We start from the raw sequence: 72,089 nt of genomic DNA, 5'->3' as shown, positions 1-72,089 counted from the left end.
AATATAAATCCTTAAAAAATGATCTTACTTAAAATGCATATATTATGTACCCTTATAAGTGATTCATCAACGAATTGAGTAAGTGGATGCTCCAAGTATGAAGTATCCTATGGTCCCATGTCAATCTTCTGGCACAACTCGGCATAAACTGGAAGGTCGATAGACATGTTACCACAAAAGGATGAGTCCACCTCATTCTCAAAGAATTCTTGGACTCTTGTATTTTCATCATTGTTACCCGATGCTGGCTTCTCTACATGCTCCAAGCTTTTGGTGGCCTCAACCCCTTGCAAGATCGACCCCTCTATTTGCATATTCTCCTCATCTATGCTCGGAATATTGCTTTGATCATATACTCTCGCACTTCGGGGAGCTGAGTTTAACATACCACCATCGAGGTTGTCGGAGGTTTGGATAGAAGATTACCTATTCACAATCACGTACAAGAGAGATTTAACTATTGTGACATGTATCATGTCGTAATAAAATTAACAAACAAATGAGTTCATAGACCTGTTCACAATGGGCCCTCCCTCCCTCTCCCTCTCTTTCTCTCTTTTCCTATTATGTTTAATGTTTTTTCACTCTCTCTCTCCTTCCTTCTTTCCTTTTCTCTCTTCCTCTTCCTCTCTCATTTCCACTTCCTTCCTCACCCTCTCCCTCTCTTTCTCTCTTCCCCTATTATGTTTAATGTTTTTTCCCTCTTCCTCTCCCTCTCTCATTTCCTTCTCCCTCTCCCTCTCCCTCTATGTCTCCCTCTCTTTCTCCCTTTCCCTATTATGTTTAATGTTTTTTCATTCTCTCTCTCATTCCTTCTTTCCTTTTCTCTCTTCCTCTCCCTCTCTCATTTCCTCTCCCTCCCTCTCCCTCTCCCTCTCTTTCTCTCCTTCCCTATTATGTTTAATGTTTCCCTATCTTTTCTATCCCTTTCTTTCCTCTCCCTCCCTCTCCCTCTCCCTCTCTTTCTCTTTCTCTTTTTTCTATTATGCTTAATGTTTCCCTCTCTTTCGTCTCCCTCTCTCATTTCCTCTTCCTCTCCCTCTCCCTCTCACATTTCCTCTTCCTCTCTCTCCCTCTCTCTCTCTTTCTCTCTCATTTCCTCTCCCTCTCTCAATAGACGTGAATTTTAACAAAAACAAGTAAAAAAGAAAGAGAAAACACACAAAAAAAAAGCAAGAAGGAACAATGCACTCATTATAAAGGCTTGAAGATGTATTCCGTGGCTCCTCTTCGTGACGTCAGCTACTCTTTGCCATATGTACACTTCCTCCTCTTCTTTAGGAACGGCGGCAGCGGCGGTGAGAAGCTTTCATTCTCCCTCTTTCTCTCTTTCTCTCCCTCTGCAAGATGTTCTCTCTCCCTTTCACTCTTTCTTTCGTATATGCAAGCAAAATAATACGCTTGGGTTTCAGCCTGTGTTTTCTTCATCTGAGTACCATCGCTCTTTGCATTGCTATTAGCGTTGCAAATGTGACACCGCTATTTTGCGTAGCGCTCTCACTATACCTCCATATCCTTGTAGTGTTGACATATATGTAATGCCAGTGAAGGGACACGACTATCCACTCATTCTTGGGCGGCCATGGATAATGGGAATGAAAGCCAAACAAGATTGGAAGAGAAAGGGGCCTTAGAGCTTAGGCCACAAAAGGGGTTGTAGAAAAAATGGAGGAGCACTATCTACAACATGAAGGAGGGCCGATAGGAGGATCTTGTGTTAGAGACAACTGCTGATGTGACTGGAGTTCCAATGAGGATTGGTCATCCACTATAGAGGGCGAGTCTTCTAATGAGGAGAAAGAAAGCTCTCTACAAGTCATGGGGATTACATTGAAAGGGCCTTCTAGAAGTGAAATTCCACAGCAGCTTCCAAAGTTCAAGAAGGAGGGTTTATAAAAAATGTTGGCTAAGGATCTATCAGCTAAGGTGAAGAAAGCCTACATGGAAGTGGTGATAAAACACTATGCACTTTTTATTTCTGATTATGAACACATCACATGTGTGATGGCAGTACAACATCACATTAATCTAAAAGATGGAGCAAGGCTAGTGGTGCAACAACTACGATGGTTGGGAGTAGTCCAACAAAATGCTCTACTCTGATGTGCAGCAACTTTTGAAGACAAGTTTCATCTATCCAGTACTAGGGGACTTAGAGTAGGTTTCACCTATAGTGGTGACACCCAAGAAGAACAGAAAATGGGAGATTTGTACGGACTAAAAGCTGTTAAATGCTGCAACAAAGAGAGATCACTTCCCTCTTTCCCTTTAGGATGAAATACTCAACGAGGTGGCTGGGCATGAGAGATACACTATTTGTGATGGATATTTAGGTTATTTCCAAATCTGAATAGTTGAGGAGGATCAACATAAGACTACCTTCATCATGCCTTGGGGGTGTTTTTCTTACAAAGTAATGCCATTTGGATTAACAAATGGCCCAGTTACCTTTCAGCAATTCATGAATTATGTCTTCTACCCTTATTATGGCAAGTCTATTAGAGTCTTTATTGATGATTTTTGTATTTATTGTTCTAAGGGTCTACATCTACGAAAGGTGGATGAAGGTTTCAACCGCCTCGCACAAATGGGGGGGCAGCTAAACCATGAGCAGTGTCACATTGGCAAAAGTAGTGTAACTTTGTTACGACATGTCATAAATGGGAGGGGCATTGAAGCGGATCCAAAAACAATCAAGGCCCTATTGGCGGTGCCCTCACCATCTTCTATGAAGCATCTAGCCTCTTTCATTCTGAAGGTGCGATATATGGGGCAGTTCATTCATCTCTTCTCCCAATTAGTGTTTCCACTACAATAGTTGACCCACTTTGAGGAGCTCCTGTGGAATGACAAAAGTGGAAGGTGCTTTCAAGAGGTGAAGAAGGATCTCAGTACCCTTCCCATAATTTTATAGCCTTGCTGGGATCAAGAGTTTTTTGTCAACTCGGGTTTTGGGGAAGATGCTCTAGGGGCAACACTAATACAAAAGGATGCTAAAATTGGCTTGATGAGGTCAATTTAATTTTCTAGCAAAGTAATGACAGCATCAGAATGACGGTACAAGTTGGTGGAGGTGATGGTTTTGTTTCTAATGCTTGCTGTAAGAAATTTTCATCCTTATCATCTCCCTAGGCCATTCATAGTGATTACGACAAAAGAGCATTGTCCCTATACCTTACAGCACATAGATTTTTCAGCTAGATTTGCTAAGTGGGTGATACAACTCCAAGAGTTTGACTACACCTTCAGAGTGGAGGACTCTACTCGGCCCTGCCTAGCTCATTTGTTCCCCATAGATGCCTTCAAAAGAAGGAAAAAGAGAAGGGAAAGGTAAAAGAGGAGACATCTCCTCTTGAGGACCCACAACATGTGAAGAATGCCCATGCCCTCTACTTCGATGGGGCCTAGAAGTGTATTGAAGACAGAGCAGCAGCAAGAATAGTAGTGTTCAATCCGAAAGGTGACAAAGATTATGGAGAAGGTATTAGCTTGGAGGATGTCCATTCTAAAGATGAGGCAAAATATCAAGCCTTTCTTTTAGGTTTGAGGTGGTGTTTCTCACATGGTGTCACTCGACTTAATGTTTTTGGGGATTCTATGCTAATTGTTAAGCAAATTAAAGCAATCTGGGCTTGTAAAAATGATAACTTAGTAGTGAAGATGAGAGAAGCTAAAACTCTCATGAGGAAGCTACAGAAATCCCAAATCTATTTTGTGCCAAGGTGCACAAACGATGATGTAGATGCTCTAGTAGCTGAAAATTTGAAAGAGGTAATGGTGGGCATCATTGCAGTAAAGCTCCCCTTGCTTTATGGTAAGTTTCAACTAAAAGATGTGCTTTATTTTCTTGAGTATGGTGAGGCACCTACACATATGAGTAAGAGTGAGAAAATGTGGTTGGCTACTACGGCTACTAAATATTTCTTGATAAATGATGTGTTGTATTACAAAGGAAAGGATGCAGTGCTTAGAATGGTGCCAACAGCAAAGGAGATTATGGATGTGATTAAGAGCTTCCATGAGGGGATTTGTGGTGGACATTTTGCTCAAGAAATAACTAGCAGAAAGATTCTCCAAGCTGATTTTGTGTGGCCTAGTCTGAATCGACATGTGCAATATTTGTGCTACACTTGTGATGCTTTCCAAAAGGCCGACCAAGGAAGCTACTGTATGAGGAACAAAATCCCATAACTACATATCGCCCATGATTTGAGAAATGGGGGATTGATGCAATAGGTAAACCCACATGAACTCAGTCTAGCAAGGAATACATCATAATGGGTGTGGACTACATGAGGAGATGGGTAGAGGCTTCAACAACTGGTAGTATCACAGCCCAAGAAGTGAGGAAATTTGTGTTTGAAAACATTTGTTGTAGGTTTGGCACACCTTTAGAAATTATGTCTGACCGGGGTCCTATTTAGGGCTAATCTAGTGGAAGAGCTAATGGAAAGGCTAAAAATCAAGCACAGGCATTCTACTACCTACTACAGGTAAAAAGGTGAATGGGCTGATTTGTAAGATAATTACCAAGCAAGTACACATGCACTCCAAGCTCTGGGATAAAAAATTGAGTGCAGCTCTTTGGGCGTATAGGACTTCATTGAGAACCTCACTTGGCTATACTCCATTTCACCTCATTTACGTCCAAGAGGCTTTGCTTCCTATAGAGGTAGAACTGGCCAACTTACCTGTTTTAGTAGCTAGTTGAGAGAAGAATTAAGATAAGAAGTTAGAGGAAAGGATCTTAGATATAGAGAGACTCGAGTTAGACAGAGAAGTAGCAGTCCAACAATATTCTATGCAGGCTACAGAGAGGAGGAAGACATTTAATAAGAAGTTGGCTAGCAAGCACATAAGGAAAGGATCACTTGTGCTACACTATGATAACTGCTTTGATAACTGGAAGGATAATAAACTTATGTTCAAGTGGGAAGGGCCATTCATAGTCATAAGGAGATATTCAAATGGAAGCTATAAGCTAGGTTACATGGATGGGAGGGTTCACAAGACAAGGGTAAATGGATGGCGACTCAAGCCTTATTTTCAAAGAGATAGGGACACTTTGGAGAAGTCATTTGATGAAGAGCTACAATGAGGGGGTCCAGTCTTCCCTGCTCTATTGGACCATCATTAGTAAGCTAGAGACATGAATGCCTCTAGCCTAAGGGGAGGGCTAATGATCCGGGTTTTTGACAAACCGGATTTCTACCAAAAATTTTGGCCAAAACCCCTATGAAGAGCCTTACCCATAGCTTAAACTCAACATCTTATCACTTTGAGTTTACTCTTCAAGCATTGGGTATGCTACACTGCTTCTTGGTTATAATAACTCTAGCAAGTAGGGGGAACAAGTTCTTAGGAGGGATGTCAATGTAAAGGGTAAAAGGGATGGGTTATCTTAGTGAATTTGGAAATGGATTACACCTAGGCATTGAGTGAGTACATAGATTTTTTCAAAGGATTAGCCTCCAACTACACGTGGGTTCCATCTGCATCACTAAGATTTGGGATCTATCACCATCATTAGAGGACACCTCACCCTTGTACACAAGTCAATGTCCACATCATGGTGTCATTTGAATCTTACACAAAAGCTTACAAGCATGGACTCCCTCTGTCACATGCTTATATGCATTTATACATATAGAAGGAACTAAAGTCAAAGCAGCTTCTGAAAGCCCTTTTTTATCATTTCAATAAATCCCATGAGAAAGTGAATTTTAAGAAAATTCTCACGTCATCCTGACCATTTTCAAACTCATCTACAAAGTTTCCGAAGAAACGTTTTTCAGATTCTTCACCGATTTGAAGTTATAAAGGCGTAGACTGCTGGCTGCATGCAATTTTCTTCTCTCTTTCATACTTATCACATCAACTTCCCATTTTATCCTTCTTGTAAATATATTATAATAATGTGATTTGGGCACCCACCTCTTATAATCTAGCTCCCTTTCTCTATCTTGTTGACCACCACCCTTGGCTTCTTGCATGATGACCAAGGTGGGGACTTGTCCCATCTACTATTCTCCATATTTTTAAAATGCCATACATCATCTAGTATCATGTTAATCAATAAGATTAGCTTAATCTAATCTCTCATACACTATAAGTGTAACGTGTCCACTTGTATCTTCAAGACACGTCTTAGTAGTCCATCGGAAAGGGTGTCTAGAAAACTCCGCCCGGCACTCCCATGAAATGTTACGGGGTTTGTAATCTAGGGCTTTCCGTGTCTGCCACGTAGCGGAAGTATTCCGGCTGTTCCCACTTAGGATCGACCTGAATTAGGGTTTTCCTTATTGGTCATTTCCTAATGGAACTAGGGTCAAAACCAAGCGAACTACTTTACGTAGAAATGCTAGGTCCGAAGCAGATTCACACTGCACTTGGTTCAAGGAGAATGGGAAACGAGAGGGAGGCAACGCTCAACCTCTCTTCCATAAGGCATAGTCCCATTCCGTCCCCCTAAAGCAACATAAATCGGGTTTAATCATAACTCTAGGTCAACGCTTTTGTTTTTCGTATTCTTTGACGATCTTCCTGCTGTCCATCGTGATTTGAGAAAAGTTCTCGGCCAACCAGGACCACCCATCCATAGGACAGACCTATGGTCCATCCTTTGCACTTTCCTTGGGTTGTTTTAGTTATTTAATTACCTAACACATTAATTGGACATGTAACAACCAGCTTCTTTAATTAACCCGTTAGGCACTGGTTCCTTCACATAATCTTATCACTTGACATAGAAAAACAATATCAGACAAGTTCCTTATTAACAGATTATCATATTTATCTTTGAAATACAAAGATTCCAGCCCGTAGGCTTATCCACAATCTGTCCGAAGGCTATCCAGCAATCCATAGGGATCACTAATCCAAGTTTCCGCCCATAGACTAGTATGCGGGTCTCGAGATCCAATCCCGAGTAACGTTAGCCTCTTGTGCAGGGGCCGGAAGGCAAGGGATTTACGGCCAGAGCCCCCTCTGGCACCCAAGCGTCCTCCTGCTCCAAGTAGCTCTCAACGGAGAGACCTATCGCGGCGGTTTTGGTCCACTTTCTCAGTGCGGTCAACAACCCCCTTGGTTAGGGTCAGGCAGGCAGTCGGGGGTAACAGAAGCTACCTCTCCCTTCAGGCCTTCAACCTGAAGTATAGATATCCATTTATCTTTTAATTCATTGATCAAACAAAGCCAAATAGTGCTCTAAAATCTGTAGCAAGCACAAACATTTCCATTGATCGTTATTGTTGGCAAACTGATAAGGAATGAATCCTTTCTTCCGAATGCATCCAGTACTTGATCTGGGATGACTTGCAACTTGGAAAGATCCCCTATCTCCTGGGTTAGGGTGTACCCTATTAACATGAGTTGGTCAAACCTTAAGTTCATCAGTTATTTCAGTTTATCGGCTGGTCTTTAGTTTCAATCAATCTTCCTTACTCAAGAAGGATACTAAATTAGGATGATTATTCATCCTCCTGCAAGATAACTTGCTTAAGGACATGCCAACTTCATTGCAAGAACTTGGCCATTCCCTTGTGATCCAATCACAAGATCATATGACTCCGCACTTGTTGCGCAAGTGTCGCGTCGAACTATGAGACAATGGAGTCACGAAACAATCTGTTTCAGGTTACTAGGCTGATGTCGTTAGACCTAGGGTTTCCAAGTTTCATCTTGTAAGATTCTTAGGGACAAACCCTAGCTCACTTTATGATTACATTTCACTATCCCTACATTCAGTTACTCACTTACATTGTCAAAGGGTTTGCAGTCCATAGCATGAAACATGGAGTTCTTCTAATTTTAGATGAACTTCAAGAGCATCCATATGACATAATTTCATACATAAATTAGTTGCTTTTTTACTTCATTTTCCTTGCTTGTCACTTAGTTTGATAAGTCTACTTGGTACTTCATATGGGAATTTCAGTTTGTTGTATGACAACTGGCAATGTTAGAGAACATGAGGCTATCCAACTTGGTCTACAGGTGTTACTTGACTATTTGCAAGACATGTCACATTAATTCATGAAGTTCATTTTCTTGGATGAAGCCAAGTTTTTCCAAGTCCATTAAGTTTCTATCATGGGACCTAGTATGTAGTTTTTTTGAGGGTTTAAGTGGCTTGTATAAGTCATATGACTTTCAAATGGATGAGATTAAAGGAAGAGAAAGGCCAGCACATTTTTTAACGCAAAATGCGGACTAAAACAGGGCTAGAGATGGCTGCGCAAAATGGACCACATGGAGAGTATGAGGAGCATGCAAACTCAAGTCAAGAGCAAGGGCAATAGTGCAAACAACTTTCATGAAGGTATGTGACTTTTGGACCATACGTTTGGAGAGAGAAAAGAAGAGCTTTGTGGCTGTGGGAAAGAGGGGAAAACAGGGATTTAATGTCGAGCATGCTCTCTTGAGCTTTCATCTCCATTCTCTTGCCATTTCTTGTAACCATTTAATGCCTTGTTGTGCCCGGGTACTCTTGTGACCTTTGGGGCAGGTAAAGGTGAGATCTTGGAGGTGTATGGGAGTGATTTGGACTGCTAAAACCTTTCATTAACAAGGCAGCCCATTGTTCTTGTCTTGTTGAAGGGAAATCAAGTGATCTATGTGGTTGCAAGTGTTGGTATTGACCTCTAAACATCAGGGCTTCATTTGAGAGTGAATAGAGAGGTATATTCTTGAGTTTATGTACATTTTTGGGGCTTGTTAATGGGGTGGAAAATATTATCATAAAATAGGATTGAAGTGTACTTAGAGCTTTATCAGTGCATTTCAAGAGCTTTTGGTCTATGACTTGGAAGTAGTGGAATCTACCACTCAAATACTTGTATCTTGGAGTTGTTGTTCATTGGCATTCATGAAATTGTAACCGTTTGGGCTTGCATTTGAAATATGTATTTGGATTAAATCTGATATAAAATCTTTGCATGTAACAGTCTATTAACCTCATAAGCACTTGATGTAATCGAGTCAAAGTCTTTGATCCCATTCATGTATGCTAAGTATATGAAAAAGCTTGAGGTCTTCTTCTCCAACTGAATCATCTCTAAAACCGAAGACTTATCAAACCCCATTCTTTTCTCTCTCTTCTTACCTTGAATCTCTCACTCCTCTTTTGCTCCATACCCCGGTGGTAGACCTTTGGCCCCAACACGAAGACAGTGGTAAACCTGACGTGAAGGCCAGCTGCAGAAGAGAAAACACAATGGGGGGAGAATCATCAGGTTGGGGAGGAGATGCCTTGCAGCAGTTGGTTCGTCTGATGCAAGAGAACCAACAACAACAATTGCAATTTCAGTAGCAGATGCAACTGCAGCAACAACGGAGGCAAGATGAAGAGCGGAGTGATGCTGCTGCCATTAAAGCTTTGGAGGCAGTTGGGCAGTGCTACAACTATATATATCATCTCTCACTTGACTTGGGTCTCACCTATATATACTAACTCTACATCAATATGAATCATTCTTTGGGAGCATGTCTTGTGTATCTCTCTCGTACTCTCTCTCTCTCTCAACATGGTATCAGAGCTATGGATGCGTAGCAACAACAAGGAAGATAAGTTGTTTCATTGTTTATACTTGATTGAATTCTTTGCATAAGTGATGATTTGATACATGAACTTGTTCAAATTAGAAGTATTAGTTAATTTTTTCTTGCTCTCATCGTGCTCTCGAATCCTGTCAAAACTGCTTGTCAATCAGAGTTCTGGATCAAAAGTTATGATAGTTCAGGATTCAAGACAGCAATTCTGCTCAAATCTGCGATTCTTTATTTAAAACTGTATTTCCATTTACAATTTATTAATCGCTCGTCTTCGTTAATGATGTTGATTAGGACAAGCAAACATCTTGCTATTTTTAGCAATGTTTTATTATCATTCACGTTCTTTGCTCGATCGAAATAGCACTTTTCTTATATGAGTCATCTTGTCTTGCACGTTACGCCTCTCTATTTCGGGCTTTCTTTTTAGTCACTCAATACTTTTCGTAATTCTTACGTGCATATCCCTATTTTGATTGTCATGCGTCTCAACTACGCTCGTCTTGATCATGGTTTGCAGATTCTGCGATCTCATCTTATTTGTTTTCTCTCGACATACAGGCATGGCCAATTGCGTAATTGTTAATGGATATCCGTCTGGCCAACGTTCGGTTCCCTTCTTCCAAGGACAAGGCTTTCCTGGGTGGAAAGCAAAGATGATGCTAATTCTTAAAGGTGACGAATTATTTGATATTGTTTTGGGCGACCTGTCTTTCCCAGTTCAACCTATTGATGTGATGAATAACAATTCTGTGATTACTGATGGTCCATTATTTGAACAATGGAAAATTGATCATACTGATTGGATTCGTCGTGACAAAGCGTCTCGTTGTTATATATTGTCTGCACTTCCTGACTCACTTATGTTGGATGTCTTTCATCTAGAAACCTCTCATGCTATTTGGGAGTATCTTATCTCAACGTTTGAGAAGAAATCGGTCACCAAAATTTTATATCTCCAAACTTGTTTGAAGAATCTTCAATATAAGGTTGGTACTTCTATGCACTCTCATATCGAGGCTTTTAAAGACATTATCAATCAGCTTGGTGCTGCTGGCGCTCCTGTTGCTAAAAATCAGATTGTTACTCAACTTCTTCATACCATCAAAGATCCTTTATATGACAATATCATCACTATTTTGTCTAGCAAGGATGATATCCTCTTTGACAAAGCATGTATATCTCTTATTGAATATTCTCAACGTCATGAGCATCATTTGGAAAAATCTGATGCTGTTTTGGTCACTCGCGAACAAAGGGATTTTGATGCTGCTTTTGTTGCTCGCAAGCGTCCTGCTTCACGTTTTCAGTAGGGTGGACGCCCCAATCCAAGTAGTAGATCTTCTCGTCTTGCTTATCCTAACAAACATTGTTCTTATTGTGATAAGAAAGGTCATGTGGCTTCTGATTGCTGGGTACATCAATATGATGAGGAGCATGGAGTTACTACAAAGCAACCTCGCTCGTCCAAAAGTTTTCCTCCTTGTGATTATTATGCACATACAGATCATCCATCTCGCCGTTGTTATAAACGCAGATATGATGAAGAACGTTCTCGAGCTTATATTGTTCAACAAACTATAACTGATGATGATCATACTCATCAGGAGCTCAATTTCGTCCATTATGATATCTCTCCAAAAAAGGTAATTCATGTTCATGATGGTTCTCTATTCATCGTTGATTCAGGTGCCACTAGAAACATGACATACCAATCCCAGTGGCTTCACAATTATCATTCTCTTCCTATCAAGAAGTTTGTTTACCTTGGGGATGATACGACTTGTCAAGTCAAAGGAGTGGGTGATTTATATTTGGGGACTGTTTCATCCACTAGAATATTAAGAGGAGTTCTTCATGTTCCAGATTTGCAAAGAAATCTTCTTTTTGTTGCTCATCTAGTTGATCTTGGTTTGTTTGTTGGCTTTGATCATAATCAATGTCGTATAGAGAAAGACGGGCATACTATAGCAGTGGCTCCTCGACATGGTAATCTATTTGAGCTATCATTGAATGATACAGTTGCAAATGTTGTTACTGCCCCTGGAGATGCAGATTGTAAATTATGGCATCAAAGATTTGCACACTCCGATTTTGCCAAAATTCTTGATCTTCATTGTCATGGTCTTGTGCAAGGTATGGATCTTAAATCTCATCCACGTATGGGAATATGTGAGTATTGTGCACTTGGAAAACACCATTGTTCGCCTTTCCACACTTCTACTTCATCACATTCCTGTGCTCTCTTGGATTTGGTTCATACCGATATTTGCGGTCCTTTTCCTACCTCAAAGTCTCGATATCGGTATTTTATAACTTTCATTGACAATTTCTCACGGTACACACACATCTATCTTCTTTGACATAAGTCTGAGGCTTTACCTATATTTAAACAATACAAGATAAGTGTGGAGCTTCAAACTGGATTCTCTATAAAGACGCTTCGCAGTGACAATGGCGGTGAATATGTATCCAATCTATTTGATGACTTCTGTAAGGATCAAGGTATTCATCATGAGTTTACAGTTCCTTATTCTCCTCAGCAAAATGGTGTTTCTAAGCGCAAAAATCGCACGATTCTTAATGCTATACGTTGCATGCTTATACACTCTGGTTTGTCTCGAAAGTTTTGGACTGAAGCACTTCTAACAGCTGTTTTTATTCAAAATCATCTTCCAACTACTGCACCTGTTGGTAAAATTCCTATAACAATTTGGACAGGGAAGACACCTTCAGTCTCTCACTTTCGCACATTTGGCTGCATTGCTTATATTCATGTGCCCAAGGACACTCGACATAAGTTGGATCCTCCAAGTTTGAAGGTTATTTTTCTTGGTTATTTAGATCATTCCAAAGGTTAGAAATTTTATGATCCTTCTTCTCAAAAGGTTATCATTAGTCGTGATGCTATATTTGATGAGAAGACTATGGGTGGCACATGGTCGTCAGATGTTTCAGATAATACACAGTCTTTGCTTAGTGCATTTCCTTACTTGCTTTGTGATTCTACTAATTCTGATGATCATAAACCTCCTTCACCTCCAAAGAAGATTGATGAAAATTTGGAGATCTATGTCGATCTTCCTATTGAGATAGAGCATGGATTCTATTCTATTGAATATGATGTCTTTGATGATGCTATGTCTTTCCAAGAGGATCCAATATCGTATATGGAAGCTATCCATTCGTCTCAAAGGGATCAATGGCAAGAAGCTATGCAAGCTGAGTACGGTTCTTTAATCTCCAAAGGTACATGGATTCTTACTGAACTCCCCCCAAATTGTGTTCCTATCAAATGTAAATGGGTCTATAAAACCAAGACCAAAGCTGATGGCTCGTTTGATAAGTTCAAAGCACGACTTGTTGCAAAAGGTTACTCACAGGTTGCAAGAGTAGATTATCAAGAAACATTTTCTCCTGTTGTGCGCTCCACAACTGTTCGTATAATTTTAGCTTTTGCAACACTATTTGATCTAGAAATTCACCAAATGGATGTTAAAACGGCTTTTCTCAATGGAGATCTTGAAGAAGAAATCTATATGGAGCAACCTGAAGGTTTTATGATTGCAGGAAAGGAGCATCTTGTATGCCAGCTTCATCGTGCATTATATGGATTGAAGCAAGCCTCTCGTGCTTGGTATAGTAAGATTGATCACTTCCTCACATCTAAAGGTTTTGTTGCATGTTTTGCTGACCCAAATCTTTACATCAAAAGGGAGGACAAATATTTTATTATTCTTGCTCTATATGTTGATGATACTATTCTTGTGTCAAATAATATTGCTTTTTTGGATGCTATGAAGAAGCTTTTATCGACTTCATTTGAAATGGTGGATCTTGGTGAGATACATTCTTGTTTGGGTATTCAAGTTCAATGACACGGACAACAAGGCATTCTTCTTCTTCGCCAGAGAAAGTTTATTAATGATATTGTTAAGAAGTTTGGGTTGACAAATGCGCACTCTGCCAACACTCCCATTCTTTCAAGCACTACCAAGGGTACATCTACAACACACAATGAAGAATCAGCCATTCATCAACCTTTTGCTAATCTTGTTGGTTGTCTTCAATTTATTGGTTTAAACACAAGACCAGATATGTTATTTGCAGCTAATTTTTTGGGATAGTATCTTTCTTCCCCTTCCACTATTCATTGGAGTGCTACAAAACGTATTCTTAAGTACCTCAAGGATACTAAGGAATTTGGTCTTATTTATCGTCGTCGAGAGGATTCTTCTTTATCTTCTTCAACTTCTCTTGACCTTATTGGATATACAGACACTGATTGGGAAAGTTCACACTTATCCATGCGATCTATAAGTGGAAATTGTTTCTTTGTAAATGGATGTTTGGTTTCTTGGTCCAGCAAGAAACAACGATGTGTTGCGGTTTCTACAACTGAAGCCGAATATGTTGCTGCATCATTAGCAGCTCGCGAGCTAGTTTGGCTTCGACAACTACTTGCAGATTTGGGACATCCTTCATCATCTATTACACCTCTTCGATGCGATAACCAAAGTGCTATTAGTCTTACCAAAGACTATATACAACATAGTAAATCAAAGCATATTGCTATTCATTATCATTATGTTTGACATGAAGTCAAGAAAGGTTCCATTATGGTGGAGCATTGTCCCAGTGATCAAATGGTTGCAGACATCTTCACAAAAGCTCTTAGTGAAGCTCGCTTTAGCTCATTAAGACATGCACTTGGTATTGTTCCAAGTTCTTGTCTCACTGATTGAGGCATGTATCATTGTATTCAAGAAAACTTTATAGTAAATCATTTTGTATCGTAGGTATGTGTAGGGGCTAGGGTTTTTCCCTTGTTCTCCCCAAGGGTTTTTTCACTCGCAGCCAGAGACCTTTGTTTGAGTGGGGATGTTACAACTATATATATCATCTCTCACTTGACTTGGGTCTCACCTATATATACTAACTCTACATCAATATGAATCATTCTTTGGGAGCATGTCTTGTGTATCTCTCTCGTACTCTCTCTCTCTCTCAACAGGCAGGAGCTCAAGCAATTTAATGGGCAAAATGTGTCCTTTTTTATCGGCCTCTATACTAACAAGATGGTGTTCTTTGGGGTCCCTCATCATGCTTGAAGCTGATACTTTGCCCATTTGGCCATGCATGGCCTCCAAGACCGGATTCATGGTCTGTTCTAGAAAGATGTGGGATGGTCTTCATTCAAGAAGGCTCTTCGAGAATAATTCTTTCTTGAAGATTCTGGCCTCATGACGAAGAAAATCTTCACTAAATGGGTTGAAAGGCCCAATAAGGGACTAATTGCCACTGCTCTTCACCGCAAATTTGAAAGCAAATTAGCTCAGTTAGATCCTGATGATCAACAGAGTATGGAGAGCCAGAAGATTGAATTGTTTCTGAAGGCTACAGATCCTCTTCTTCAAGAGAAGCTGACTGATCGGCTTGAGGATCCTGACTCTGAGATGGGATTGAAGACTGCTTGGGGTGATGTCATTGAAGCAGTTAATATGATTGCTTAGAGAGAGCGGATGTGTCTAAGGTGGGGTTCTACCTCTGCACCATCTGAGTCCATAAAAGAGCCTATTTCTGAATCTCAACCTCCTGTTTCTATGGCCGAGCAACCAAGAAATCATGTTATTCCACCTCCAAAGAAGGATGTCATGGACGAGGTGATGAAGAGCATGTGGGATCTCCATCTTAATCTAACAGAGATTAATTCCAAGGTGGAAAGGCTTGATGTGAAAGTGGAAGAAAGAGGATGGATAGGTGCCCAAAGATCCATATGAGAAGGCTTCAAAAGACGCTATATCAAGTGTGACAGTCTACAGCATGATAAGAGGGAGTGCAATGCATTCCGTGAAGCTGAGGCGTAATAATTGGTCTTTTGGATGGATGGTAAAATTCATGCGACCGAAACTGGGCTTTCTCTTGAGCAAAATTTTGATAATGGTGGCATGAAGAAAAGACTGGATGATTTGGCAACAAGAATAGCCTATGCAGTTGTTGATCCAGCTACCTATGGGCTACAAATTGAACCAACCAATGAGATTGTTAAAGCATGTAAAGCTGATGTAAAATCTAAAGTGTGGATGCAGGCCTTAGATCTCATGGAGCAAGGCAAGGCGTCCAAAGATGATTCGACTACTACAAGTCAATGCATCCGAGGAAGAACCGGATGGACCGAGTTGGTTGATTCATTTTCAACTTTCGCTCGGTTGGCTGAAATTAATGATCAAGAAGCTATGATAGAAGAAAAGAGAAGAAGAGGAGAAGATGTTGTCGGTCCCCCTCTTCAAGGCCAACCAAACGTGGATAAGAAGTAAACCGGATCAGCAGAAGACTGCTGAAAATCCACCACCACCACCAGAGCATGTCATGGAAGAAGCCCCACAAGCAAAGAATACGGAAGGAAAGAGAAAAGGCAAACATCCCGGCTACAACCTGCAGTCTGACATAGAGACTGCGACAGATCTCAAGCGGGTCCTAGAGAAAAGGATTCTTGGAAGCAAAATTGAATTTACATTGGGTGAAATTATCAGAATTGCAAAACGAGGATTTCATGATGTAATAATTGATGTGATTAAATGGAAAAGACAATATGTTGGTGAAGAAACAGAAGAATCTGTGCATGCTTTTGTGCAAGCTCTTCATGTGTATTTGTAGGATGAAGAGAAGTTGAATACTCAAGGGATTCGATTGAAGGCAATCAAAGAATTGATTGCAGCCATAGAAGCCAAAGATGAAGACATCTATGAAGCTATTACAGAGAATGTTATGGTGGGGTCTTCTCAATCCAAAGAGCAGCCCATGCATAAGAAAGAAGCTCGTCTTCACAACATGCAAGAAGAGATTGATGTTCATTTTATTCCAAGTAGTCACTACTCCGGTACCCATTGGGCAAGGGTGACTACCGAAACTATTGTCAAGATTGGAGAAAGAGAGACTCCATGCATTGCCCTTATAGACCATGGTTTGGAGATCAGCGTCATGTCAAGAAGTCTCTATGAGAATGGCGGATGGCCCATATATGTGCACCCGGGATGGCACATGAGAGCAGCCAATAATTCTTTCGGCGATCTCTATGTGGCATATCCTTATGTACGAGTTACTATTGGTGATGTAAAAGATGAATTTCATTTCTTTGTTCAAGATTCTTATAGCTATCCTATCATTCTTGGTCAAACTTTTATTTTTGAGTCTCATTTGGAGACAAAGGCCCTTGATGATGGTTCATCTTATGCCCGGATAAGAAGTAAGGATAATGACAAAGCTATCCAATTTCAGACTGTTTGTGTAAATCATCACCGAAATAGAGATTAATTGAGAGATCATCCTGTGCCTTCTAATGCCCGAGAATTTAAGGGTTTTTGGGTTGCATTGCTGTAAGTGGAGGCTATGGCAGTGCTTCATGTAACAAAAATTCAGTATTTCAGACTCTATGATTGTGCATATTCAGGATGCAAGTACGCCAAAGGAGGCATGGGATACTTTGTCAAAAATGTATAGCACAAATACGCAAGCCAGGAAAATGCAGCTCAAGCAAGAGTTGCACAATGTGCAAAGAGAAAATATGAGCATCAACGACTACCACATGAAGGTGAAGAAGATTGCAGATGCACTTGCTTCCATTGGGTCGCCAGTGGAAGATGATGATTTAGTTTCCGTGACCTTGAATGGTCTAGGAAAGGATTATGCACAGTTTCGGACATCCATTTCAGTTCGTGAAAGATTTCCTGATTTTGAGGAGTTGATTGCTCTTCTAATTTCTGAGGAGCAGAGAAATGGTGGTGCATCTTCTTCAGGAGGAACTTCAAAAGAAGCTGTCTTCTACTCAAATGCTGGAAGAGGTAGAGGCAGAGGTAGAGGAGGCCGATTTGGAGGCCGTGGTAGAAATCAGAATATGCAGCAAACTCAAGAAAACCAGTCCTATGGAGGAGGACGTGGTAACTCTAGAGGCAGGGGGAGCCAAAGAGGTCGTGGTGGATGGCAAAGAGGTCAAAATGCAAACAGTAATGTTGAATGCTACTATTGTGGTAAAATGGGTCATATGGCTAAAGACTGCTATAAAAAGCAGAATGACATCATGAATGGAAAACTGCAACAAGGGAATTATGCATCTTCTAACAGACAGGGTGATGACAGAAATGAGCATTTGTTCATGGTGCAGCACATGAACAATTCTGTGACAAGTGCAGAAGAAAGCAATGATGTATGGTATGTTGACTCAGGTGCATCAAACCACATGACAGGTCATGCAGAATGGATGGAGGATGCAAGGAAAATGGAAAAACCAGGATTTGTGGAGACTGGTGATGATACTGCACATCCTATTGTGCAGATTGGAAAAATTCCTTTGTCTATGCAGGATGGGAAAAAGAAATACCTGTCCGATGTATTTCATGTCCCGAATATCACCAAGAATCTGGTTTCAGTTGGTCAAATGGTTGAACAGGGCTTGCAGGTCAGATTTAATCCTCATGGATGCTTTGTTGAGGATATGAAAAATAAAGGTCGCTTGATAGCAAAAGGAAAGAAGAAGGGCAGAATGTTTACATTGGATGCAGACATGTCTGAATTGAGTGCAGCAATGTTTGCACATGGGACCGGTGTAGTTGCAGATATTGATATCTGGCATAAACGCATTGGTCATGTTAATGTACAGCGACTTAAATCAATGCAGGCCCAAAATATTGTTGCAGGATTGCCCAAATTCAAGGTTGCAGAAATGCATAAGGTATGTGAAGCCTGTCAGTTTGGAAAACAGGCAAGGAAACCATTTCCTAGACATGTTCAAGAGAGTGAGAAGCCATTGGAATTAATCCACTCTGATGTGTGGACTACTAAAGCTGCATCTCTTGGAGGCTGTCATTATTTTGTCACTTTTATTGATGACTATAGCAGAAAAGTTTGGGTGTATTTTATGAAAAAGAAAAGTGAAGTTTTTGGGCATTTCAAAACCCTTAAAGCTATGGCTGAAAAAGAAACAGGTCTGCAAATAAAATGCCTGAGGTCAGATGGAGGGGGAGAGTACCTCTCAAATGAGTTTGCAAAGTTCTTGCAGGAGCATGGCATAAAGCAGCAATATTCATGCAGTTATACCCCACAACAAAATGGAATTGCAGAAAGGAAGAACAGGCATATTGGAGAGGTGTCTCGTGCCATGCTCAATGAAAAAGACCTGCCAGATTTTTATTGGGCTGAAGCAGTTGCTACAGCAGTCTACATAATGAACAGGACTCCCACTGCAGCAATACATGGAATGACTCCAGAGGAGAGGTATACTGGTAGGAAACCAGATATTTCTCATTTGAAAATTTTTGGTTGCATTGCCTATGTACATGTGCCAGATGAGCTGAGATCCAAGTTGGATCCAAAAGCTGAGAAGTGCATCTTTATTGGTTACTCTCTGCAGCAAAAAGGGTATAGATGCTATAACCCTTCTACTCGTAAGTTTACAGTGAGCAGAGATGTTGTTTTTGATGAGATGAGTAGCTGGTATAAACCAGTAAATGTGATTGATGATGAAGATGCACAAAATGGTAATGCTACACAGAATTCACAGCAGCAGTCACAAAATATTAGTGGACCTGGAGCGTCCTCTAGCAGTGGTTCACATTCTTCGCCATGGACAGGCAGATTGAGATCAGGAGAATCTTCTCAAAGCAATGCAGATAGTGGTATGCAGGTATCACGAAAAGGAAAAGAGAAGGTTGATCAGCCCATGTTTGATGTGAATGCAGGTCACTCTTATGTGGATGGTGATTCCAGTGGCTCAGAACAGAGCATTGATGATGAGTTGGGTATTCCTTCTATTGTTACACCTGGAGTAAGGAAGACCAGGGATGTTTTGAGAGCACCTGGGAGTGAACCTACTTTGCGCAGGTCTACGAGAGCTAGGTATCCTGTGGATAGGCTGAAATATGATGGATTTACAGCCATTCACTATGCATATATGGTCAAGGTGATACAGGAACCAGAACCCACTTCTTTTGAGGAAGCCATGGGAAAAGAAAAATGGGAGAAAGCCATGGATGAAGAAATGGATGCCTTGGAAGCAAATGCTACATGGGAGTTAGTACCTTTGCCTAAAGGTAAGAATGCAATTGGCTGTAAGTGGGTTTATAAGGTGAAGCACAATGCTGATGGTTCTGTGAACAGATACAAGGCAAGATTAGTAGTCAAGGGGTATGCACAAACATATGGCATTGACTATGAAGAAACATTCAGTCCGGTTGCAAGGATGGCAACCGTAAGAGCAGTCATTGCTATGGCTGCATCAAAGGGATGGTCTTTACATCAGATGGATGTAAAGAATGCTTTCTTGCATGGTGATTTGCAAGAAGAGGTCTATATGGAGCAGCCACCAGGTTATGTGCATGCTGTTCATCCTGAGTTTGTTTGCAGGTTGAAGAAAGCTTTGTATGGCTTGAAGCAAGCACCTAGAGCATGGTCTGACAAGATAGGACAGTATCTTGTCACTATTGGATTTCAGATTTCCAAGGCAGATTTCTCACTTTATGTGAGAAAAACAGAGAAAGGTATTATGCTGCTTGTCATTTATGTTGATGATTTGATTATGACAGGTGACAGTGATGAAGATATCCTTCATGTGAAAATGCTATTGAAGCAGAAATTTGAGATGAAGGATTTGGGAGAGCTGCGTTATTTCTTGGGCATTGAGGTGATTAGATCACCAAGTGGGATACAGCTCTTGCAGAGGCAGTATGGATTGGACATGCTGTCCAAATATGGGATGACAGGCTGTAAGCCTATTTCAGTTCCTTTGGAGCAAAATGTGAAGCTGAGCACAGATGCAGGTGAGCTTCTAGAAGACCCTACTATGTACAGACGCATAGTAGGAAGTTTGATTTATATGACTATTACCAGGCCAGATTTGAGCTATGCTGTTGGATTGGTAAGTCAGTTTATGCAGGCTCCAAGGAAACCGCATTTGGATGCGGCTAGACGCATACTCAGGTATGTGAAGTCCACATTGCAGTATGGACTATTTTATCAGACTGGGGTTCAGATACAGGTGCATGGATACACTGATGCTGATTGGGCTGGTAGTATTTCTGATAGAAGATCTACCAGTGGATATGTGTTCTCTTTTGGGAGTGCTGCAGTCACTTGGAGCAGCAAGAAACAGCCTACAGTTGCCTTGTCGAGCACAGAGGCTGAGTACAGGGGTGCAGCAATGGCTGCATGTGAGGTAGCTTGGTTGCATAAGCTACTTTATGATATGCATCAGCCTTCACATGGGCCAGTTGTCATTTATTGTGACAACATGAGTAGTATACACTTGGCAAATAACCCAGTCTATCATGCTAGAACAAAGCACATTGAGGTGCATTATCACTATGTGCGAGAGAGGGTTTTACTAGGTCTTATTGATCTAGTTTATGTCAGTACAGAGGATCAGGTAGCTGACATATTTATGAAGGCATTGGGCGCAGAGAAGCTGCGCAAGTTCAGAGACCTGCTTGGTGTGGAGGAATTGGGATTGAGCTCGAGGGGGAGTGTTGAGATATCGAGCTCCACTCATGATACGCCAGGGTGACCGTTGTGTATTTATGTCACCGACGTGTCGGTTGCAGATGCGGTTGGTACACCGCCCATGAATAATAGCTACATGATAGCTATCCTTATCTACTCTAGTTCGTGGCTCAGTTAGTATGCCACCTTAGTTAGTTGAGTTTGGTTTGAGACCCATATATAGGGTTCTTCTATTTCTTTGTACTAGAGTTCTTTTGGCTTACACAACTAAGAAGAGGAAAACTGTTTTCAGCCTCCACCCTTGTGTGTCTTCCCCCATTGTGCAAGCAAGAAAGCTTCAAGCGAGACTCCTTCCTTCTCTCCCACAATCTTGACACACATGGTATGAAAAAGTACCAAAGACAGTAATAAAAGTTGTTTTCAACTTGTCCTCTTCTGCAATTCCCATCTGGTTATATCCTGCAAAGCAATCCATAAACGAATATATCTCCCTACGCTAATTGATCCAAAATTTGGTTAATGAATGGCAACGGGTAGTAATCCTTAACCGTCTATTTATTCAGCTCCCTAAAATCTACACATAATCGGATTTGATTATTTTTCTTCTTTCTGATCACAACTGGTGAACACCATTCCGTGTGTTGCACAGGAAAAATCAAACCAGCTTTCCTTAGCTTCTGTAACTCTTCAAACAACCGGTCCCTCAGTTCGAAAGGCATACGCCTTACTTTTTGTCGTATAGGGCGGCTTTCTTCCTTCAACGGAATTGTATGAACGACAAAACTAGGAGGAATGCCTCTAAGTTCATCATAACTCCATGCGAAAATATCGCAGAACTCTTGGATCAGAGAGACGTACTCCTCGCATACTTGGACAATGAGCATGGACCCTAATTTGATTGGTCGCGACTCATCAGGCGTATCAAGGTCTAGCTCGATAACATCTGCATCTCTTATACGATCTTGGGCCTCTATCGGCTCGTTCAAAGTGATCTGATAGATTTCTTCCGTGGTGGATCCCTCTTTGGACTCATCACTCGATGATGTCTCACTGGCGGATAAATCCTCTAATGTCTCCAATTCTGTGGAAGATAGAGGAGCTCACTCACTCTGTGGGGACTCAGGATAGGCATCAATCACCATGTGTCGAGCACCTCTGCCGAATATCAGCCGACCAGCGAGTATATCCACTTGACAGTCCGCTTGCAAGCTCAAAGGTCATCCAAGTAATACTTGGTAACTTGGATGCCCTACAAAACAAATCACCCTAAAATCCAACAAGCATTCTACATTTTCAACAATGACATGGACCTTAGTAATGCATCCTTCCGGCTGTCTCAAACTATCATCCGCCATTCTGAGAATTGTGGAGGTATCTTTCTAGATTGCAAGACCCAACCTTTCCATCAGTTCAGAACTCATAATGTTAACACATGATCCCGTGTCGATAATGGCATAATCTACTAATATCCCATCGACATAGGCTACAACCCTTGGGCAATGCTTCTCAGGATGCTCGAAACAGTCATACCAACTCGCGCAACCTTAACATCGGCTTTACTCTCCACGGGCTTCAGAGGTCCCCCTTCCATGGCAGGATCCAGAACTTGCGTTCCTTTGTCACTCTGTTTAGGGTTTCTGTCGACAGGCTTATCCTTGTCGGCCTCTCTACCCTTTTGACCTCTTGTAAGGATAGCTCGCAAATTAGAGGTTTCAGCATCATTAACACGCACAGCCTCAATCAAACTAACCCCACTACCACTAGGTAGCTCATCCACTATAGTATTTGGTCGTTGGAGTATTTGTTTAGGTCCATCTTCTCGCTAGGAATCATTTCCTTGTGCACGATGATTAACAGGCCCTGGTTGTCGACTACCTCGCTGGAGGGCACTAATCTTACTCCAGCAAGTGGCTGCTAAATGGCCGGATTTTCACAAATGTCGCACTTGACATTTGGGCAATTTCATGGATAATGTTGCCCACCACACCATTTACAGCTAAACCTCGAAGGTGCACCCTCATCTGGGTATCTACTTCCTATTAAATTTTATTGTTTTTTAAGAAAGTTGACATCAACGGCTATTTGTCGATACTGCTCCATAATCATGTCGGTATAATGCTTCATCATGTCCTTAACCTCACCAAGAACATTGGACGCGCTCGACTCGTAGCCTTGATCATTACCCTGTCGTTCCATCGGCCTAACAATTCAATTAGGCACTGTTGTTGAACCAGAGTCATGGTATTAGGATTAACTGCCTGGCCTCCACCATTTGGAGCCATTTGACTGCCCATAGGCATCGACATGCTAGGGAGAGTTGGTAATAAAGGCACATTCTGCATCATGTTCCCTCTCCCATTAGGATTAGCCATCGCTATCCTTTCGCTACTACTGCCATTGGCCGTCGCCATATTATTTCCCAATGCTAGACCCATATTCAAATTGCCTCTAGAGGCATAGGTTGCTTGTAGTCCGGATTCCACTTCTTGTGCTCATGTAATGGCAGTATCTATATCCCCCAAAGGGACACTACTCAACTACAACTGGATATTAAAGTCCAAACCATGCAGAAAATATCACAATTGGGCAGCTGCGGGGATATGAATAGAGGTGTCCAACTTACGGAAAACATCTTTTAGTTTCTTCGCATAAGCACGAATATCCTTGTGTGGTTCTTGGCGGGTCACATTGAGTACACGCAACCAATATTGCCCACCCCTTTCAGGGGCAAACTCCCTTAGAAAAGCTCCATAAAATGAATCAATATTCAATATGGTTCCGGCTTCTAAACCATGATACCACATGGCAGCTCTTCCTTTGAGAGTCATGTTGAAGAACATCATTAAATGTCATTCTTCTTGGATGCAACAGTTAAACATCAGCTTTTGAAACTCCCTGATGTGGAGTTTTGCATCTTCCTCAACTAACCCATTAAAAATGGGTAGCAGGTAACCTAGAGCTAGCAAATCCGTCATTCCTGCAGGAATTGCAATGGGCTGCGCCATGACGGAAATTGGATTTGCACTAGAAATAGGGGACGGTGGGGTTACACCTCCTACACTTGATGTAGACTGCCTTACGGAAGAAAGGGGAGCACTAGAGCTTCCACCTTCTCCTAACTTACTGCTTGTGGCCCCAAGACCACTAGATCCACTCCCTCGTAAGGGTTTAGCACCGCTACACTTAGGGAAATACCTCCTAAGAATTTCAGCATGTCGCCTAGCTCTTTTGTCTCTCTCTTGCTTTTGGATTTTGGCTAGATGATGCTTGTCGATGAATAACGGGTCAATCTCAGTATCCTTTGCATAAACTGCTAACTGGTCCCTAGACAACCACGATTTAAGGACCGCCACTTCTAAGCGGCTCCGGGAAGACGCACCACTGGTAGGACCTGAAACGGGCCGGCACTGGCTCATGCACTAGCCGAACCTCTATCATGCACTCAACAACCCCACGGCCTCGCGGCCAAGAGCGTTGATGGCACATACATTGCCTTCCTAAACATTTTGTGTTTCTATCACGTCTTGTAGTCCAACTCTAACCCAATTAACACTTCTCAGAGGGAGTCCCAGCACATTGCCAAATGGCATGAAGTATAAACATAGGAGGTCTTCCCATGGCTGACTGCCGCTACCTCACTGCGACTCTCCTACACCTTGGGGATTGGCCCCTCGATGCGTCGCTAAATATATATAACACATACGAATATAAACTTCTATCTTTTATGATTTGCGTATTTCCAGGAGATATACCATGCTTCCTCACTTTACTTTCCCCCTTAGACCCAATGCCTAGTCTACAGCTTGGGCAACCTTACTCACTCAACGTTGGTCATGTTCCTCTAGAAAGCATTTGCCATGCATCCAGGAGATATTATCTGATACCTTTTAAATTTCTTTATGATTCATGCAAATTGTGAATGTCTATGAGCTCCAACAATTAAGGAAATCAGCATTTGTGCACATGTGGAAAACATTTCTTTCAATGAATTCTCTACCACTCATATGCAGCGTTGCATGAACCTAGCACCGAGAAACCCTCATGCTACTAGGTTCTTAATTTTTAATTATCGACCAACCTAAATGGTATGCATAGAAACTAGCAAGCTTTTCATCACTTCATTCAAAATTTAAACACCTTTTATACACTCTATCCCCTCACCCGTTTAGGTTGTGCATGGTACATAGGTTTAGGGTTCATTTTCCACATTTTTATTGTATAAAAAGCAATAAAGACTCACTAAAACATAAAGGTAGGGCTGAACTGAGGCTAAACCTCATACTTCAGACCCCCCATACATCCACAAACATGGTTCTTATTTTTCCTTAATTTTCGGCACTCAAAATCCATTTTTCCCCTATTTTTCTCTATTTTTCCTATTTTTCTTCTATTTTTTTGCAATATTAAATAATTGAAAATACAAAATGAGTTGTGGGCTATGGCCCTTAGGTTCATTTGTAGCAAAAACACAAATTTAGTTTGTGTGTCTTATTATATTTTCCATTTATATATCAAAAACACCTAATTTTCTCATATTTTGCGTGTTTTACGGATTTTACACCATTAATTTCAGCCACAACACTCATGCTTTTCTGATTTTATGAGCATAAACTGATCAAACTCATAGCAAAAAATATTATAATGCATAATCATCCCATGGGAACAAATATTCATAAGCAAATTGCATAAAACATCAATTTCCTTTGTAAAAATGAGATTACCGTTCTTTGCGGGTTGCGGGTTTTTATTTGTCATATCTCAGGACTGATTTCCAGCCACCATTAATGCTCATAACAGTCCACAATCAGCAATCTTCCTTCCTCTTGAACCACGGAGCAATCGGGTCTTCATTGGACAAGCATCCGTCATCCATTCTTCTTCTTTTTCTTCACCACATGAATCTGCCCTTAGGGGAGAGAGAGGGAGGAGAGAGAAAGACTAGATTCAAAATTCTCCAACCAGGCCACCATTTCTCAGGTGAGAGGTGGCGATATGATCAGCAGGGAGAAGGGAATGAAGCCCCAATGTCGATTGGGCAGGGTGTATTGAGGCTGCCATCTCCATTCTTCTCCCAAGAAGCGTATTTTTCGGCGCCATCAGGATGCGCCCTCCTCAGAGTTTTTCCTCTCCTTCTTCATGTGAAATTTCATGCTACATTAAAAGTTGCATGTCCCCCCCCCAAAGGTCATGACCACTTGACCAAAGTTTGGTCCACCTCTTCAAATCTTGCCCATTTCTTCTTCCCCGTCCGGACTCCAAATCAAGCTCTGAAAAATCGTGGGCGTCCATCTCGGCATCGCGCATTGGCCAGTAACTCTTGTCAATCGGCACGATAGTCTGAAAATTTATGAAAAATCAACAAGTGTCGCTCGAGCACCTTTAAAGCACTTTGCCGCTTAAAATCATCCTAGATCGAGCCGCCGCCTTCGACGTTGAATATTTTTCCCTTGATATTCATAATTTTTAGCTATTTTTAAGCACTTCTCGACATCAAAATTCCGCTCTCAGCATGTGTACACTACCCCAAGGAGCTATAAATTCAGTGGCTCACATGATGAATGCCATGCACAAAGTATTGAGAGATTATATTCCCCAACTTACTCTTCCTTTCCTTGATGATGTACCAATCAAAGGATGTGAAATTCATGAGAAGAATGAAGAGCTCAATGAGCTTGGATGCCGCAAGTTTGTTTCCGATAATATTAATGATTGTGCTCAAATCTTGTCTAAACTAGAAGAAGTCCATCTTACTCTTTCAGGAGCTAAATCTATTTTTGGAGTTGAAGAAGTTCTTGTGGTTGGGCATATGTGTGACCCATATGGCTGAAAGCCTTCTCCTGATGCCATCAACAAAATGTGGGAAATATGCACAAAGATTTCGGAGGTGAGAAGATTTCTTGGAGCGTGTGTTTTCTATCTTATTTCGATCCCACACTTCGCTCATGTTGCTGAAAATCTTTATCAACTATTAAGAAAAGGCCAAAGGTTTATGTGGGAAAAAAAGCATACTCAAGCTCTTTGAAAATTGAAGAAATTGTTGATTTCAGCCCCCACCTTGAAGAGGGCTGATTACTCTAATGGATAGCCTAGCATCTTCATGGTAGACACAAGTCCTATTGGGATAGAATGGGCTGTTGGTCAAGATGATCTTGAGGGCAACAGGTATGGAATCCACTTTGGATCGAAGGTTCTTAATGAACGACAAAGAAGGTATGCTCAAATTCAAAGAGAAATTTGGGGAGTTGTAACTGCATTGAAGTGTGATTGGGAGTATTTCATGGGTTCACATGTAGTAGTTGAAACAGATTGTCTGCCACTCTTGGGCATGATTGCCAACTGTTCCACTCCTGACATGGCTATGCTAAGATGGATAGCCTATATTAAATCCTTAAATCTTGATTTAAAACATATTGCAAGAAGAGATAATCCAGTTGCTTACATGCTTTCTCGTGCCAGATATAAAGATGAAGAAGAGATAATGGATGAGGAAGTAACAGAGTCTATATTTGCTGAAAATGATGCTGTAATTGCTGGTTTAAATCAGAAAATAGCAAGTACAGCTGTTCTTAATGATGGTACAATTTTCATAAATGGAGGTACATCATTAATTACAACAAGTACAGCAGGTACATCTGGAGTAACAAAATTTACAGCAGGAAAGAATGAAGAAACAACCAAGAAAAGACGATGGGCAGCTGAAAGACAACATGCTCAATGCTTTGTTTTAGTTTGTTCTCATTTTATGGAAGAATATTATGCAGATGATTGGTTAAAATTGGCCAATACTTGAGCACTATGGCAAAGAAGGAAGATTGGACTGTTGAAGAGTTCAAGAGAATCAGGAGAAAGGCTTATGGCTTCTTTCTCAAAGACGGCTACCTTTGGAGGCATGCGAAGAAGAAAGGAGGAGCACCTGTTTGTGTCTTACAATACAAGAAGACTCAAAGACAGGTCATGCAAGAATTTCATGAAAGCCTATTGGCTGGCCATAGAGGCATATGGGGTACTTTTGCCAAAATAAAAGAGAAACTTTGGTGGTAAAACATGTATAAAGACATTGAGCATTTTGTTGAGTCTTATCATGTTTGTCAAATGTACTCTATGGTTAAGCATAGAGATGGGCTTCAGCCTACCTTTCCTTTATCCATTCATTACAGATGGGTTATTGATCTAGTAGCCATGCCTATAGCAATTTGGAACATGAGATATCTAGTGCTTGCTAGAGAATATCTCACAAATCAGGTGGAAGGAAAAGCCTTGACAACAAAGACCACTCAAGTTGTTTGTAGATTTTTACTTGAAGAAGTGTTTTGCAGGTATGGCTGTGTTGCCAAAGTAACTCTGATAGAGGAGAATTGGATGTCGATGAGACTCACCATTTCTTTGCTCAATTGGGAATCAAGCTATCTCTTACATCAGCCTACAATCCTGAAGGAAATGGTAAGAGTGAAAGAGGTCATCAACCGATTCTGAAAGATTTGGCAAAGTCTTGTAGAGGAAAGATGAGAGAATGGCCTAAAATGCTTCTATTCGCATTATGGGCTAATAGAACTACCCATAGTGCAGTGATGGGTTATATGCCTGATGAACTAATGTATGGGCAGCCACCTATTATGCCTATTGAGGAGTCTATTATTACATGGAGTATCTTGCCTGGGGATGAAGGCATAAATAGAGAAGAGTTGCTGATTTTGTGCATAAGGCAGCTTGAAAGAAGGCCAGAGGATGTCAAGACAGCCATTGAAAGGCTGAAGGCAGCGAGGTTGAAGAATAAGAAGAGGTTTGACAAGTGTCATGGAATCCATCCAAGAGCTATCCAAGAGAATGATTGGATATTTGTCTATGACAGCAGCCTAGAAAATCAGTATAATGCTCATAGGAAGCTAACCAAGCCATGGTTTGGACCATATGTGGTGAAGGTAGTACATGATAATGCTACTTACACTTTGGCTGAAATAGATGGGACCATGATCAAGATACCAATAGCCAGAAAACGTATCAAGCTCTTCAAATGAAGAGACTTTTCTACTCATGAGCCTGATGACTTGGATGTGAGCCATCTACTTGAAGACAAGAAAGAAGAAGAAGACTTACAGGAGGAAGATGAAAATATGTCAGAAGAAGAGTCTCCTTAATTTGCAATTTCATGAAGTGGCACATGACGGAGGATATGCAGGTTAGGACGGGGTGAATGTCAAAGGGTTTGCAGTCCATAGCATGAAACATGGAGTTCTTCTGCTTTTAAATGAACTTCAAGAGCATCCATATGACATAATTTCATACATAAATTAGTTATTGCTTTACTTCATTTGCCTTGCTTGTCACTTAGTTTGATAAGTCTACTTGGTACTTCATATGGGAATTTCAGTTTCTTGTATGATAGCTGGCAATGTTAGAGTACATGAGGCTATGCAACTTGGTCTATAGGTGTTACTTGACTATTTGCAAGACATGTCACATTAATTCATGGTGTTCATTTGCTTGGATGAAGCCAAGTTTTGCCAAGTCCATTAAGTTTCTATCATGGGACCCAATATGTAGTCTTTTTGAGGGTTTAAGTGACTTGTATAAGTCATATGACTTTCAAATGGATGAGATTGAAGGAAGAGAAGGGCTAATGCATTTATTAATGCAAAATGCAGACTAAAACATGGCTAGAGACGGCTGCGCCAAATGGACCACATGGAGAGTATGAGGAGCATGCAAACTCAAGTCAAGAGCAAGGGCAATAGTGCAAAAAACTCTCATGAAGGTATATGACTTTTGGACCATACGTTTGGAGAGAGAAAATAAGAGCTTTGTGGTTGTGGGAAATAGGGGAAAACAGGGATTTAATGTCCAGCATGCTCTCTTGAGCTTTCGTCTCCATTCTCTTGCCATTTCTTGTAACCATTTAATGCCTTCTTGTGCCCGGTTACTCTTGTGACCTTTGGGGCAAGTAAAGGTGAGATCTTGGAGGTGTATGGGAGTGATTTGGACTGCTAAAGCCTATCATTAACAAGGCAGCCCACTATTCTTGTCTTGTTGAAGGGAAATCAAGTGATCTATGTGGTTGCAAGTGTTGGTATTGACCTCTAAATATCAGGGCTTCATTTGAGAGTGAATAGAGATGCATATTCTTGAGTTTATGTACATTTTGGGGGCTTGTTAATGGGCTGGAAATTATTGTCATAAAATAGGGCTGAAGTGTACTTAGAGCTTTATCAGTGCATTTCAAGAGCTTTTGGTCTATGACTTGGAAGTAGTGGAATCTACCACTCAAATACTTGTATCTTGGAGTTGTTGTTCATTGGCATTCATGAAATTGTAACCGTTTGGGCTTGCATTTGAAATATATATTTGGATTACATCTGAGATAAAATCTCTACATGTAATGGTCTATTAACCTCATAAGCATTTGATGTAATCGAGTCAAAGTCTTTGTTGCCATTCATGTATGCTAAGTATATGAAAAATCTTGAGGTCTTCTTCTCCAACTGAATCATCTCTAAAACCCAAGACTTATCAAACCCCATTCTTTTCTCTCTCTTCTTACCTTGAATCTCTCACTCCTCTTTTGCTCCATACTCCGGTGGTAGACCTTCGACCCCAACACGACGACAATGTGCTTTTGGATCCAACTTCTCTTGCTCCTCATCAGGAATATACACATAAGCAATATACCCAAATACTTTCATGTGACTGACATCAAGTTTGTAACCATACAACCTCTGAAAGGGTGTAACATCATGAATGCCCACAGTGGGAGTCCTCTTCAAGATATACATGGTTGTCATAACAGCCTCAACCCAATAATAGAGTAGCATATTCTTCTCATTCATCATTGCATGAGAATCTTTCATCAATACCTTGTTCTTCTTGTTCAACTATACTCCATTTTGTTGCGTCATTTAGTTGCATGTAGGCTATCTACGTATGCCATTTTCAGCCATAAATTTGTCAAACTCATGTGTTACATACTCCCCACCAGTGTCGGACCTCAAACAAGATATGTAGCAATCAAATTCTTTCTCAACTTACTTCTTAAACTACTTAAGAACAGCCAACACTTCATCTTTTGTTTTCAATATATACACCCAAGTATAGTGGCTAAAGTCATAAATCAATGTCACATAGTATTTGGAACCTCCCATAGATGCATTATGGGATGTCCCCCACACATCAAAGTGAATCAACTACAACGGTAGTGTACTATTTTGTACATGCTTGACAAAAGGCAAACTTGACTATTTGTATCAAATTGACAAGCATCGCAAACATGACCAATATCAATGTATGCAAACGTGGGTAGACCTATCACAAGTTATTTTTTCTGCATCATTTGCAGCTGCCAAAGATTAATATGCCCCACTCTCTTATGCCATGTTTCTAAGTCTCTAACTGTGCATGAGCTATGAGCAAACGTGGTTGATTTCAGCTGTGGTAAAGTGGCATCCAAAGTGAACATCCTGCCTTGTCTATTAGCACAAGCAATCAATTTGTAGCGATTACCAAACTCTTCAATGAAGCATCCATGCTTATTAAATTGAACTTGCAGATTTTGCTCAGTCATCTGGCCTATAGATAGAAATTTTTTAGTAATAGATGGGACATGGAATACATCATGGAGATTCTTCTTTCTACCATCATGAATCACTTCAGGTACTCTGCCTTTATGCTCAATGCTATGTTTTGTGTCATCTCCTATGCATACATAGCCATTCGTGTCAAGCACCATGTCAATAAACTAATCACTATGAGGCATCATATGATTCGGCACTCCTGAACCAATATACCAAATTGCATCCTCAGTTTGTCTTTCACATATGTCATGGCAAATAATGTATCCCTATACGCATCTTCTATCTACCTGGACGATGCATAATGTCCATGCTGCTTGCCCTTTTGATTATCCTGCTTCTTCTAGCAGTCCTTGGCAATGTGATCGTACTTATCACAATAGTGACAATCCTTATCCTTGTTAGGATTGTAAGAGATCCTCTACAGTTGCCATGAGCCTTTGCCTCTAGGGCTAGATCTCCCCCTGCCTCTAAAATTTCCACCTCCTCTTGCATTTGAACCTTGCTTGTTATTATTGCCATAGGAAGCATTCTCTTGAGATCCTCTACCAGAGCCGAAACCTCTATCAGAGCTTCCATAACCGCGTTGATTCGAATAAAAAAAAACATCCTTGCTCTTAGAGCTTCTAGAACCTATAGCCAATCCCTGTTTAACTTCCTCATGAATGAGCAATGCAACAAGCTCATTAAAATTCGGCATTTCAGCCCGCACAGATATGAAAGTATCAAACGATTTATATTCAAGCCTCAAGCCATTTATAGGTACTGCAACCATGTTTCCATCATCCACCTATGTGCCAATGGATGATAACCGGTCCGCAATGGTCTTGATCTCAGTGACATAGTCCTAAATAGACCTACCTTTTTTGTCCATATTATTGAATTTCTAATTCTACTGTTTCGTTCTAGCACTTATGGTTGTGCCACAATACCTGATCGAAATGTTCCATGCATCTGCTAGTGATTTGCAATTCATTATCTACATCACCATAGCATGTGAGATCCATAGTGACAACCAAGGTAAAACCCTGCGTGCTCTTTCCATCGAAGCTCGGTGTGCCCATCTCTGATCAGCTGTAGGATTCCTCTTTGGGAGCTTGCGTTCAACTTCAACACCCATTACCAAATCCGAATATCCTTTTCCTATCAGGAAATTCTCCATGCGAAACTTCCATATGGCATAGTTATTGCTGTCAAGCTTTTTCCCCACTTTGTGGGTTATGTTGTTGGTTCTATCTGCATTTTCCATATTACAAACACCGCATGAATACCTACAAATCAAGGCTTCTTAAGCTGATGAGTTTCAGCCTTCCAATGCAATGATAGTTTTCAACATCAACATGTACTCAAATCAGTGATATTTCAGTCCAAAATACTTGTATGTTTACAAGTAGAGTCTTCAAAAACCTTCCAAGGTATGTTTACAAGCATTTGATAGCTCAACCAATGCTTGTCACCTTTATTTGTAGCCAAGGGAATCTTCTGCATCAGCAAGTGCAACTTGGGTATGTTACTCATGAAGATATGTGTGCATCACATTGATTCAAAATAGGGTATTTTTAAAATACTATTTTTATACATTTTTTACATTAGAAGGATGTAATATAAAGGGGTTATTTTACAGATAGAATAGAAAAGGGTTATGCTTTATTTAGAAAAAATTCACAGATAAGGATGTTTATAAATAGGCCTTGAACTCACGTGATGTGGAGGATATACATATAGTAACTTCCCCAAGAGGTGCAATCACACTGGCAACCTAGAGTATGTTTCAGCATATCTCCATGACAATGAGGATCAATGCTCTCTCTAAGGTGGTTAATGAAGCCTCCAAATGCTCTAGACAAAACACAAGCACACTCCAATAGCAAAGAGAAACACAAATTACCTAACAATTACTCAGCATGAACAATGGTAGTGTGCTCCTCTTCAAAGAGATCATGTCTCTTCAATCTTTAGGTCTTCTTCACTTTGTTAAGTTGTGGAGACTTCATCCAAGATGGCTTTGACACCATGTTGAAAGTCAGAGAAGGGTTGAGGAAACATAGAGTAGTAGTGTGCTATCTCCTCTCATTTCTCATTATTCCATAATTACACATAACTGAAGTGAATACAACACTTAGGTCTAACTGACCATCTACACTAACTCTGATTAAACCTAGAGTCACCAACTTATTCAATGTTTGCATATGGAGATAGCTAGACAATAGCTAATTGTCAAGTACACACTAACCAGAGGTGAAGGAGTCTCAACAATAAGATGCATTTTCTTTGAGAGTTGAAATATTGTTGAGTGTATTTTTTAAGGCTATTTGTCTACATAAAAATTTTGGATGAATTCCCTTAGGGACAATTGAACCTTTTGTAAATCTTTCATAAACAAACTCAAGCTTGAATAATTATTTAACTTTGATTAATATTCTCAAAATTCTTTGGTAAATAAATTAATTTATATAGGGAAGCTTCAACTTCCTTTAGCATGTAAAGATAGGATATGCATTGTTTGATATGATAAAATGATAATTTTTAATCTCTCACTCAAAGACACACACATCCCATAGCTATTGTGGATGAAGGGTCGATGATAAATGGATGTTTACCAAACCTTCTCTTTGAAGCTTGGTATGACAAGCAAGTTGAGGTAGCCTTAGGTCACTTGAAGTCCTTAATTAACAATGACATTTTGGCCATATAAAATCTTGGACATATTGGACTCCAAAATAAATGAAGCCTTGCTACCATGGAAAGCTCACCACAAATAGGAATGATCTTGCTTTTGTTATAAAATCTAGTAATTGAATATTTGGGGGATAACCATATACAAATTACAAATTCTTGAAAAAGCTCTATCAATAATTTTTGGGGTAATTTGCAGTCGTGCAAGAATGGGATGGACCCACCACAATATTGGAATGACCTAAATAATCAACCCAATTTTCAAGGAAAGTCTCACAAAACTAGCCCTCTTTACCTTCCATTTATTAAAAATGTGATTTTTAAGGTCTATTATTCACATCATTCATGGGCTACCCATGTATACTATTATCAATGCGAGCACAGGGAGCTTCTTGAATAAGTCTTTTTGAAACACCACCAATCCTTCAGGACAAAATTCATTTCTAGATTAAAAATTAGTAAGTACATGGTTTCAATAGATTATTTTTTTATAATGTCCATTTGGATCAAATGTAATTTAGCTCACCAATGTATTTTGAGAATTTAGGCTAGTATGGGAATTAATACCATATTAGAGAATTTGGGAATCTCCCAAGTTCCACTTTGAAATAAGGAGTAAAGATTCAAACAAGTGGCTAAATCTTAACCCCATATTTAAGAGAGGGACTTGGTGGAATTGCTTATATAGTATCTAGGGCAAATTTCACTTTTAAGTAAGGGGATAAGCTTTGACCATGTGTCAAAACATTAATCACATTAGGAATTTCCAAAATTTATGAAAATTCCAAATTTCATGAATATGTGGTTAATCGCAATTTGATCAACATCCCATGCAATTATGATAGACAGAGATGTTAAACAAAAAAGAAAAATTGGAGAAATAGTGTGTTGTATCTATTAATGAAACAAATTTCTTTGCCAAACTATTAGCATGAGTGTACCTTGCTCCTTAGAAAAAAACGTATAGATATTTTCTCATTAAGTTTTTAGGAATATGCAAAGATTCACTTTAAATAGCAAAGTTAAAAATAACAATAAACGAATGATTACTTGTAAATGATGAAAAAACAACATCTAGTTGATATAGAAGGGAGACTCACATGAAATCCCTTCCCAATGTGATTTTTGGAGTATGTTCAAACAATGAATGTCAAGTCTTCACTCACATATCGAGAAGAATCTCACATAATTACATAAAAATAGTGTCATGAGATAGAGGGAGGGACTAATTAAGTCATTATAATCTTACCGAGGAATGAATCACATATTGCCTTGGAGCTTTGACCTAGAAGTAACATTCTCAAACCTAAATTAGCAAATGTAAGTTGTATATATAGGATCTAGCTCCTTCATGAGCTTTTATGGCAAACATGGTTTGTCCACCTATGTTGCACCACCCAATGTTGCTACTTCCTACAAGCATTTCAAAATACTACTACAATTTCATGGTTGTAATATAGTGAGAAATATTGAGCATTTGTTCATATTCAACTTTGAACTTTTGCACTACTTGTGAAATGGGTAGTTTTCATATAATCTTCATCTTCAAACTAAGTACACTAAGTTAGGTGAAGTGTAACTTGCTTATATACCTATGTTTAAATTACTCCAACATCAAATATTGTAGTCTGATCTAGTGGGCATCCTAGATATTCATTATTTCCTTGACATATTTAAAGATAGGCAAGTTGGTACCCTAGAGCTACTATTTGATACATTACTTCCTCCAAAAGTTCCTCCAAATTCTCCTTGCTTAATAATAGTGTTTGGTTGTCCCATAGATGGCCAAATACTAGACTCCCTCGAGTATCTCTCGACATATCTCTCTACTAATTCAATCACCTTGAATAAACTTGTAGGAGATTTAGCCATTACATTAGTGAATAAACTTGGTTCTAACTTACATATGTACTTATGAAACTTAACATCATCACTTATACTTTCCACATATATTGTAAGGTTTTGAAATTGATTGGTGTACTCCCTTACGATTAGTCCTCCTTGCTATAGGCTAAAGCCATCTTTGAGAAAGTCTCTGTTTTTCCACCATGGAGACAAAAAATTGTACCATAAGTGCCTTAAACTCTTTCCAAGTCTCCATATATTTCATTTCTTCATATAGGGCCACCAAGCATGAATAAATCCTTCCATTTGTAGGGTTGCAAAATGTATATTGTACTCATTGCTCCATGGGAAATTTTCATAATGAAATCCTCAAGATTGCAAGGAGATAGCGATTGAATGATTTATTTTGACAATGCTACCTTATCTATTAGCTCTCAATCACTGGAGACCAATTGTGCACTGTATGGATGATCATGTTGACTATCCATTTAGCATTTATTTCTTGAAAATTTTCTTTCAAGAGATTGTGGAAATCTTATTGCAAGGATTAATCCTGTTTGCCCATGAAAATTTAAACTATTTTGATTTCTAAAATGCTCTTTGTTCTAATGGGATTGCTCTCCAATTTTGCGTTGACTTTTAGGAATTCCCCATTTCCTATGATGCTATGAGAATTTAAATTAAGTGGTTTAAAAGTTAATTTATCTGCATTTACTTGTTCTTTTTCTCTATCCTTCTTATCCCCCATTTTAAATATCATCCATTGTATAAATTGAGCCAAACAATCGACATTAGATTGTGTACTTTGAGATGAAAGATAAGCATTGGACTTCACAAGCCTATCAATGTGGTTGACTTAGTTTGGTCCATGGCTACTACCAATTCATTATCTTGTAGCATGATAGGTCTTGTGTTCACACAATATACTATTCAATTGGTTGAGCTCTCAATATACTTGAGCATCCTCGGTCATTATTATCCATGAGATGATACCTTATTTACTGTGAAAACTCCTCGTAGACCTTGATTTTACCTTTATCTTCTGTCATTGTAATGTGGCACAATAGTAGCATTTTGAATTTTCTACAAACACACACTTTAACAAGACACCAAAAACTAAAATAAAATATCCCATCTTCTTTTCATTTCAATTTGAATCTTTCTTTTGAGTGAAGCACAATGAGAGAAGGGCTGAGAGAGCATTGTGTGATAGATGAGACACAAGACAAGACTACAAGCTCTCATGTGAGATGTCATGGTTGAGAGGTTTCATGGAAGAATACATTTGACTCCTCATCTCCTATTCTTCTCCACACATATGAAGGCGAGTTCATTTTTAATACTTTCCCTCTTTATCTCTCTTTGTTGAAATCTTATTTTTCTTCTTCTTGTTTTCCTTGTTTGTTAAAGGAGGTAATCCATATACATTTTTAAGTATGCAAATAAAGTTTGGTTTTAAAGAAGGTGATTTCATCTTCAGGCATAGTCTCTTTTCCTTTTGTTTTAGGTTCTCTATGTTACATCTATTTTCTTTATGTATTACTATTATACTTGTTTTAATCGATTTTTTATTATCATGAGCTTAAAAGAGATCTCTACTATGATAATGAAGCATGAACCATGTGCATTTTAGTGTGAAAAGATGCATGGTCTATAGAGATGCACTAAAGCACCCTTTTTTATGCATCCACAACTACACCTATTAGTTTGATCACATTTGTATAAGAACATCTCTCCATATAGTGCAGATCAGGTTTGTGTAAGAATAATTCTCTGTACTATGATGGAACATAGAGTGTCACAGAGCATGTAGGTAAGTTGCAAGTGAAACACAAAGTTTCAAGCATAATGCATCAACTCCATAAAATATGAAATTCAAGTTGTGTGAATATTTGTTTAGTAGACTTCAAATATGTTGATAAAAATGTCATATCCTATGGTTGTATGTATCTAAAGTATAACCGTATGTAAAGTGTCTTTAAGTTTGGGCTATCTATCTTTTGAGGATACCATTTTTGTGGGTGTGGACTGTGAGAAATAGAGAAGAATAATGGAGGAGAAGAAGACATTGAGCTCCTAACTTCCCATCTGATTGGCCTCACAGACTCCCTCCACTTCGATTTTCTCATTTGGTATCAGAGCATAGGAGGAATATCAGAACCGAGGGAGAACTCTATGAATCAGATGCGGGGTATGCTGCAAGAATACATAGGCAGGTGGCCTTTATTAGAACTAGTAAATAGAGATATGGAGTGTCTCTAGAATAGATTGCCATAATTGAAACAAGGGTTAATCCAACCAAATGGAATCGTATGTATGAGGCAGGAGGGCGCTCAAACTCCATGATTATCCAGATTGTCACATGTGCTTGTTGCTTCAATAATTAGCATGAGAAATTCTACAATTGAATTCGGGCATCTCAATCATTGGAGCATCTGCATTGATGCTGTGGACAGTTGTTTAAGAGGGAGCTTCTGCGTCGTTGATTGAAACGACTAATAGGACTTCATGCCGTCTCTGCTCTAATGGGACTCTTCGAGGACTGGTTGAGTCAGCAGGCTAAAAATAGTGAAAGCTGGAGGATCGACAAGGCAATAGGAGCAACAGATGTGATGCGATCCAATCAAACAGCAGCATGAGTATTCTGAGCCACAACTTCTGTCAGGGATGCTGGCAAAGGATTTGCAGCCACATCAGCTGGAAAACTGTGTTTATGGACTTCCCACAATGCGTATGTAGACAATTGCCATAGTAACTCCAGAAATCTTGGTCCACACACTACAAGATATAGGCCTTATACTGACATTTAAAGTGAAGAAAATGCAAATAACAAAATTTGCCCCAATCGTCGCAAAAAGCATTGTTATTGGCGATGCCATAGAACAGTCGGTATTACCGTCGCTATCAGCGTCTGTATTGGCATCGCAAATACCGACGCCAATACCGACGCTGATAGCGACGGTTTGCGACGTACATGACGACTCCAATAACAACGCGAGCAGTAAAATTTGCGACACTAATAGCGATGGTAATAGGGAAAAAAAATTTGTGGCAGGGTAGGGCAGCAAGTTGCCCTGCTACATATAGCATTGTGTGCTTTATGAGAGCCATACAAAATAGTTTCTGCACTAGTATGTACAATGCGCTTGCAAACAAAAACAATGTATACTGAAATAATAAAACTGATACATGAAATAAATACATGATCGCATAAAAAGTGATTGGTACAATCATGACAGGATATCATTAATACATAGAAAATGTCTATATAGATCAGGTGACTCAAAAATAAAGGTGTGTGAGCTCCAGGGATCCAAGGGCGAGCTACAAATCCTCGTCCCCCAAAAGCTCGTCCCACCGCAAAGGAGCATCGAACGAACTCTGCAGAAAAAGAAACAACACATTAATCCACCATACAATAATGAATTCAAATATCTCATGGTAACTACGGACAAGAAAGATGAGTGACTTATAGGGCCGCCACATCTATATAATCGGTCGATCAATGCAGTGAGACCGTGCCTCTCTGCATATTGAGTCTCAAGGCCAGTCGGATCGCCATTTGTAATGGAGTGCTACAAAGAAAACAAAATGCTAACTGTTAGAAACATGATTGTCAGTACAAAGAATATTTCAAAAATATAAACAAGCAAAACAAAAGAAAAATTTACAAAGTCCTCCAAATATGTCCTCTGGCCGCCACTCCCAAGATGATGGACCACTCCGGCCTTGAGTCGTGCCCTCGCCGCCTCACATTGCTGACTCCAACGTCCTGGAGAATCTGTAGCCTCCTCCCTGAGTCAGCGCGAGTCGTCTGCATCTAACCAGTCGGGCTTTGTAGCCCCACTCTTGATTGCCTTGCATGCGTCCGATTGTCTATGTGACATGTATGCACGCATGCAATCCATCATCCAACCCGTAGAGAATCTATCTACTGTGGCTAGCACCGAAAACTCCTCGTGCAAGGATGCTACTATGTAGTCCTTGCTCCCCTCCGGTATGTTCTTCCAATGATCCAAGAAGTTGTGCGGAAAAACTTGTTGGCACAACTCTCTCATGAGATCCATCACCCTCCTCCCCTCATCATTCATGATGATGGCTCCTGACTTACTATCGACTAGATATCCATAACCCCCTAGAGTTTGCCTAAGATGGGTCCTCTCCCATCTGCATCCACGCTCTTGGGCATATCCAGGAGACCCCTGTGCATCCGGTGTACCGACGAGGGTAATATCTCTCGAAGTGGCACCCACAGGGGTGCCACCTGCTGCTGACGGTTGCGCAAAAGCCGGAGTAACTCGAGTAGACGTCCCCACAGGTGTGACAAATCCTGGAGGTGACACAGCTCCAGCTGAACGACGAGACGAAGACACTGCGTCCGTGTCTCCATAGCATCCACCTGAGCCTGAGGCACGCTCCTTGGAAGGGCCACGAGAGCGAGGAGTCACACCTGTATCCTGTGTTGACCACAGGCTCACTGTCTCTGTTATATCTCTGCAGCATCCCCTTGATCTCGATGCACTCTCTCCCTCTGGCCCAAGTTGTGAGCGTCAAGCTCATCTGCTCGAAGCCGAAGCATCCGATCACGCTGAAGTATATCTAACAGAGTGCCTTGACGAAGACCGAGACAGCTCCTGGTCTGCCATCTCTCTGAATCTGGTGATCTGGTCTGGAGGCATGCGTGCAAAGATGTCCTCTAACTCCTCATCGCTCATCCCTCGACTCATCCTGAAAATGTCACCTGCACAGATAAAAAATGATGTTAGAATAATCAATTTAAATCATACAAAGCACAATAATATAAATCATTTGAAAAAAATCTCACTTAAAATGCATATCTTATGTACCCTTATAAGCGATTGGTCAACGAATTGAGTAAGTGGATGCTCCAAGTATGAAGAATCCTATGGTCCCATGTTAATCTCCTGACACAACTCCGCATACACTGGAAGGTCGATAGACATGTCAGCACAAAAGAATGAGGCCGCCTCATTTTCAAAGAATTCTTGGACTCCTGTATTTCCATCATTGTTAGCTGATGCTAGCTCCAAGATTTCGATGGCCTCCACCCCTTGCAATATTGACCCCTCTATTTGCATATTATCTTCATCTTTGCTCGGAACATCGCTTTGATCATATACTCTCGCACTTCGGGGAGTTGAAGGTATCACATACCACCATCGAGGTTGTCGGGGGTTTCGATAGAAGATTACCTGTTCACAAACGCGTACAAGAGAGTTTAAACCATTGTGACGTAAACCATGTCGTAATACAATTAGCAAGAAAATTAGTCCATGCACCTGTTCACAATGCGTCGGCAATACAAAGGTGTCGCGCAAATCCATCCTTTTTTTTTTGGAATCTATTTTGAGAAATCCAGATGGACATCGTCGAACTGTTGCTCCAGCTCCTCCAAGTACCACTTTGAACCACTGCACATCAAATAGTATCATGGAGAAGCTATGGTAATCCACCGTAACAATACTTTGCAAGTTCCCAAAATACTCCATCTCATCCACAACCGTGTTTGGATCCATTGCTCGTCGCCGGCTCTCTTGCTCAAACCTTGCCATGATACCATAGTCCATTGTGGAGCGCATTTTGTCAATATGCTCCACGCAAAAATGTCATCCGTGTGACCATGCTGCACTATATATTTTGTACTGTACATTGAAACACTCAAATTAGATGTCGCATATAAAATTTAGATACGACAGATTCTAAACCCCTCATCACCTTGGACTACATCCCCTCAAGAATTTCCACTCCTCCATTGAGACCTCTGTCCCTTCGCGATACTCTACGGTCAAAGCTCCATGCAACCATCGCGTTGACATAAACCATGGCATCTCCTCCATGCCTTTCGGATATCGAATCGGTCGATGATGCATACCACATCGGAATTCAGCTCGCGCTTCCTCTCGATCTTGCCTAGCGATTTGGTACTTGGCGAGCCACGTCTCCATAGAGGCATGGTGCAACATACAAAAGCGATTCACCTTCTGTTCCATTAAGGCATCCATTCTTTTTTCTACCCCATTTCCAACCACCACATCTCCAGTTAGTCTATCATTGTCCTTCAGTGACCATAGCATTTCATTGTCTGGTTCCACCGTTGGTAGCCATTGTGAAATATGCACTAGCGCCTCAGACACCAACCAACCTTCGGCCATGCTACCATCTGGCCGAGCTCATTGTCGCACAAATCCTTTCAGGGTTTTCATGAAGCACTCCAAGAAGAACATCCATTGCGTATGGACAAGTCCAGCAATCTCGACTTCATCCACAAGATGCATAAGAAGGTTGATTTGTATCATGAGCATGCTGGTGGGCAGGTATTTCTCAAAGAGATAGACAGTCATCACTGCTCCCCGCCTCGCGAATTCAATAGAGGACTTCTTAATCTCCTTTTGTGAGATCCATTGCGCCAAAGTCGACAACCTGTAAATGGCCCCGCGTATTTCTGGAGTAAGACATCCTGTGATTGCGATCAATAATACAAACTGCCACAAATGAGAAAGCATTATGAATAATGGCTACATTCCAAATAGCAAAATGCCCACGCTAATTGCAATCCATTCATAGTACAAACCTGGCATATCTTATTCCAATCATGGGATTTTAGCCCTGATAATTGGTCGTCTTTAGAAAATGCAGACCTGAGAGAACACATCATACCCATCGGAGTGCGGATAGACTTGATTACTTGCTTTACAATGCGCTCTTCTTTAGTTGACAAAACCCAAGGAGCACGAGGAAGCTACACGCGACCATCAGTACTCGACTGCGGCCAAAGCGCCTCTATCTTACCTACCTCCTTCAAATCCATTCGTGCCCCTATAGTGTCTCTTTTTCCTGTGATGTGGTCCCATAATAAGCTACCCCCATTCTTGAAAATATGCATGGGATCCAACAAGTGGTTGACCTGTAAGTGGGTCCAATATGGAAACCCGTAGAAAACTGAGAACTGTCGCATTCCATTTGGATGTGATTCCGTGTGGACCATTTTCAGCTCGTACCAGCTTGCGGCGTTTATATGTGTTGGAGGTTGTCCAAGGAAACCTTCCCTGAGTTCATGCTCCTCTGGCAAGAAAGTAGCGTGTCCTTGATATACCATCTTCTTCATGGTTCGTGACCTTCGGGAGTCTAACTGTGGCCCGCACAATGGACATGCATGATAACATGAGGTAACCAGACCTGTTCCAACACCATGACCTAGTGAATACTTGGTTGAATGAGATAAAATATAGATATTACCAGCAAGAACGGAGGCCTGCTCACCTGAGCACTCTCCCAATCCCGGAAAGTCATGCATCGTCCACATGAGAATGGCTCGAATATTGGCTGACCGCCGACCATGACGTCTGCTCATATCTTGCACGGTGACCCCCTCCTCCCACAAAATCGTAAGCTCATCGACTAATGGACGAAGATACACATCCATATTTTTTACTTTGTAGCAGCCTGGGGCGAGCAAGCTAAGGATGAGATGTTCTTTCTTCGTAGAAAGCCATGGAGGGATATTGTAGTTGACAAGGACTATAGGCCACACACTGTAAAAAGTTGAGCATAGACCGAATGGGTTCACGCCATCCATTGCAAGACCAAGCCGAAGATTCCTTAGCTCTCGGGCAAAGCCTGGGAAGGTTGAGTCAATGTGGCTCCATGCGCACGAATCCGCTGATATTTGTTGAACTCCATCCGTGGACCAATTCTACGCATGCCACGTTGTCAAGCTCACTATGCCGGATATACAAAACATGTGGTTTATACGGGGGATAAGCAAAAAGTGTCTGAGAACTTTTTGAGGGATGGTTTGCCCTTGCAAGTCCTGTCGATACCTGTGAGCATCACACTTTGGACATGTCTCCATAGTCTCGTATTCTCCTCGAAACAGTATGCAATCGTTGATACATGCATGGATGTTATTGTAGTCCATGCCAAGCTTCCGTAAAACATGTCGTGCATCATCACGAGACTCAGGCATGGTATTTGCAGGTGGTAATATATGATATTTCAATAACCTGAAAAAAATCATAAAATACCTTGAAAAAGCACAAATGTTTGTAATAATAATGTCAAAAAAAAATTTTCAATGAAGCGTATGTACAAGGTACTTGAACAACTCGATCACACTCGTATCGCTTCACCCATATTTTGCTTACACACTTAAGATGCCAGCAGTGTGTTCAACCGAGATACTCAACACCCATTACATAATGGTATGGATGCTTCCTTTCTAAGCGGATCAGAAGTCTCGACATCCATGGGAATCAATGCATCGATCATTGCCTCCATCTCAGGCTCCAAGTTTGTAGGTAGGTCTGGAAGGTTGCCTGTCTCCTCTGGCATTGACGGTATAGATTGGCCTTGCGAGTGGTGGATTGGCTCCTACACTCCATCCATCGCACACCCACATACTTTTCTAATTGGCCGCAAAGAATGCACTCCCCCTTGGGATGAGACATCACCTCCCTGGATAGAAAATTTGCCAGCAAGACCCAATCTTATTGTATATGGTATTCAATTAGCTTGTGAGTACAATGCATGATTGATATTAATTTCAAATTACCGTTTGTTGAAAATCCGTAATCGCTTGATCAATGATCTCAGATTGAAACTCGCCAAATCGCCGTACGTGTTCTATAGACAATCGGCGTTTTCGTCTAATTGCCAACTTGCATTGAGAGCAATGACATGGGACACACTGATTAAGATATGCCTCGCGATCTTGAACAATAAGACCTTCTTCGTTTTCCATTTTGTCTACGTTACAACAAACAATTTGTTTTTGTTATCATTCTTTTCTTTTCTTAGATTGTTATCCTCTCCTTCCATCTCTCTCTTTTTCTATGACCTAGGATATAGTATCATAGAACACTAGTATTTAGTACCTAGTACTCAGTACCTAGCATAATATTTCGTTTTCTCTCTTCCTCTCCCTCTCTCATTTTCTCTCCCTCCCTCGCCCTTACCCTCTCTTTCCCTATTAGGTTTAATGATATTTTTCTTTTTATCTCTCCTCTCTCTCTCTCGTTTACTTTTCTCTCTCCTCTCTCTCTCATTTCCTTTTTCTCTCTCCTCTCCCTCTCTCATTTCCTCTCCCTCCCTCGCCCTCACCCTGTCTTTCTCTCTTTTCCTATTAGGTTTAATGATATTTCTATTTTTCTCTCTCCTCTCCCTCTCTCATTTCCTTTTCTCTCTCCTCTCCCTCCCTCTCTCTTTTTATCTCTCCTCTCTCTCTCATTCCTCTCCCTCCCTTGCCCTCTCTCATTCCTTTTTCTCTCTCCTCTCCCTCTCATTCCTCTCCCTCCCTCTCTTTTTCTCTCTCCTCTCTCTCTCATTCCTCTCCCTCCCTTGCCCTCTCTCATTCCTTTTTCTCTCTCCTCTCTCTCTCTCATTTCCTTTTTCTCTCTCCTCTCCCTCTCTCATTTCCTCTCCCTCCCTCGCCCTCACCCTCTCTTTCCCTATTATGTATAATGACATTTCTCTTTTTCTCTCTCCTCTCTCTCTCTCATTTCCTTTTCTCTCTCTACTTTTCCTCTCATTCCTCTCCCTCCCTCTCTCTTTTTCTCTCTCCTCTCTCTCTCATTCCTCTCCCTCCCTTGCCCTCTCTCATTCCATTTTCTCTCTCCTCTCTCTCTCTCATTCCTTTTTCTCTCTCCTCTCCCTCTCTCATTTCCTTTTCTCTCCCCTCTCCCTCTCATTCCTCTCCCTCCCTCTCTCTTTTCCTCTCTCCTCTCTCTCTGATTCCTCTCCCTCCCTTGCCCTCTCTCATTCATCTTTCTCTCTCCTCTCTCTATCATTCCTTTTTCTCTCTCCTCTCCCTCTCTCATTTCCTTTTTCTCTCTCCTCTCCCTCCCTCGCCCTCACCCTCTCTTTCTCTCTTTCCCTATTAGGTTTAATGGTTTTTCTCTCTTTTTCTCTCTCCTCTCCCTCTCTCATTTCGTTTTCTCTCTTCCTCTCCCTCTCTCATTCCCTCTCCCTCTCTCGCCCTCACCCTCTCTTTGTATCTCTCTTTCCCTATTAGGTTTAATGATTTTTGTCTCTTTTTCTCTCTCCTCTCTCTCTCTCTCTCATTTTTTCTTCTCTCTCCTCTCCCTCTCTCATTTACATTTCTCTCTTTCTCTCCCTCTCTCATTTCGTGTCCCTTCTTCACCCTGACCCTCTTTTTTTCTCTTTCTCTATTATTTTTAATAATTTTTTGTCTCTCCTCTCCCTCTCTCATTTTTTTCTCTCTTCCTCTCCCTCTCTTACTCTCACCCTCACCCATACCCTCTTGCTCTATTTTCCTATTATGTTTAACATCTTATCTCTTTTTCTCTCTCCTCTCATTCTCTCTTTTTTCTCTCTCCTCTCCCTCTCCCATTTCCTTTTGCTCTCTTCCTCTCCTTCTCTCATTTCTTCTCCCTCCCTCTCCCTCTCTCATTTCCCTATTATGTTTTTGTCTCTCCCCCCTCTCCCTCTCCCTCTCCCTCTCTCATTTTCTCTCTCTTCCTCCCCCTCCCTCTCCCTCTCTTTAATTTCCCTCTCTTTCTCCCTCTCCCTCTCCCTTATTTCTTCTCCCTCTCTCATTACATACAAATTATACAAAAAATAAATTAAAAACAGAGAGAATACACTCTCCCTTCCTCATTCCCTCTCTCTCTTTCTCTCTCATTTCCTCCCCCTCCCTCTCCCATTTCCTCCCTCTCCCTCTCTTTAATTTCAATCTCTTTCTCCCTCTCCCTCTTCCTGCTTTCTTCTCCCTCTCACATTATATACAAATTATACAAAAATTAAATAAATAAGAGAGAGAATACACTCTCCCTCTCTCTCATTCTCTCATTTCATCCCCCTCCATCTTCCATTTCCTCCCTCTCACTCTCCCTTCCTCCCCCTTTCCCTCCCTCCCCCATTTCCTCCCTCTCCTTCTCTTTCTCTCTCATTTCCTCTCCCTCTCTCAATATATATACACAAATTATAAAAGCAAAAGGGAGAGGGAGAGAGAGAATGCACTCTCCCTCCGTCTCCCTCTCTCATTTCCTCCCCATTCCTCTCCCTCTCCCTCTCCCTCTCTTTCTCTTTCTCTCCCTCTCTCGTTTCCTCCCCCCTCCCTCTCCCTCTCCCTCTTTCTCTTTCTCTTTCTCTTTCTCTCCCTCTCTCTCGTTCTCTCGTTTCATCCCCCTTCCTCTTCCATTTCCTCCCTCTCCCTCCTTCTCCCTCTCCCTCCCTCCCCCTCTCTCTCCCTCTCCCTCTCTTTCTCTCTCATTTCCTCTCCCTCTCTCAATATATATACACAAATTATAAAAGCAAAAGGGAGAGGGAGAGAGAGAATGCACTCTCCCTCCCTCTCCCTCTCCCTCTCCCTCTCCCTCTCCCTCTCCCTCTCTTTCTCTCTCTCTCTCATTTCCTCCCCCTCTCTTTCTCTTTCTCTTTCTCTTTCTCTCTCTTTCTCTCCCTCCCTCTCCCTCTCCCTCTCCCTCTCTTTCTCTCTCATTTCCTCTCCCTCTCTCAATATATATACACAAATTATAAAAGCAATAGGGAGAGGGAGAGAGAGAATGCACTCTCCCTCCCTCTCCCTCTCTCATTTCCTCCCTCTCCCTCTCTTTCTCTCCCTCTCTCATTTCCTCCCCCTCTCTTTCTCTTTCTCTTTCTCTTTCTCCCTCTCCCTCTCCCTCTCCCTCTCTTTCTCTCTCATTTCCTCTCCTAAACAAGCAAAAGAGAAAGAGAATTAAACCCTAAACAAGCAAAAGAAGGAGAGAATGGACTCAACGATGAGATATGGGGAGGGTTTGGCGGCTCCTCTTCGCGATGAAGGCTCCTCCTCTCATTCGCAAATGGCGGCAGCGGCAGCGGCAAGCCTTGTTTCTCTCCCTCTCTCACGACGGTCGCTCTCTCTCTCTCTCTCCCTCTCAAAACGATCGACGAAAATGCATGATATGAACCCGGGATCTCTTTTTGGCCTGTTTTTTTCCCTGTGGGGCATCGCTATTTGCGTCACAAATGCGACGCAAATAGCGATGCCGCTACCTACGTCGGTACCTGCCATCGCTATAGGTTTAAATCCTTGTAGTGGCCGCATGTGGTGAGTGAAGATACACGAGAATTGCTGCGAGGTAACGCTCCTTGTGCCTCAAGTTTGTTGATAAGGTTCAGAACAATCTTTCAAAAATCTCTAAACTGTGCTGCATCAAAAATAGGCTAGACCCCATCAAAGTCCTTGGCCGATTGAGCAGGCCCATGTAGTGCATAGAGTAGGAAGTGAAGAAGGGCCTCCCCCATACGCGGATTAGAATGCCGAAACAATCTTGATCTATGGATGCTGCCCTGTCCGAGCACCGAAGCATCAAGGCCAAGCAGGAGGCAAATGGTGTAGAGTGCACTTGGCATCATCCTTGCTATGCCAGGGATTGAGGTAAATTATTATAGTACATTATTATAGATGTTAGGAATTGGTTTGTTGAACTGGGTAAGGAACACAATCTTAGTTTTAGAGATTGTGGAAACATGTGTGTTATGATTTACAGATATGATTAAGCTATGGTGTCAGGTCATATGCAACTTACGGAAGACTATTTGGAAGCTGGTTTTTTGCCTAGAAAATTCTAGGAAATCTTATGCAACTTCATCTTGACAAGTACTTTTAGCTTGACACAAAAAATTGCATAAAAATTGTAGGAAAAGTGATCAACTTTAGACCCATGTTTTGATGCATTTTGGGTCATACAGACATCGTGTGGGATCTGATTTGGATGTTTCTTGTTGGGAATTGAATGTATGACATGTTGGCATCATGGATGGATGTATATGATAGTTTTTGGACACATGTATGACAATCATATTGTTGAATACCATTTCTAGACAAGTTGTATTGTTGTTTTCTTCTGAATTTGCAGCAGTCATAATGGCTGACACGGCACAGATCACTCAGATTGTGGGAGACAAATTGACCAAAGAAAACTATAGTGTTTTGTCTTACAGGATGAAGAATTTTTTGATGGGTAGAGGTCTATGGGACCTCATAACATGTGATGATGAATGTCCAGAAGTTCCCAAACATCCAACTGAAGAGCAAAAGAAAGCATACAAGGATTGGACTGGGAAAAACAGGAAGGTTTTGCATTGGATCTCCATATGTATTTTTCAGAAACATTGATTCCTCATATCAAAAAGGAAAGTACTTGTAATGAGGCATGGGAAATCATAGAAAAAATGTATGGAACATGTATAGAGGCTTGTAAGATAAAACTTAAGTAGAGATTACATGGTGCATAGAGAGGCAATCGCAGTATCAGTGAATATGTGGCAGAAATCAAGTAAATTTCAGAAGACCTTGCATCCATTAATGCACCTGTTGATGATGATGATTTAGTGTCAGTGACACTAAATGGACTTGGGCTAGCTTTCAAATCTTTGGATACCTCTATTTCCATTAAGGGAGACTCTATGCCTGACTTTGAGGAGCTTATTGGATTGCTACTTATTACAGAAGAAATCAAGTTGGGATTGAATGTATCTGGGAGTGGCAAAAATGCAGGTGGAGATAGTGTTTTCTATCACCAGAGAGGTCGTGGCAGCTCATCTAGAGCTAGAGGCTCTTCACTTGGTCGTAGTAATTATGGTTTTACTCGTGGAAGAGGTAACTTTGGTCGTGGTGACAACATGCCATTGTCATATTGGGCAGAAGCAGTGCATACTGCAGTTCACATTATGAATAGAACATCTAGAGCCTTGATTCATAATATGTCACCATATGAGAGAATGTATGGCATGACACCCACTGTTGCATACCTTAGAGTATTTGGATGTGTCTGTTATGTTCATGTTCCGGATTATTTGAGAAAGAAGATGGAACCTAAGGCTGTAAAATGCATTTTCCTTGGATATCCTGATGAGAAGAAGGGATACAAATGCTATGATCCAATGAGTAAGGAAGTATACATAAGCACGTATGTCAGATTCAGTGAATATGAATCATGGTACAAGCCAAAAATTGCAGTGGATGTTGATTCCTATGAAAGCAATGATGATGATGGCTATGGAAGGAAAATTTCAGCAAACAACAAGGCTGAAAATTAGCATGTGGAAGATGCTTCAGGACCTCAAGAGAATGTGGAAAGCAGTGGCAGCTACAGTCCATGGAGTGTGTAATATTTCCGTTGTGATAATATTTCTAACCCATGTGATAGTCATCCAAGGGAATTCCAGTATCCAAAAATACACTGACCGTGTGATTTTCAAATTATCTACAACGCATCTTGATCTCCACTTGCATAAACGAGTTAAAAGAAAAAGAAAAACCGTTTAGTTACGTGGGAACCTCCTACTAGGAAGCCAAAAGGATAAGCTTTAGGAATAAGGGAAATTTTTTTATTATTTCCCCCCTTTTTCCCCCAGCGACGACTGTCGTGCTGGAGGGGAGGGGAAGAGCAAGGATGACTGAGCATCCTTGCTGGATGCCGAAGAGGGGATTAGAAAGGTAGGCAAGCTCCTTGATGGAGCTTGCCAGGGCAATGATACATGCCCATCGACACGCAAGGGGGGGAGGATCTTATCCCCTCTCTGATATAATTGAGGGGCCGCAGGCTGAAAAGGGGATGGGCCAGAAATGGGGATGAAGACGGAATGCTGTTGCCATGACGCTGTGCCAAAATGAGAGGGTGAGAGAGGGAAGAGCTGAGTCGTTGCGCCAACGGTAGCCTGTGTGGAAGGAGGAGGGAAGAGTGACGCAACGCAAGTCGGCCTCTGGCGTCCCAGTCTGTGGCCCCCCAGCTCTTGTCCCAGTCTTCATGCCGCCAAATCACCGTTTGAGCTTCCCCCTCCCACGTGGCAGAAGCTTTAGAAGCTTCCTGGGGGGAAGCTTCTAAAGGGCTAGATAAGCCCCCTTTCCCCCTTAAGCCCTCCTTGGCTTTGGGAACCAAACCCATCCCCCCCCCCCCCCCCCCGTGTTTTATTCCCCTAAGCCCCTTTTCACCCCCTTATAACCCTTTTTATCCCCCTCATAACTCTTTTATTTCCACAAACCCCTAAGCTTTTTCTTAATCCCCCATATCCCCATTATTATCAAAATCCAAATCATCATCATGGCCTCGGATGATATCCTGTAAGGAAAAAGGTAGCCCGTGAGATAAAAGATAGGGACGGAAAGTAAAGGGAGTGAAAAGAAGGAGTGAAGGAGGAAGAGTGGGAAAAAGATAAAAGATAGGGAAGGAAAGTAGAGGATAAGGAAGTGAAGTAAACTATAAGGAAGGGAAGTAGGGAGGAGTGAAGAAAAAAAGGGAGTAGTGTGAAAGAAGTAGAGGGTGAGGAAAAGATAAAAGAGTTAGAAAAGAGAAGGAATAGAGGAAGGGCAAGGAAGGAGAATAAGTGCCTTCTATTCCTTTACCTCAAGTCAAAGTCCTCCAAGGGTTCCTGTGGTTGCAAAACCACACTCACCCATAAACTTTTTTTCCAAAGAGACGGTGGAATTCCAGAAGAAAGAGAAAAAGGCTATCTCACATTCGAACTACGATGCCGCCTAAGAAAGTCCAAGGTGTAGCTGCGGGAGGGTCATCTCCTGGTATCCATGTGGATATCTCACCCGAAAACCAAGTTTTTCTTCTTGGTTTTAATTCGGTTTTAAGTCGATCATGCAAAGAGAAACTATTAGGGATAGGATATATTTGTCCGAGTTATTTGTAATAAAGAAGTTTAGCTTATTTGAATGAATGATAATGAATAGAACTTAGTTTCCTTCGAGTTGCGTCAAGCATTATAAATTACAAGCGAGATTATCCATTTATTATAGTAGTATATTTTAGTTAAATCCTAAAGGTGTAGAAATTATATCTTGCACCATTAGTCTTATTCCTTTCGCAACGAATCATTGTAAATGGTTAAATTCATGAAAGGTTTCTTTCAATGCTCAAATTACTAGGAAGTTATCTTTGCTAATTGCATATCTTAGCAAGGCAAATGTTGTTATTTGGCATGAGTTCATCTGTAAGGAAAACGGAAGTTAAAATTAAACTGTATTGACTGGAAAGTAAATTGTCATAAGGATAGCAAAACTGTGACAAAACAATTAATATTACCTCCCAAAAATTATCCAAACCAATCTAAACATAGAAATATTCATATCCTAAGCACTTGACTATTTTCCTTATTGTAGGGTCAAACAAATTCCTAAAGATAAAGAACTAGGGCTGTCCCCGAGATCCTTAAAAAGAAACCCTAGGCCCGACATACGTCAGCTTAAAGGATCTAAAACGGATTACTCCATCGCAGGACTTGCATAGCAAGTACGAAATCATTTAGTCTTGTGATTGATTCACAAGGAGAAAGGGTAAAAACCCTCATCAAGGATGGCAGATCCCTACGCAAGTTATCTTGCAAAAGGACGTATTTTTGGATATCCTTCTAATTAAGGAAAGTTGTAGACCAAAAACTAGCATATCTAAGGAACTTTAGGGTTGACCAAGTTGGGTTAATAAGGTACGCCCTACACCAGAATGTAAAGGATCTTGCCAATTTACAAGACACCTTGGAAACGAGTGCTCATACACTCAAAAGGAAAGAAGACTTCCTTAGCAATTTGCCAAACAACACGGTTGATTAATGGAAATGTTTGTGCTTGCTAGAGATTTTAGGGCTCTGTTTGAATTATGAATTACAAACTAAATGAGTACCTATACTTCAGGCTAAAGGCCTGAAGGAAGAGGCAGTTTTAGTTATCCCCGACTACCTGCCTAACCCTAACCAAGGGGGTTGTTCACCCCGCCGAGAATGTGGACCGAACCTGCCATGAGAGGTCTCTCCGTTGAGCTCTACTTGGAGTAGGAGGGCGCTTGGGTGCCAGGGGGGCTCTGGCCGTAAATCCCTCGCCTTCCGGGTCCTGCACAAGACGCTAACGTGACTCGGGATTGGATCTCGAGGCCTGCATACTAGTTTACGGGCGGAAGCTTGGAATAGTGATCCCTAGGGATTACTGGATAGCCTTCGGGTGGATTATGGACAAGCCTACGGGCGGAAATCCTTGTATTTCAAAGATAAAATGATGAAATGTAAAAAAAGAACTTGCTTGATATTGTTTTTCTATGTCACGCGATACGATTACCTGAAGGAACCAGTGCCTAACAGGATTAATTAAAGAAGCTGATTGTTATATGTCAAATTAATGTGTTAGATAATTACATAAATAAAACAAACTGAGAAAAGTGCCGAGGATGGACCATGGGTCCGTCCTACGGTTGGGTGGTCCCGGTTAACCGGGAACTTTTCTCAAAAATCTCGAAGAACAGTGGGATGATTATCATCATCAAAACAAATAACGAGAACGATGACCTAGAGTTACATCTTACCCGATTTACGATGTTTTAGGGGAACGGAATGGGACTATGCCTTATGGTAGAGAGGTTGAGCTTTGCATCCCTCTCGTTTCCCATTCTCCTTAAACCAAGTGCAACGCGAATCCGCTTCGGACCTGGCGCTTCTGCATAAAGTGGTTCGCTCGGATATGACGCTAGTTGCTGTAAGCTAATGACCAATCAGGAAAACCCTAATTCCGGTCGATCCTAAGTGGGAACGGCCAGGATACTTTCGCTACGTGGCAGACGCGGGAAGACCTAGATCGCAAAACCCATAACATTCCATGGGAGTGCCGGGCGGAGTTTTCTAGACATCCTTTCCGATGGACTGCTAAGACGTGTCCTGGATGATACTAATGGACACGTTACAGTTGGTATTAGAGCCGACCAATAACAGAATTGCTTTTATAAAATCTCAATTAAATGAAGTAAAGAAATTATTGTTGTCCAAACATTTCCTTACCTTCAATGCTGTCTTGCAGAGTTATGAAGCGTGGAATAAATTTTTGTGGTATTTCGGGTCACGTTTATGACTGCAATGCATTCTCCGCTTTATAGACAAAGAATTGGGATGATGAACATCCTGGAGCAGATTTATAATCCATCACCTTTATACATAGAAGGAAGATCGTCAGGGTCCTCAGGAATCTACTATATAGCCGCCCACCGGTTTGCTTATCTACAGACCAACCTAAAGAGGATTAAGTGGTTGGAAGACTTGAAAGTCGTGAATCTGTTCATTTTTGTGGAAGCTCACGTAAATTGGACTTTACATATTCAAGGTCAAAGGGTTGAAATGAACTCATATGTATATGAGGAAGTAACCCGTGTAATCCCAGCCGACAGGATTAAAGTGTTGGGCCGCCATGAGAAGTATGGATTCTAACGGAAAGGGTATCCTGAACTTCCAATGAACTATCGATTCCTAAAGATCCATGACCCAAAACCCTACTATTACACAGTTCCTGTAGACAAATGTAATAAAACGTTGTTCTCCCCAAATTGAATGTAATGATTGGATTATCATCACATGAAACGTTGTATAAGGCTATGCCCATGTAAATACAAATAAAGACTTCTTTTTATCAATATCCGGCTGTGCATAAGAGTTGTTAAAAAGTTAAGTAGCTTCATTGTTTACGAGATAGCTGATCTAAAAATGAAAGATAAGCTAACGTCAATTATCATATAATAACGTTAAGAAAACTTTTATCCAGGCACAACCCCAGGTACAGGTTCCAAATTCGACTCCTACATCAAGTACTGCTGTGACCCAGGAGAAGAAGTTCCTCCTCAAGCAGATAAAGCCACCCGGGTTTGACGGTAAAGGCAGATCCATCCAGGCTAATGCTGAAATTTGGATTGAATCCATGGAGGATTACTTTGAAGCAGCTGATACTGCCCCTACCAATCAGGCCATGCTCACCAAGTTAAAGCTCACCGACGAAGCCAGACTTTGGTGGAAGCAATGGAGCAGGGATCAAGGGATTTCAGAGGGGTCCGTTACCTGAGAGAAGTTGAAGAAAGCCATGCAGGGAAGATATTTACCACTTGCATATCGTACGCAGAAAATGAATGAGTTCTACGAGCTGAAACAGCTAGGACTCACTCTTGACGCATACTACTCTCAATTCGTCTCACTTTTAAAGTATGCGCCACAGATGGACATGACGCATCAGGTGTCCAAATTTTGTGCAGGCTTAAATCCACCCGTAAATACCCGTCTCGAATCTATGCGTCCATCAGATCTTCAGGATGCACTCATTCGAGCGGTGCCTATAATTCAAGAGGTGCAAGCTAGACCAAGGGGTAACAAAACTTGGTCCTATAGTGACCTGAACAGAGGAGCATTCAGACCTCAAATGAAGAGAGTTCAAGGTCACAATCAAGGATAAAGGAAGAAGGCAAGGACAAATAACGTCAACAACTTTGTTCCTACTCAAAGTAATGGCCGAAACCTCCATTGTTTCCACTGCAACGAACCCGGTCACTTCAAGAGGCAATGTCCCAAGCTCAGCGGAGGACATCATCAAACGCCTTTCCAAGGTGTAGGCCGCGGTCAAGGAGCTGTTACCCATGGAAGAGGAAGAACCACTTGCATTGCCAATAGGCAAAGATGCGAAGAAGAAGAAGAGGAAGATCCGACTATGGAAGCTGAATTTGAAAAAGCGACAGTCCATGCCGCTTTACACAAAAAAGGGCTGAATCGCCAGTTTTTGGTGATTCAGACACCGTCGGACTATCAAGGTAAAGGTTTAAAAACCTTAATTGATTGTGGCAGTACACATTCCTTTATCTCACCAGCATGTGCAAAAAGTTTAGAAATAACCACAGTAGAAGCACCTACCCTGCTTGTGCAGTTGGCAAACGGTCGTGAGGTAACTTGTACCAAGTAAACTGCTAAGGTGGAATTCTTTAGGGGAGGAAAGAAGACTTTAGTCAAATTCAGAATCATGAATTTAGGTATCCATGAGTGTCTACTCGAGATGGATTGGCTTAAGCCCAACGACGCCCACATCCACTGTGGAAAGGGTCAAGTTTCCTTTGGAAACTCTGAAAGGGAATTTGTCACAACTCAAGGTGAGGCAGGAGTGCCAAGAATCCAATTAGCCAAAGTATCTCAGATCATAAAAGGAGCCAGAAAAGGATTACCCGTTTACCTGATCAAACTCAACAAGTTAGATCAAAAGCAAGAGTCTCATGAAGGACCTTCTTGGCTAAAGGAATATGCTAACGTATTCCCTGAGGAATTAACTGAACTTCCGCGTCAAAGAGAAGTAGATCATGAGATTAGGCTAGTACCTGGAGCTGCACTAATTGCAAAGAGACCTTATAGAATGTCCATACCGGAAGCAATTGAGTTGAAGGAACAACTCAAGCAACTGTTAGATCAGGGTTACATCCGGCCTAGCAACTCACCGTGGGGAGCTCCAGTACTATTCCAGAAAAAGAAAGATGTGACACTTCGACTATGTATTGATTACCGAGGGTTGAATCAATCAACAGTCAAGAACAAGTATCCTATTCCTAGAATAGATGAGCTTCTTGATCGTCTTCAAGGTGCAAAGATCTTCTCCAAGATTGATCTCAGGTCAGGTTACTATCAGATAAGGATCAAGGAAGAAGATATTCCAAAGACGGCCTTCAATACAAGATATGGGCACTTTGAGTTCCTGGTTCTGTCATTCGGTCTTACAAATGCACCTGCCACCTTCAATAGATTAATGCAAGATATCTTTAGACCATATCTTGATGATTTCGTACTTGTCTTCTTCGATGACACTTTAGTCTATTCTAAACAAGAAGAAGATCATGAACCTCAACTTCGGATTATCCTTGAGACAATGAGGTCTCATAAGCTGTATGAAAAAATGAAGAAGTGTGCATTCTTCAAGCGTCAGATTGAATATCTGGGATTCATAGTATCATCAGAAGGAATATCAGTAGACCCAGGCAAGGTCAGAGATGTGCTTGAATGGCCAGTACCTGTATCCGTCAAAGAGATACGTAGCTTCCTTGGATTAACAGGATGGTATAGGGTCTTCATCAAAAACTATGCTTTGATTGCAGCACCTCTTACAGACTTACTAAAGAAGCAGACTTCCATTACATGGTCAACTTCCGAATAAAATAGCTTCGACAAATTGAAGCAAAGTTTGGTATCAGCGCCTATTCTAAAACTTCCAGACCTCAATAAGGAGTTTGAGGTAGTAACTGATGCTAGCATTCTTGCTTTGGGGTGTGTACTTATGCAGGAAGGTCATCCAGTAGCATACTCTTCAAGAAAATTGAAGAGTCATGAAAAGAATTATGCCACGCATGATCTGGAATTACTAGCTGTCATCCATGCTCTAAAGCTTTGGAGAAACTACCTATTGGGTAACAAGTTTACTCTAGTAACAGATCATAAGAGTCTCAAATGGATTTTTACCCAGAACGAGCTCAACATGAGGCAACGTCGGTGGATTGAAGTATTGGAGGAATATGATTTTGAAATCAAGTACCGACCAGGGAAGGAGAATGTAGTTGCCGATGCACTCAGTCGCAAGGCATTCCTAAATTCCCTAATCTTGCAGAATCCATCAACGGCCAGATCTCTGGCTACAAAAGTATCTATGCCAAACAACCCTATACTTGAACTAGCTAGAGAGGAAGCATGCCATGATTTGGCCTACCAAACAATGATAAAGGAAATATCTACCAAGGAGCAGAATCAGAAGTTGCAAGCTAAGTATCAGGAATTTTCCATTGATAATGGACTTGTCTACTATAGAACAAGGCTGTGTATACCAGCAAGCCAGTCACTTAAGCAGAAGATACTATGGGAAGCTCATGATTCTCCTTTTGCAGGACATCCTAGCTATGCTAAGACTCTTAATGCAATAAAGTTGACGTTCTCAAGTATGTCACTGAGTGTTTGTCTTGCCAGCGTATCAAAGCCAAACATGTCATGATGCCAGGGAAACTGCAACCGCTTGACATTCCCCAAATGAAATGGGAATTCATCAGTATGGATTTTGTTGTGGCCTTACCAAAGTCCAAGGAGGATACAATGACATTATGGTTGTGGTTGACATGCTTACCAAGGTTGCACACCTGATTATAGTAAAGACAAACTATAAAGCCTCCGACATTGCAAGATTGTTTATCAAGGAGATATTCAAGCTACATGGATTACCTAGAAGAATCATTAGTGATCGAGATTCTCTCTTCACATCACACTTCTAGAGAGCTATCTTTGAAGCTATTGGGACTCAACTCTGTTTTAGCACCGCCTACCATCCCCAAACGGATGGCCAAAAAGAGCGAGTAAATCAAGTCATCGAGGATATGCTTAGGGCATACTGCTGTTGAGAGCTGAAGAGGTGGATTCAATACTTGCCATTAGTTGAATTTTCCTACAATGCTTCTTACCAGCAGAGTATTCAGATGGCCCCCTTTCAAGCATTATATGGTCATGATTGCAGAAGTCCCCTAAAATTTTCTGATCCAACCCTAAGAGTTGAAGCGTCAAGATAGATGTTGGAAGACATGGATGATCAAATAAAGTCAATAAGACAAGACATACAAGCAGCCAAGGATAGACAAAAGGCATATGCAGATTTGAAACGTCAAGAAAGAGTCTTCGAAGAAGGAGACATGGTCTTCATTTGTGTACGCCCTAAAAAGAGTCCTCTATCCCTAGGAGAATGCAAGAAGCTAAGTCCAAGGTATTGTGGGCCGTACAAAATCCTCAAATGCCTAGGACCCAATGCTTATAGATTGCAACTCCCAGAGAACCTAAAGGTTCACAATGTATTCCATATCAACCTATTGAAAAAGTATGTACCCAACCCTAATCATGTACTTGATGACCAACAAATTGTGATGCCTAGTCAAGGAGTCCTTGAACTAAGGCAGGATAGGATCTTAGATGTTAGGGAGAGACAGTTAAGATCTAGTACCTTGAGAGAATGCCTCGTCCAGTGGAAAGATTATCCCGAAGAGAATGCCACTTGGATAGATGAAAGCTCTCTCAACCATCAATATCCCCAGTTTACCTCGAGATGAGGACATCTCGATTCCTCCGAGGGGGAGAGAATGTAATCTTTCCGTTGTGATAATATTTCTAACCCATGTGATATTCATGCAAGGGAATTCCAGCATCCAAAAATACACTGACGGTGTGATTTTCAAATTATCTACAATGTATCTTGATCTCCACTTGCATAAACGAGTTAAAAGAAAAAAGAAAAACTGTTTAGTTACGTGGGAACCTCCTCCTAAGAAGCCAAAAGGATAAGATTTAGGAATAAGGGAAATTTTTTTAATATTTCCCCCCTTTTTCCCCCAGCGACTGTCGTGCTGGAGGGGACGGGAATAGCAAGGATGACTGAGCATCCTTGGTGGATGCCGAAGAGGGGATTAGAAAGGTAGGCAAGCTCCTTGCTGGAGCTTGCCAGGGCAATGATTGGTGTGCAGATCGGTCGCTGTATGCTCACATAGTGAATCCCGAAAGGTCCCCAAGAAGAATGTAACTCTACTTTTTGCACAAGTTACAAGGTAAAAAGCATGAACGACAAGAGCAAGAGACCAATTGGGTGCAATCTCCCCCCATGCCTTGTGTGAGCACTTCACAAAGCATGTATTTTATGTATATTTCATCTTCATGCTCAATAATAGCCCAATTTACAAAAATATATCAAGCTTTTAGCTTTTGAGTTTGCTTTTACAAAAATAGGAATAAAGCTAATGGACGGTGCCCATAGAGTCTGGCACGCCCAATACAATGTCCAAATAGAAATAACATAACCGTACGCATGGGCGCATACAAAATAATAATAAATAATCGATGCCTCAATAGACATGATAAAATATAGGCGTGGCGCCTATCAAAATATAATCCATAGATCGAATACTCGCTATCCACCAATGCTTTCCTCTGCCACTGCTGCTATCTCTACACATCAACTGAAGCATTCATAATCGTTAGTAAAATAATACAATTAAACCGACAAAAGTGAATACCTAGCAATCTTCACCTACATAAATAAATCAACTGGTTAGAAATAAATCCTAACCTTAATTTATTACGAGTGCGCACTCTAAACTCATAAACGTTTATTAATTTAATATGCATTTTGCGGAATCACCCCGCTATGGAATCACCCATGTACACACTAAATTAATGAAACGCCCGAAAAGGACAGGCGTCCCCATCAACTTCTCGCATAAAGAATCCACTTTGTGTATGAGCCCCGGTCATCAAAGTTTACAAAATCCATCGTAAAACCTCATGGAATCCACCGTGGCGCGGAATCCACCGTGAAATATGGCTCCTGGCATCATACCCCCGGGGTGGGATAGCAATTGACCTCAATTGCTATTAGCTCAATGTGGAGCTAACAGAGTGGGGAAAGCATTTAAGTCTCTAGCGTGCATCCATTGTGTTTCCTCTACAGGATGGTTCTTAAATTTAACTAGATATCTAGAATACCTTCGGCCAGTTCTAGTGGTCATAAAGTCAGTGTCTATGATAGCTTCTGGTTCAAGTATTTTAGTCTCTTCCTCTAATAAAGGTGGGTTTTCATAAATAGGGTGTACAGGTAATTGGCCTCTAAATGGTCTCAATAAACTAATGTGAAATGTGTTGTGAATTTTCCAATGAGATGGTAATTCTAACTTGAATGCATTGTCATTAATTTTATGAATGATCCTAAATGGTCCATAGAATCTAGGGGCTAATTTAACAACTGGATGTCTATCTACACTTTGTAGTCTATGTTTTTCTATTCTCAGCCAAACATAATCATCAACTATGAAATTCATTGCTTGTCTTTTCTTGTTGGCTTGTTTGGTATATGATTGCTGGGCTTTAGCAATCATATCTTTAACCTCATCAAAAATACTGTTATGCATACTAGCAGTATCATCAGCACTTTGAATTCTATTTGACAAAGATGCAACAGTTGTAGATAATCTATATCCATAAATGACTTCAAACGGTACTTTCTTTGTAGATGTGTGTGGTGTATTGTTATATGCAAACTGTAATAAATGCAAATGAGTGTCCCATGTCTGTGGTTTAGAAATAGTATATGCACGTAAAAGATCTAGAATTGTGTTGTTAATGGCTTCTGTTTGTCCATTAGTTTCTGGATAAAATGCAGATGAGAAATCAATCTTTGTGCCTAGGTTAGCAAATAGAGTAATCCAAAAGTTGTTACAAAATCTAGAATCACGATCTGAAATAATAACTTTTGGCAATCCATGGTTAGTAAAACAGTTTTCAAAAATAATTGTGCTGCTTGTGATGCTGTTAAAGTTTTCTTACATGGAATGAAATATGCTTGTTTACTAAATCTATCTACAACTGTCCAAATCATATCATGGTTAGATTTAGTATTTGGTAAACCAGTAATGAAATCCATAGAAATTTGTTCCCAAGGTTTAGATGGAATAGACAAAGGCATAAGTAATCCATACTGTTTACCATGATGTCTCTTAATTCTTTGACAAATCAAACATTCAGAAACAAAGTTAGATACATCAGCATCCATATGTGGCCAATAAAAATCTTCAGTTAACATACGTAAGGTAGATATGATACCTCTATGACCTTGGTATGGGGGACTATGAATTTCATTTAAAACAAAAGATCGGAATGGAATTGTAACACACAATATCTTTTCATAAAACATAAATCCATCATTATATGACAATGAATCAATAGGAATGAAATTATTTTGAACTAATTTATTCCATTCAGCATGAAAAGCAATATCTTGATGATATGTATCTTTCATAGCAATCAAAGAATCAAAAGATATGACAGAAATATTATGAATGGCAGGTCTTCTACTCAATGCATCAGCCCCACTACATTTTCTTTTCCAGGTTGGTATTGAATGATAGGATGAAAACTTTGAATAAAGGAGGCCCATTTGATATGTCGGTCAGAGATTTGGGGTTGGCTAAGTAAATGCCTAATACTTTGTTGATCGGTCTTAATCATAAATTTTGAACCCATTAAGTAGTGTTTCCACTGTCTTAATGCTTGTACAACTGCTAATAGTTCTTTGTCATATGTGGAATATTTCAGCTCAGAGGGTTTCAGCTTACAACTAGAATAGGCTATAGGATGATTGTCTTGCATAAGTACAGCTCCTATTCCTGATACTAGCATCGGTCACTACTAGAAAGAATGGTCTATTAAAGTCAGGCAACTGTAGAACAGGGGCATAGGTTAATGCATGTTTCAGTAAGTCAAAGGATTTCTGTTGATTTTCGGTCCATTGATAAACAATACCTTTCTTGAGAAGTTTGGTTAATGGTAAAGCAAGTAATGAAAAATTACGTACAAACTTCCTATAGAAACTAGCAAGACCAAGGAATGAGCGTAACTCATGCACGTTTTTAGGTACAGGCCAATTCAATATTGCATCAATTTTCTTAGGATCAACTTTAATTCCATCAGATGATACAATATGACCTAAATACTCAATTTCTGTTTTAAAGAATTCACTCTTTTCAGGATTTGCATACAGTTGATTTTCTTTCAATAACTGAAAAACCAATGACAAATGCTCATAATGTTCTTTCTCATTTTGACTAAACACCAAAATATCATCAAAGAAAATAATTACACAATACTGATATTTCAAAAAGATACGGTTCATCATTCTACTAAAGGTAGCAGGTGCATTAGTCAATCCAAATGGCATGACTAAAAATTCGTAATGACCAAACTGTGTTTTGAATGCAGTCTTGAATATGTCAAACTTATCTAGTCTCACCTGATGATAACCAGACTTAAGGTCAATTTTACTAAATATAGCAGATCCTTGCAGTTTGTCCATAAGGTCATCAACTCTAGGAATGGGATACCTATTCTTTACAGTGATTTTATTTAAAGCTCGATAGTCAATGCACATACGATAGGTATTATTCTTTTTCTTGACTAACAGAACAGGTGCACCGAATGGAGAACTGCTAAGTCGAATCAATCCTCTATTTAGTAATTCCTCAACTTGACTCTGGATTTCTTTTTGCTCTATCTGGTTATGCCTATATGGTGCTTTGCAAGATGGTTGTGTGCCAGGGATCAAATATATCTTATGGTCTTCTGGACGTGAAGGAGGTAAACCTGGTGGTAGGTCTTCTGCAAAAAACAATCCTTAAAATATGCAAGAAATTCTTTATGCCTAGGGTGCATATGATTATCTTTTACTTGCAATTCACTCACCCAAATGAGATAAGATTTACTACTCTCGCGTAATGCACGTTTAGCTTGAGTATGCGAAAGCAGTGGAAAAATATTAGATGCATGCATACCATATAATATAATAGATTTTCCTTGAAAATTAATATTCATTGTGTGTGGAATAGTCTATATCTGGGTTATGCTGGTGATGCCAAGGCATACCTAAAATAATGTCACTTGACTGTAATGGAACAACTAGAAATTTTCTTCTTTTAGTGTATTGACCAATTTGAATCTCTAAGTCTTGCACTTCCTGTGTACCATTATACCTAGTGCCTAAAAATGCAGCTTTTATGCGATAGTGCGTAGGTACAGTCTGTAATTTCAATTCTTTTACTAATTTTGCTGAAATAAAATCATGAGTACTACCGTCATCATGCAAAATAGTCTTTTCCTTTCCATGCACCAAACATTTCATAGTCAATAAAGAATGTGGAGTAGGCATACCTGATAAAGTATCGGAAGTAGTAGTAGTGTCATCCTCATCTTCAGTGAAATCAAGCATATCTTCATGTTCGTCTTCATCCATGGCTCCAAGGTAGTTGATATGAGCTGGTGGCTTCTTTGAATGACAATTTGCTGCTAGATGTCCAGGCTGGTGGCATTTATAGCATACTATTGGCTTGGCTTTGGCTACATTGTTTGCAATGGCGGGAAGTCTAGGTACATTTGGATTTGGCTGTGGAATAGGCTTAGGGTTTTGATTGACATTGGATGGTAATGCAGGTGGTTTTGCCCAATTTTTGCGGAAAGATGATGAAGAGAAACGACCTGGATTAAATCTTCTAAAATTGGAATTGAATTGTTTAGATCCATAATTACCATTGGCTTGGAATTGTTGTGGTCGTCTGTCTCTACCTCGTAGCTTATCTTCAGTGTCGTGAGCTAGTGAAATGGCGTCTTCAAGGGTAGTAGGCTTGAACATGTTAACTTCAGCGTAGTAATGCCCAAGGAGTCCAGACATATACTTGCGCTTATGTGTCGCCTCTGGTACGTCTTCAAGCATGCGTAGCTGGAGGAGTGCATTCCAAAAACGCTCTGTATACTGAGGTATAGGCTCATGATCCCATTGGTGGAGAAGATCCCATTGCTTGATAGCTTTCTCATGAAATTGCGGTGGAAGGAAATTCTGCATGAACTTCTTCTTGAAATCTTCCCAAGTAGGAGGACATTCTATGCTCTTGCGTACTACAGTCCACCAAAGTGATGCTCTGTCTACTAAATGATTAGTAACACACTTGTTTTTATCTTTTTCTGCATAGGTTTCCTCATGGAAATAGTCATCAAACTGACTAATGAATGTTAGAACAGTTTTTCCTTCTCGTATGCCATTGAAAGTACGAAATTTGAAACTTCGTTTACTTATCTTTGATTCCTTGTGAATGGTTTGAGCTTCAAGAGTTGTGTCGATGGTACGTTGAATCAGATCTTCAGCTTGAGGTTCTTCTTTGTCGGTAGACGCTCTTTGTAAGTTTACCAGTTGCGCTTGCAATGCTTGCCTAGCCCTTCGTTCTTCTTCCAATTGCATCATGATTAAGTCTAGCTTTTGCTCCATCGTAGGTTCAGGTAGGTCGCCTTCAGCCATAAGATCATCCATATGTGGTTCCGTCATCCTGTAAAACTCAAAAGACCTTTCTTACTCAAAATCAAGTTAGCGGGATGAGTGTAGCTCAAGTTCGGGAATACAAGGCTTATGTGTTTTTGGGGTATTTCTTTCTCAATCTTCAAAAATTCTGTGATTTTTCCTTCTTCATATGCTGAAAATGCTTCAGCAAACCTGCGTATGGGTAGAGTACCTTCCAACGAACAACTTTGCAGTTCGGAGTTTCTGCGCAGGAACAGCCCTTCTAGGAGTTTTGAGCACAAGTCAGTTCTGACTCCAGTTGACTAGTCTGACTTGCAGAGTTGCAGACTTATGTGACTTGCAGAGTTGCAGACTTATGTGACTTAAGAAACTTGCAGAACTTGATCAGAGATTACTTGCAGAACTTGACTTCTGTGGTGTGTGGCCTGGAGTAATTGTGACTTGCAGGGTTTGAGACTTAGGTGGCTAAGCTTAATGATTAAGCTTAAGCTTAATAATCAGTGAATCAGCAGATTTCATGGGGGGGGCCGTTTTTTCAACGCGGTGGAAAAATCGGACACACTCTGACAGCTCAATGATGAATTTTGAAGCTTTTTAAGCTTCCTAAAGCTTTTAAGCTTCAATACTAAGCTTTTTTAAAAGAATTAGATATGGAGATTATGAGCTTATCTCTGGTTGTCCACGACTTGTTGAAGGAGATGTAGGAGTGGTCCTCCACCTGTATAGCCCGGTCCTTCGCAATCTAATGACAAAAACAGGGGTTCTTGATCGCCAGAAGTCTGCCTGTATCGACGGTTCACGACGAGATTGACCGTAGAGGCCGATCGTTCCAGGAGCTCCGCCTTCGCACGAGATGGGTAGCGATTGGAAGCTCTTGATCTCAGCTCCGCTCTGATACCACTAGTGCGCAGATCGGTTGCTGTATGCTCACGTAGTGAATCCCAGAAGGTCCCCAAAACAATGAACTCTACTTTTTGCACAAAAAGCATGAACAACAAGAGCAAGAGACCAATTGGGTGCAATCTCCCCCCATGCCTTGTGTGAGCGTTTCACAAAGCATGTATTTTATGTATATTTCATCTTCATGCTCAATAATAGCCCAATTTACAAAAATATATCAAGCTTTTAGCTTTTGAGTTTGCTTTTACAAAAATAGGAATAAAGCTAATGGACGGTGCCCATAGAGTCTGGCACGCATAATACAATGTCCAAATAGAAATAACATAACCGTGCGCATGGGCGCATACAAAATAATAATAAATAATCGATGCCTCAATAGACATGATAAAATATAGGCGTGGCGCCTATCAAAATATAATCCATAGATCGAATACTTGCTATCCACCAATGCTTTCCTCCGCCACTGCTGCTATCTCTACACATCAACTGAAGCATTCACAATCGTTAGTAAAATAATACAATTAAACCGACAAAAGTGAATACCTAGCAATCTTCAGCTACATAAATAAATCAACTGGTTAGAAAGAAATCCTAACCTTAATTTATTACGAGTGCGCGCTCTAAACTCATAAACTTTTATTAATTTAATATGCATTTTGCGGAATCACCCGCTATGGAATCACCCATATACACACTAAATTAATGAAATGCCCGAAAAGAACAGGCGTTCCCATCAACTTCTCGCACAAAGAATCCACTTTGTGTATGAGCCCCGGTCATCAAAGTTTACAGAATCCACCGTAAAACCTCACAAAATCCACCATGGCATGGAATCCACCCTAAAATATGCCTCCTGGCAACAATGATACATGCCCATCGACACGCAAGGGGGGGGGAGGATCTTATCCCCTCCCCTATATAATTGAGGGGCCGCAGGCTGAAAAGGGGACGGGCCAGAAATGGGGATGAAGACGGAATGCTACTGCCATGACGCTGTGCCAAAAGTGAGAGGGTGAGAGAGGGAAGAGCTGAGTCGTTGCACCAACGGTAGCCTGTGTTGAAGGAGGAGGGAAGAGGGACGCAATGCCAGTCAGCCTCTGGCGTCCCAGTCTGTGGCCCCCCAGCTCTCGTCCTAGTCTTCACGCCGCCAAATCACCATTTGAGCTTCCCCCTCCCACGTGGCAGAAGCTTTAGAAGCTTCCTGAAGGGGAAGCTTCTAAATGGCTAGATAAGCCCCCTTTCCCCCTTAAGCCCTTCCTTGGCTTTGGGAACCAACCCCCCCCCCCCCCCCCCCCCCCCGTGTTTTATTCCCCTAAGCCCCTTTTCACCCCCTTATAACCCTTATAACCCTTTTCATCCCCCTCATAACTCTTTTATTTCCACAAACCCCTAAGCTTTTTCTTAATCCCCCATATCCCCATTATTATCAAAATCCAAATCATCATCATGGCCTCAGATGATATCCCGTAAGGAAAAAGGTAGCCCGTGAGATAAAAGATAGGGAGGGAAAGTAAAGGGAGTGAAAAGAAGGAGTGAAGGAGGAAGAGTGGGAAAAAGATAAAAGATAGGGAAGGAAAGTAGAGGATAAGGAAGTGAAGTAAAATATAAGGAAGGGAAGTAGGGAGGAGTGAAGAAAAAAAGGGAGTAGTGTGAAAGAAGTAGAGGGTGAGGAAAAGATAAAAGAGTTAGAAAAGAGAAGGAATAGAGGAAGGGCAAGGAAGGAGAATAAGTGCCTTCTATTCCTTTACCTCAAGTCAAAGTCCTCCAAGGGTTCCTGTGGTTGCAAAACCACACTTACCCATAAACTTTTTTTCCAAAGAGACGGTGGAATTCCATAAGAAAGAGAAAAAGGCTATCTCACATTCGAACTACGATGCCGCCTAAGAAAGTCCAAGGTGTAGCTGCGGGAGGGTCATCTCCCGGTATCCATGTGGATATCTCACCCCAAAACCAGGTTTTTCTTCTTAGTTTTAATTCGGTTTTAAGTCGATCATGCAAAGAGAAATTGTTAGGCATAGGATATATTTGTCCTAGTTATTTGTAATAAAGAAGTTTAGCTTATTTGAATGAATGATAATGAATAGAACTTAGTTTCCTTCGAGTTGCATCAAGCATTATAAATTACGAGCGAGATTATCCATTTATTATAGTAGTATATTTTAGTTAAATCCTAAAGGTGTAGAAATTATATCTTGCACCATTAGTCTTATTCCTTTCGCAACGAATCATTGTAAATGGTTAAATTCATGAAAGGTTTCTTTCAATGCTCAAATTACTAGGAAGTTATCTTTGCTAATTGCATATCTTAGCAAGGCAAATGTTGTTATTTGGCATGAGTTCATCTGTAAGGAAAACGGAAGTTAAAATTAAACTGTATTGACTGGAAAGTAAATTGTCATAAGGATAGCAAAACTGTGACAAAACAATTAATATTACCTCCCAAAAATTATCCAAACCAATCTAAACATAGAAATATTCATATCCTAAGCACTTGACTATTTTCCTTATTGTAGGGTCAAACAAATTCCTAAAGATAAAGAACTAGGGCTGTCCCCGAGATCCTTAAAAAGAAACCCTAGGCCCGACATACGTCAGCTTAAAGGATCTAAAACGGATTACTCCATCGCAGGACTTGCACAGCAAGTACGAAATCATTTAGTCTTGTGATTGATTCACAAGGAGAAAGGGTAAAAACCCTCATCAAGGATGGCAGATCCCTACGCAAGTTATCTTGCAAAAGGACGTATTTTTGGATATCCTTCTAATTAAGGAAAGTTGTAGACCAAAAACTAGCATATCTAAGGAACTTTAGGGTTGACCAAGTTGGGTTAATAAGGTACGCCCTACACCAGAATGTAAAGGATCTTGCCAATTTACAAGACACCTTGGAAACGAGTGCTGATACACTCAAAAGGAAAGAAGACTTCCTTAGCAGTTTGCCAAACAACACGGTTGATTAATGGAAATGTTTGTGCTTGCTAGAGATTTTAGGGCTCTGTTTGAATTATGAATTACAAACTAAATGAGTACCTATACTTCAGGCTAAAGGCCTGAAGGAAGAGGCAGTTTCAGTTATCCCCGACTACCTGCCTAACCCTAACCAAGGGGGTTGTTCACCCCGCCGAGAATGTGGACCGAACCTGCCATGAGAGGTCTCTCCGTTGAGCTCTACTTGGAGTAGGAGGGCGCTTGGGTGCCAGGGGGGCTCTGGCCGTAAATCCCTCGCCTTCCGGGTCCTGCACAAGACGCTAACGTGACTCGGGATTGGATCTCGAGGCCTGCATACTAGTTTACGGGCGGAAGCTTGGAATAGTGATCCCTAGGGATTACTGGATAGCCTTCGGGTGGATTATGGACAAGCCTACGGGCGGAAATCCTTGTATTTCAAAGATAAAATGATGAAATGTAAAAAAAGAACTTGCTTGATATTGTTTTTCTATGTCACGCGATACGATTACCTGAAGGAACCAGTGCCTAACAGGATTAATTAAAGAAGCTGATTGTTATATGTCAAATTAATGTGTTAGATAATTACATAAATAAAACAAACTGAGAAAAGTGCCGAGGATGGACCATGGGTCCGTCCTACGGTTGGGTGGTCCCGGTTAACCGGGAACTTTTCTCAAAAATCTCGAAGAACAGTGGGATGATTATCATCATCAAAACAAATAACGAGAACGATGACCTAGAGTTACATCTTACCCGATTTACGATGTTTTAGGGGAACGGAATGGGACTATGCCTTATGGTAGAGAGGTTGAGCTTTGCATCCCTCTCGTTTCCCATTCTCCTTAAACCAAGTGCAACGCGAATCCGCTTCGGACCTGGCGCTTCTGCATAAAGTGGTTCGCTCGGATATGACGCTATTTGCTGTAAGCTAATGACCAATCAGGAAAACCCTAATTCCGGTCGATCCTAAGTGGGAACGGCCAGGATACTTTCGCTACGTGGCAGACGCGGGAAGACCTAGATCGCAAAACCCGTAACATTCCATGGGAGTGCCGGGCGGAGTTTTCTAGACATCCTTTCCGATGGACTGCTAAGACGTGTCCTGGATGATACTAATGGACACGTTACAGTTGGTATTAGAGCCGACCAATAACGGAATTGCTTTTATAAAATCTCAATTAAATGAAGTAAAGAAATTATTGTTGTCCAAACATTTCCTTACCTTCAATGCTGTCTTGCAGAGTTATGAAGCGTGGAATAAATTTTTGTGGTATTTCGGGTCATGTTTATGACTGCAATGCATTCTCCGCTTTATAGACAAGAATTGGGATGATGAACATCCTGGAGCAGATTTATAATCCATCACCTTTATACATAGAAGGAAGATGGTCAGGGTCCTCAGGAATCTACTATATAGCCGCCCACCGGTTTGCTTATCTACAGACCAACCTAAAGAGGATTAAGTGGTTGGAAGACTTGAAAGTCGTGAATCTGTTCATTTTTGTGGAAGCTCACGTAAATTGGACTTTACATATTCAAGGTCAAAGGGTTGAAATGAACTCATATGTATATGAGGAAGTAACCCGTGTAATCCCAGCCGACAGGATTAAAGTGTTGGGCCGCCATGAGAAGTATGGATTCTAACGGAAAGGGTATCCTGAACTTCCAATGAACTATCGATTCCTAAAGATCCATGACCCAAAACCCTACTATTACACAGTTCCTGTAGACAAATGCAATAAAACGTTGTTCTCCCCAAATTGAATGTAATGATTGGATTATCATCACATGAAACGTTGTATAAGGCTATGCCCATGTAAATACAAATAAAGACTTCTTTTTATCAATATCCGGCTGTGCATAAGAGTTGTTAAAAAGTTAAGTAGCTTCATTGTTTACGAGATAGCTGATCTAAAAATGAAAGATAAGCTAACGTCAATTATCATATAATAACGTTAAGAAAACTTTTATCCAGGCACAACCCCAGGTACAGGTTCCAAATTCGACTCCTACATCAAGTACTGCTGTGACCCAGGAGAAGAAGTTCCTCCTCAAGCAGATAAAGCCACCCGGGTTTGACGGTAAAGGCAGATCCATCCAGGCTAATGCTGAAATTTGGATTGAATCCATGGAGGATTACTTTGAAGCAGCTGATACTGCCCCTACCAATCAGGCCATGCTCACCAAGTTAAAGCTCACCGACGAAGCCAGACTTTGGTGGAAGCAATGGTGCAGGGATCAAGGGATTTCAGAGGGGTCCGTTACCTGAGAGAAGTTGAAGAAAGCCATGCAGGGAAGATATTTACCACTTGCATATCGTACGCAGAAAATGAATGAGTTCTACGAGCTGAAACAGCTAGGACTCACTCTTGACGCATACTACTCTCAATTCGTCTCACTTTTAAAGTATGCGCCACAGATGGACATGACGCATCAGGTGTCCAAATTTTGTGCAGGCTTAAATCCACCCGTAAATACCCGTCTCGAATCTATGCGTCCATCAGATCTTCAGGATGCACTCATTCGAGCGGTGCCTATAATTCAGGAGGTGCAAGCTAGACCAAGGGGTAACAAAACTTGGTCCTATAGTGACCTGAACAGAGGAGCATTCAGACCTCAAATGAAGAGAGTTCAAGGTCACAATCAAGGATAAAGGAAGAAGGCAAGGACAAATAACGTCAACAACTTTGTTCCTACTCAAAGTAATGGCCGAAACCTCCATTGTTTCCACTGCAACGAACCCGGTCACTTCAAGAGGCAATGTCCCAAGCTCAGCGGAGGACATCATCAAATGCCTTTCCAAGGTGTAGGCCGCGGTCAAGGAGCTGTTACCCATGGAAGAGGAAGAACCACTTGCATTGCCAATAGGCAAAGATGCGAAGAAGAAGAAGAGGAAGATCCGACTATGGAAGCTGAATTTGAAAAAGCGACAGTCCATGCCGCTTTACACAAAAAAGGGCTGAATCGCCAGTTTTTGGTGATTCAGACACCGTCGGACTATCAAGGTAAAGGTTTAAAAACCTTGATTGATTGTGGCAGTACACATTCCTTTATCTCACCAGCATGTGCAAAAAGTTTAGAAATAACCACAGTAGAAGCACCTACCCTGCTTGTGCAGTTGGCAAACGGTCGTGAGGTAACTTGTACCAAGTAAACTACTAAGGTGGAATTCTTTAGGGGAGGAAAGAAGACTTTAGTCAAATTCAGAATCATGAATTTAGGTATCCATGAGTGTCTACTCGAGATGGATTGGCTTAAGCCCAACGACGCCCACATCCACTGTGGAAAGGGTCAAGTTTCCTTTGGAAACTCTGAAAGGGAATTTGTCACAACTCAAGGTGAGGCAGGAGTGCCAAGAATCCAATTAGCCAAAGTATCTCAGATCATAAAAGGAGCCAGAAAAGGATTACCCGTTTACCTGATCAAACTCAACAAGTTAGATCAAAAGCAAGAGTCTCATGAAG

The sequence above is a fragment of the Lygodium microphyllum genome, chromosome 7 (assembly GCF_053477565.2).
Source record: "Lygodium microphyllum isolate KBCC chromosome 7, Lygodium_microphyllum_v1.1.10, whole genome shotgun sequence".
Classification (NCBI taxonomy): domain Eukaryota; kingdom Viridiplantae; phylum Streptophyta; class Polypodiopsida; order Schizaeales; family Lygodiaceae; genus Lygodium; species Lygodium microphyllum.
Note: the sequence above shows the minus strand (reverse complement) of the source record.